At 42.4% G+C, this 72,089-nt stretch overlaps 1 protein-coding gene across 1 annotated transcript; it reads right to left on the reverse strand.

The window, feature by feature from the left end:
- Window positions 1–12,475: 12,475 nt before the first annotated feature.
- cplx2b (complexin 2b) lies at window positions 12,476–38,940 on the reverse strand (the record flags this gene model as incomplete). Its single annotated transcript, XM_080745537.1, has 3 exons — window positions 38,907–38,940; window positions 13,834–14,009; window positions 12,476–12,673 (listed from the first exon to the last, which is right to left on the reverse strand). Exons 1-3 carry the CDS (start codon window positions 38,935–38,937, stop codon window positions 12,476–12,478), a joined length of 405 nt encoding a protein of 134 aa, XP_080601663.1. The 5' UTR covers window positions 38,938–38,940.
- Window positions 38,941–72,089: the final 33,149 nt, after the last annotated feature.

Genomic DNA, 72,089 nt, shown 5'->3' on the forward strand with positions numbered 1-72,089 from the left:
CGCCATCTATTGACACCGAGATGTGAAATGCATAAAAAAAAACGAAAACCATCGGATGAAAAGACTTCTTATTAAAGAACACGGAGGATACGGGTAATTATAGAATACCGGCCAGTATTTAGACAGGTGTGAGAGTTGATTAAGCTCTTTGTTTGTGAAATCTGAATGTTTGTGTTGCTGTAAGGGCGAAATACGTCGCACTGCTCCAACCCATGCAAACCCGGGAACATGACGGTCGTGTGTGGTTTTTCAGGGCTAATACAATACAAATATACAATCCCTGAGGGTCTAAACGTTGATATAGATTAATAAGTAGACGCTGAATGTATGTCGTAGTTAGATCTCCTAACCCTCACACAGTGAGTGTAGTTTAAAGGTTTTAATCTTGTAGTTTAGTAAAGAGTTTTACCTTCAGCAGCGCAGCGCGACGTGGTTCACCAAACAGTTTGAACTCGCGCGCAATGCGCTCTATTTATACCTGATCACGTCCGGTCTGAAGCCCCGCCTACTGCATCCGGTGCGTTGGAACACAATTCACCTTACATTAGTCTCGCGTGGCCAGACGGTTGCCTCCGCGATTTGGTCAAATGCTCCCAGCATACAGCATTCAGAGATTGTGGAATAGTTGTCTGGCTACGCGAGACTAGGCTACGCGAGACTAACCTTACATTGATGCACCGTTTCCGTATCCGTTCCAGACCGGATCTTCAACCTGCAGAGTGAACTGACTGACCATCAACACTGAATCACCTACACCTGTGTGGAGGCAAACACACTGTGTGCTGGCGCCCTCATGTGGTGGAAAATATTTTTTAAAACGTTTTATTCAAGTACAAAGTAGCCAACATGAAAATAGCTTAGGCCTACTCTGTTACAAGTAAAATTCTATTCTCATTTTGCTTGAGTAATACTTGATATCTCTTACTGGACAATATGATATAGGGGTTGACATGATCTCATGTATCTTATAAGGGGAAATATTTACCCATTTACTTACTGTAACATCAATATGACATGAATGTAGGCCTATCATTATCACTGTAATTTTTGACGTGAGTCAAAAAGCTTTGATAAACATCAAATGCAAACATGAGAGTCAGCTACATTTTATTTCATTTGCAAACAAAGGGTCAAATGCGTTTTCCTGCTATACTGTGGTATAACCGTACCCTCCCCCTGACCCTTCTATTGTAAATAAATGTTATTTTGCGCAGTTTTTCTGATGATATCTTCTGCATTGTACTGTCTTCTATCTGTCTCGTTCAATGTTATATGAGGCAACATGACTGGTGTCTTGAAGACACCAGTCATGTTGCCATACCTTAGCAACAGGCATGATAGGTCTACATTTATTTTAAGAAGTACACTTTATTTTTTCCCCTGTTTCTACGGTTTCTTGGGCTGGATATTGCAGCCTGGAACGGTTGTTCAAGTGCAGCTGAACTTGGCATGTTAGTAAACGTGCCCACAATTAACAATAATGTATTGCACCTGTGCAGCTGACCTGCGGAACCTGGGAATATACCATTCTGTCAAGATGGGGAGAATATAATTATAATAGGCCTACCTTGTTAAAGTGACCATTTTGTTAAATTTTGCATTTGTAGTTATTTTACTGTAATTTAACAACCAGTACAGATGGACAAAGAGACATTCATGGATTTTTATTTAAAAGTAACTTTTATTTTCCCCTCTCGACCCAAGGTATGGCAGCTGCATACCACTGCCATACCCGATTGACGCCCCTGATGCCTTTGTCAGTAAAAGTTATATCACCACTAAATAAAACATTGCCGTTTTGAACTATACTGGATTTTTTTTTTCTTTTTTTTTTTTTTTTGCTGCCCTACCTTCAATGTGGTCAGCAGAGGAAGTTAGGCAATGCAAGGCAGGTTACAATTGGCTTTAATATCTGTAAATGGACAAAGCAATATTTAATATCTTCACCAAAACTATACCTTTACATGCATAGATTATCAACCACAATGCAACTGTCTGGACTGGAGTTAACATTTCGGCCTCCAACCTTGGTTTGTCGTGGCAAATTGCATGCTGGTGATTGTCAGAGGGGCGGTGATTTGCCAAATGAGAACCATGTTGTATTACAATGTATACTCAAAATAGGGCTTTCTGTCACTGTTTGTTTCCAAGAGCTTAAAGGAGTAGTTCACCCCCAAAATGACTTTTTTTCTATTGATTAGTCACGCCATGGAGACTAGAGTTCAATAATATTTTTAGTTTTTTGTCTCATTCCTAAGACACAAATGTGATAACAATAAATTTACCCCCATTCGTTCCGGATGGGGACCCGTTTCGAAACGGGTCCCCATCCGGAATCAATGGGGGTAAATTTACTCAAATCAAATTTTTGTCTTAGGAATGTGACAAAAACCAAAAAATATTATTGAACTCTACTCTCCACGGCATGAGTAATCAATAGGAAAAAAGTCATTTTGGGGGTGAACTACTCCTTTAAGACACTTGCCCCCTTTAAACATACACAAACGCTTACATACACGTGCACACACACACACACACACACACACACACGCACACACACACACACACACACACAGAGCACCGGTAAATGGTGGCACTTTATCACCTCTCCACACACATAATACAGGAGGATTTGTGAACAATTGTTACACAGGCCTTTGGTGATTAACACATTCATGAGGAGCTTATCAATGCCAGGGGATGCAAGCAGCAATACATTTAATTATAGAAGAGATGCGCTTAATTAAGACAGTAGTTACCATGGGAATACCTAACATGGAGCAAGGCTCGTCCGTGCTACCACATAACACTGCACATACGCCTGTGTTGGTATCACAATGAAAACACATTTTTCAAGGTTAAAGAAAAGAATACCATGATATTTTCCTAAACATGAATTCGTTTTATATTAATGTTATTTTATCATTCAAATCATAGTGTTTTGGCAATTATTTAGGGGCCCACTTGCCCACTAGAGGGCCCCCTGACCACATGTAGAGAACCACCAGATTAGCAGGACACACTGTACATGTAGCAGGGCATGTTTCAGTTGACCAGTCACTTTCCCTTTAAAAATATGCACTATTGACACCTTTCACACAGATTTAGTTTCTTTGTTAAATAGTTACTATATCGATTTGAAATCATTTAATCGAATCGTATCGCCGTGAATGAACAAATATCGTCCATGTATCGTATTGTCAACCATGTATCGTGATATGTATCCAATTGCTATTAAAATGTATCGTTACACCCATAATAATTAAACTAGCTTTACAATAATAATGCATACTGTAAATATTCATTGAAAACAAACTCAAAAGCTTTTTATAAACATTTTTTCTTTATTCGTGTAATGCATTTCATTTCCAAAAGGTATGATTCATTTCCATTGAGACAATTCTACAGTGATTGGGTTCTACATAGAGTATATGACATGCATTTAAAGGAAAAAATAACTCATATTTTACATTCTCAACCTCTGCACCCTGAATTAATGTTCGCCCTGAATAACAAAAACCCTCTCAATTCTGTTGAAGATACTTAAAGAACATTTTAACCTTTCAACTTTATCGTTGTCTTGTATGAAACGGTAGCCCTGTGGTGGACAGGTAGTTTTATAGTCAAGATCCATTGATCCCATAACCGCCGGTAACGTCTAAGCATTCTAGTGCAAATACAGAAGAATTGGAATGTTCACAAGACTTCATTCATTAACATTTGTGTACACAGTTAACTGGTGCTGCAAAACATTGTGATCAACAAGATCTTCTTTGCTTGATACCTTAACACACACACACACACACACACACACACACACACACACACACACACACACACACACACACACACACAAACACACACACACACAGACGCGTGCGCACACACACACACACACACACATCTACTGGCAGGACATTAGCACAGCATTTATAAAAATATCTAGAAATAGGCTACACGAAAAAGAAAAAAAGTGAGAGCCTTTAGTCAAATAATAGTCATCTTCATCAGAACCGATCTACATCTTGAATGACGATAAAGTTGAAAGGTAGATGTCATTACTTTTCATTCTAAAACCTGAACTCTGTTCCTCAGTCATCGCCCTTTCTCAAGAATTCCCATTGCATCATTGCATTTCATTAAATTACATTTAAGAAGTAAACATTTATAGCACGTTTCTCCCACGTTTGTCCATACAATATATTTTGAGTCGCTATATTGTATAGAAATAATTATGAGAAATGTCACCAAACCCAATGGAGAGTTGTTGAAAATATCTGTTTCTTCTGCATTCTGAATGTTTCTGTGTTCCTGACAACAGAAACTACCCTGCATCTAGTCTTGCACGTTCAGACTCATTATAGTCCAGTAATTTTAGGCCAAAATTAGGCTAAACCTAAAACAAATTGCAATAGTAGCAAACTCAACTGATTTTGTATCCTCAATATGTCCTTAGTGAGGGAAAAAAAGTCCCAAGGAATCCCATCAGGGGAAAGTTTTGAAAACGACCTACCTACCTTCACTTACTATACACTACACTATAAAGGAAAAATTGACTCCAAAGATATCTGCTTTAAGTGGGATGTGAGGGGTTAAACTAGGGTTTTTTAATTATTCTGAATCCATTGCAAGCATTTGTTTTGCATGAAAAACATTCCTTGGGCAAGAAATGGCCCCTCAAAACGATGGTTTAGTGATTTTCACAGTCTTTTGGGGTCCGTTTTTAGCCCAAGGAATCTTTTTCATGCAAAACAAATGTTTGCAATGGATTCAGAATAATTAAAAACCCCTAGTTTGACCCCTCACATCCCACTTAAAGGAGATTTTTTGGGAGTCATATTTTCCTTTATAGTGTAGTGTATAGTAAGTGAAGGTAGGTAGGTCATTTTCAAAACTTTGCCCTGATGGGATTCCATGGGACTTTTTTTTCCCTCACTAAGGACATAATGAGGATACAGAATCAGTTGAGTTTGCTACTATTGCAATTAGTTTTAGTTTTTTTTTTCTTCATATAACGACTGGACTATAAGCCTCTTTAGATACTGGTCATTGTCCCAATGACTGCCAGCAAGGCACAACAACCTCAAGCATAGGATCAAGATGTTTTACAGGACACGCCGGTCAATGTTTTACACATGCAACTACAACCATTCACACTCAAATTGGAATCAAATACTTCCTTCCAAGTGTTAGGAAAATATATTCCATTTCAAATGGACACCCTGAATTTTCAACCACACAGAACACAAAGCCATGAATAAATAATTCACTACAATTGTTTTACCACCTAATGAGTTTACATAGAGTACAATAGCCACAGGAACTTCTATTTTAGGTTTAGGTCTAAATATGTCTCCAACATTATTTTCCACAATATTTCATGCAACCAGGATGGATTGTAACAACACATCACATACAAACAGATGTGACAGGTAAGCAACAATAGTCACCATGAAATGGTAATAGCCCTTTGTAAAGGCAGTTCACATGCTGTGAAGCCTTGAGAAGTGTCCCATCAACTGTCTTATATACAGAGGACCTATGGCTGTAATTCCTGAACTACGACTACACTAAAACACACTACAGGCTTCTGGGTTAAGCCTAGTCCCAACAATCTTTACATTTCAATTGTTATGTCCCATTGGACAGCAATATTTGAGACCAGACCTAATCCAGGTAGCTTTTTGAGTGAGACTGGCCCGGCCCTTCTGCACTGTACTGTAGGTGCGGGGCAGAAGAACTATGGAAAAGCAAAAAGAAATAAGCACAGGTGTTCCCCTCAACCAATGTCACAGTTGACTTAAAGGAGTAGTTCACCCCCAAAAAGATGTATTTTCTATTTATTAGTCACGCCATGGAGACTAGAGTTCAATAATATGTTTAGGTTTTTGTCGCATTCCTAAGACAAAAATTTGATTCGAGTAAATTTACCCCCATTGATTCCGGATGGGGACCCGTTTCGAAACAGGTCCCCATCCGGAATCAATGGGGGTACATTTATTGTTATCACATTTTTGTCTTAGGAATGTCTTAGGAATGCGACAAAAACCTAAAAAATCATTTTGGGGGTGAACTACTCCTTTAACCCTGAAAGTGTAACTTTCTTGGTGTGACGATAGTTCATCACACTGTGTTGTATTACTGTACTACTGTACAGAACGATACTTGCAGTACTGGTTGGACCTTTGTTTTGTTCTTTTATTTCGATAACAAAATGTGCAATAGTACAGTTTTGACTGCCATGCATTGAGTTTTTACACAATAACAAGCATATCCACTTTGCACACTAACACTATAGTGTTACAGTATCAATGTGTTTGATGTCTTTGTTAATGGACAAAGTGTTATTCAGATCCTCAGCAGGTCTGTGTGTGTCTGTCTGTCTGGACTGGAGCTATTCTCGCAAACCGGTGGACACATTTGCACACACGTCATGTGTGGGGTGAATTGTTTGAAGTGGGGTGCATTGTGTCAAAATAAGGCGCTCGACCAGGCCAATCTCATGATGCAGACATACTGCAAAAGTTTAAATTAAATTACATTTATCTTATAAAAAAGCACATACATTTTAAAATTGCACATCCCCCAGTCTTTTGTTTTTCAAAAGCCTTCTATATTAACTGCTCTTCTATTCAGACCGTCACGTCATGAACCACGATGAGCTTCACGAAATCCATATCAAATTCAGCGTTTTGAAGTTTCACCAATATGTACGTATCCACCAGCAAAGAACGTCTAACACCCAAAGGCTATGGTTGTGGTCACTACCTGAACAATCTATCGTTGTGGTCACTACCTGAACAATCTTCCTGGATTCAATGCGCAGATTCTGTTGCCGGGAAATGAATACAGAAACAGGGTTATTTGTCTTTTTGAGCGGTGGTCACACCACTCCTATACGGAGCTGTGTGTGTATGCGTCTATGAATGTGTGTCTGTATGTAGCCTGCAATACCTCTGCTGACCAGACACACAAACACGTTAAGGGGGGGGGGGGGCGCTCTGTTGTTCAGGCCAGGCACACTCACGCACGCACACACAGCCTCCACCGCTCGGTTCACACAGGTGTGATTTTTTTTGTTTGTGTTTTGTAGTTTGGCATTTGGTGTATTCTCTTTATCCCAAATTTGCATGCTTGCGATTTGAGAGGAATGTGTTAAGTTTTTTTTCTTTTTTTTCTTTTATAAGACATGGCACAAAAGCCAAATCTTTGCTTCATAGTACGACAATGTCACTTACCGAACATCAGTTCATTTCGGCAAACGACACTGTCGTGCAAATTAAATTAAATTGACCTCTAGAGGAATCCCACCCCGCCCCCTAGCTTGAGTTTGTGCACAAACTATTTCAAAGACACATTTTACGTATAGTTTAAACAAGGATTATATGAACAAACAACATGGTCTTACATCACCGACACACAGAAAGACACATACATATATAAACACACGCTTACATACAGTACACATGTAGTACATTGAGACATTTACACACACACACACACACACACACACACACACACACACACACACACACACACACACACACACACACACACGTGTGAAGATTCATTGGAGAGGATTTACAAACAAATATGTGTATTATCATTGTTTTAAACAAAACAAAAAATACAAATTAAGTTTCAATGGTCAAATATTCTATTTTGAATAATTTTGGGTAATTATTGCAATCTAAACAGTATGGCTTTGTCTAGTGAAAAATCCTATGTGAGCTAAAAAGAAAATGAAGATAAAAATAAATAACCTTTTTATTGGGCTTATAAGGTATTCTATGTTGCATTATATTTGTTTTATTTCCTATTACACATTGTTGTACAGCTAACCATACACTTAAGGTACAGTGTAATTATTTCTGGTTTAGTCATTACTCTGGGTGATAACCTACACGCTTTATTGATAACTGTCCATAAGATACTTTTAACTAAATAGAGGTTATCCTCATTTACAGTATTTAAACAGCATAAATATTTCATTGGGTTCGAGTGAAGAATATGCACGTGCGACCATGCATGTGTGTGTGCGCACACACACACACACGCAGATGAGAGAATATTTTATTCAGCCAAAAGTAAAACAATCAATTTCTGCTATAGTGTGGGATGTACTCATAAGTGGTTTTCGATTTCAAATATATTAGATTTTAGCTTTAATATGTGCTTTGTTGGTTTTTGGGGGGCGCAAGGACAGGCAGTGATGGGCAGTAGCCAGCTACAAGTAGCTTAGCTACATAGCTGAACTACATTTCTAAGTAGCGTAACGGAAACTAGCTACATTTCTCTGGGGATAGCTTGTAGTGTAGTTGAGCTATATTTAATCAAGAGTAACTAGTAATGTAGCTTACTACAATTTCCAAGTAGCTGGGCCATCGCGGTCGGGATGAATAAATAAATGAATAGAAACGTTATTACAATAGTGTCCCCAATAGTGAGAGGGGTATACATTTAATTTAAAGCCAGGCAGAAGGTTTTATAATAAAAAAAAATTGTTTTGCCTTCATGCCCATTTGTTTGGTGGAAAAAAGAAGAAAGAAAAAGTAGTGTTGATGTAGCTAGCTATTTTTGTCCTGTAGCTTGTAGTGTAACTTGCTACATTTCTCTGGGGATAGCTTGTAGTGTAGTTTAGCTATATTTAATCAAGAGTAACTAGTAGTGTAGCTCACTATAGTAGCTTGCCCATCACTGAGGACAGGACATACTGTATAAGGGTACGGTCACAACAAACTTTGATTCTGCCTATCCGGCAGATTCTGCGCTTTGTTCCCATTGAAAAGCATTGGCAGAATCGGCCGTATAGGCAGAAACCCTGGCCTGTACCCCAACCCAGTGGTTCTCAACTTTTTCAGGCCGCGACCCCCAAAATAATCACATTTTAACTGGGGACCCCCCCACCCTGACGAGCACTAAAGCCTCTATTCTATTCTATTCATAGCAAAAGGTGAAGAGCTACATCACCTCACCGCGGTGTAGTTTTCTAGCTATCCGCTGTCGGGTGGAAACCTCATAAGTCCAAGACTGTTACCATTTTTAGGTGATGGCTAGAAAACTACACCGCGGTGAGGTGATAGCTCTTCACCTTGGACTATGATAGAGGCTTAAGAGTTAAGACATTACATTTTGTATAAAACGGTTCTATTGTGAAAATTTGGCCAATGTTTAATTTGTCATTTAAGAAGTATTAAAAAGTCCTTAAATTGTGACTTTAGAAATGTGCAGATACCCTCTACTTAAACCTTATGGTGGTTTGTGTACTGTCGAGTTTGAAAACAATGTTGCACATTAAGTTAATCATTTGGGGACCCCCCACAGGTTGAGAACCACTGCCCAAACCAAAGAAATCTGCCCTTGTGGATGTATGACATAACCAAATTGTGCATACTTATTCTATGTGCCATAATTTCTGCAGAGATGAAAGAAATACTACAGTAAGGAGTCTGCAATATGTCTTTGGTCTCGATGTCGGAAATCTACTTTAATCTATTTAAATGTTTATTATTTCATGTCAGGTTTTCTTGAGTGTAAATTAAATGTCCTCCCTCACAACAAATCAGTGACCCATTATGAATTACTAAAGAAAGCCGTTGGATGTCATTTGCCAATTAGCATTTACACGTGAAATAAATAATTAAGGACGGACAAAATACATGAAATATGAATGAAAAGTGAATGTAAACAAGTTTAACGGCTACAGTACAGCTCAACTAGTCAAGTGCTTTGTGGGTAACCCAGTTGTGTGTCTTACGTTGGATGTTTTTGAACAGTAAATGACATCATATATTGTATCGGCTACCTCACTGCCTTGCAGTGGTAAATGCATTGATTGTCTATGGGGAGCACTCCAACTAACAAACAACACACTTATGTTTGACCTCTAAACCAGAGGGGTCTTCAACGTTTTCAGGCCAAGGACCCCTTAGTTGAGAGAGAGATGAAGCAGGGACCCCCACAACCTGTTCATAGATTCCATATAGTTTCATCCTTTGACAAACACGATCATCAGTTTATTTTGGATTCATGTCAATTTGTGTTTCCAGATATTTAACCACTTGAAGTGTCAATACTTAATAAACATGATCTTTCACTCTGTACTTAGTCTGCTCTTTTCCCCCTCTACACGGAAGCTCTTTGCCGAAAATAGCCGATCTACAAGCTCACAACTTGAGAAACAGCAATCAAACACCAATATAGTTCAGCCTCCATGCAAGCTGGAGAAACGGCTGTCAAACCCCGGGACAGCGCAGCCTCCAAATCCAACACTGGACAAGTGCTGCCAGACGGGAAACAAGCTGAGCTTGTAGATCTGCTATTTTTGGCTAAAGTTCTCCGAATATGGATGCTAAGGTTTCTATCACACAAAGATTTGGAGGACCCCCCCTGTAGTAACTCTGAGGACCCCCTAGGGGTCCCGGACCCCCTGTTGAAGACCCCTGCTCTAAACTGAGCTATGTGTACATTTGTGTACACAAGTCAATTTCTCCTCGCATAATGTTCCCCAAACTACCCCTAGGATCACACTGTGTTTATTGACAAGAGTTCATGCTTTACTCTGCCTACATATTCAGATCTGGCACTCTAGATAAGAGGCTATATGCCTAAATTGTAAACTTCTAATCAACACAAAATAGGATATTTATATATATATTTATTTTTTTTCTCTTCCAACTGAGATTTTACTTAATGTCCAAAAATCTGTTTAGATGCGCCTTAGTAAACTGAATTCCATAGTATACTGCAATTTAGTGGCAGTAATCTCTACAGTTTTGATAACATGATACTAATTTAAATAAATAACTAATCCCCCCCCCCCCCATCAAAACGGCAGTCTATCTAGCTGATATTCATTGTTGCTAACACGCAAGGGTCAGAAGTTGAGGTGAGTTTTGAGAGTACAAAATGTAGCCTTTTCTTCGTGGTTAACCTAAGGAGGAGGTATTTTAAGCAGTGGGAGTACAATTAACTCATTGATTGCCAAGGCCCGAGTTTCCCGAGTTATTACAGTAGTCCCAGGCTGCCACAGCCCGAGTTTCCCGAGTTGGCAGCCATTTTGAAAAAAAATAAAAAATATGACTTTGAAGGCTTCTATCTCATGAATGGCTGAACGGATTTCCAAGCGGATTTTTTTGTTTGAAAGCTGTTAAAAAGTACTACACATATGGTGCATGATATAGGCATGGGCGTGCACGATCCGTGCACTAAAAATGTATCCGTGCACTAGAAATTTAGGAACGTGGCATCCTGGTACTTGGCGGCCATCTTGAAAAGGGCAATCAATGAGTTAATGTAATAGATATATGCTTGTCATTCTTTTTAAAGTTTGGCTTAGGGTTAGGGTTAGGTTGTTCAGTGCTTTACCTGGGATTTCCAAAAAACGGTAAAAAAATTATAATAAAAAAAAAAAAGCACTGAGTGTGATAATGCTTTTGGAAAACCCATGCCTATGAGCAAAACATAATGTCAAATACTATATATTTTTCCAAAAATGTCATATTCACAAAAAACAAAACAAAGTGGAATGATATTAGTAACAGTTACACCTGTGTGACTTCAAAGACACCCTCATTTACAATTCCTCAACTAGAGGAGATGATATGAAGGCACATGTCCTAGAAACTTAACAGCTGATTTTTAATTAAAAAAGACATACATCAGTCTCATGTGTACTATAAAAGTAGAAAATAGCAAGTGAAATTAAAGAAGAAGGGAAAAAGAAGCTTAATCTATTTACTAACTTTTAAAAACCACAGAAGCAGAGGGATACACACTTGGCCTTAGTTCACAGAATACTGCTCCATTGGTCACCATTTTGTCAAACAGGCCACAGGTGTGACTAATCAATAAAAATGTCAGACCCTGATGACTCTGTTGCGATTACCACATATTGGAATGTTTCAGCGTAAAATAATAATTTATAAAAAAGAGAATCATTACAAACGGGCCAGGAGGTGGCAGTATGGGAGGCTAGTCTGAAACAGCCAGTGTTCAAAAAGAAAAGAGGAAAAAAGGCGAACGTTGCAAGAAGGACAGAAATGTATAGGTGTAAAATAATAACAATAATACATAATATTAATGTAGCAAAAAGCTTTCTAGAAAGGCAGTGAATTAGCCTCTATCAGTTTGGCAAAGACCCCTTTCACAAGTCTATTTCTCCTCGTAAAATAATCCCCAAACTACCTCCTTTTAAACCCCTCAAACTTGAATTAAAAACCCTGTCAGTTTCCAAACTCCCTGAAATTCCTTACAGCTTCCCCAACCCCAGCCCCTCCCAGAAACATGCAATACAGTTAACGAAAGCCTTAAATCCCCTTTTGCTAAACCCCCACAGCCTGAAAACAAAGAAGTCCCTCTCCTCCCGTCCCTTTCACCCTCAGAGCCAAGGAGGCCCCGGTCAGACTGACCTAGTAGGTCCCTGGATTTGGGGTTCAGTTGTTTTCATGTCGTATTTCGTTTTTTTCCTTTCCTTCTACTTCTTGAACATGTCCTGTAGCGGTCCCGGGAGGAACTTGAGGACAGTGTCCAGGATGCTTTCCTCGTCTTCGTCGTCCTCGTCCCCGCAGCCTGCCGGGATGGCCTTCTTGGGACGCGTCAGCGAGCCCTCGCACGCCTGCTCCATGGCCGCCTTCTCCTCTGCCTCCTTCTCCTCTTTCTTCTTCAGCCCATACTGAAAGGAGAGAGAGAGGGAAGGGAAGCAGTGTTATGGCCTGGTGGCGTTGTAATAGCTGATTTGACACTTGGTTGACGAAATCGTCAATGTATTTATTTAATCTTAGATTTAGTCATCATAGCTTAGTCTTTATTTCGTTTTAATTTAGTTTTCGCCAGTGAAAAAAGGTAGTCCACGAAATCAACACTGTTTCAGCTAAGGCTGGGCGATATTAGAAAAACCTTCGATATTCAATAACGTTGTTGAATACCTCGATATCGATATTATTCACGATATTAGTCAAAACAATTGCATTATATCGTTTTTTTATGTTTTTCTGCTTTAGGTCCACTGCCTGCCTAACCCAGAAAATGAATATCCATGCATGCACACTGCACAGTACACATAGAATAAAGAAATTAAATTCATTTCACAACAATGGTTTTATTGAAATACCCACACCTGGTTACAGATGGACTGCTTTTTTGCATGTGCTACGTGCATGCATAGTGTGTCTGTTAATTAATGTGACACATACTGGAATACCTCATTTCAAGCCGTCTTCGTTGCTAAGTATACCTCGCATTTTGATACCCCGATATCGATATATTTTCGATATATTGCCCATCCTTAGTTTCAGCCCATCGTCATTGTTGGCACTGCAGTTGGTCCACATCACTGTCATCATGATACCAATAATGATGGTGAAGCACACCCTCTCGTTCAATATGGCTTAATCAATATTGCAACTGTTACTTTAGACTGTTACGTTATGTGTTTTTAGTTTACTTTACTATTCTTTTTCTGTGGTTCAAAAATTGTGATTTATTGATTTGTGGAGATTGCCTTGTTGAACAAAACGTGTTAATCTTTGTTTGCTAGAGAGCAAAATGTTTTCATTTATCCAAAGCTTCTGTACGTAAGTACGTAGGTGGAGAGTCTTATTGTCGCTAGACCCCTTGGGAGATAGATGGCTGGGGTGGAGTGCAACATCTACCATCAGTTCCCAGTACTTATCGCACCACTTGCCACACCCAAGCCATGCCACAAAAGCCGTGCCCGGAATCAAACCCAAGACCTTGTGGTCAAAAGGCGAGTGTTCTACCGACTACCCAGCTAGCCAGACACAGTAGTTCCTTTAGGACTCGATTCATGCCAAAAAAGGTGGTCTTCCATACCTTGTCCCTGATGGTCTGCCGTACTTTCTCCCTCTCTGCCTCCATTTTGGTGTGCTTGGCCTTCCTCTCATCCTCCTGCTGTCTCAGCGCCTCCTGCCTCTCCTCCTCCTTCTTGGCTGCATCAGGGTCCTTCTCCTCCTCTCCTCCCAGCATCTTACCCATGTCTTTGGTGGCCCCTAGAAGCACATTTTACACACAGATATATTGTAAGCTGTTGTGCAGTAGTTGTCATTGTATCACTTGTTGAAGTACTGCTGTGCAGAAGAAAACATAAAAAAAAAAAAATGATATCCATCTTTTTCCAGACATCACAAGTCACAGGTACGGAGAGTCTCGGAGACCCTAAAGCAGGGATTGACACTAAGGCTTTCCACCTGCCCCCGGCAGGTAAATAAAACGTTCCGGCAGGTGAAGTTTGCTTTCAGGTTGCCCGACCGGACAAGTGCTCATTTGAGAAGGGAAGCAACAACCGTCTATAAACACAACACCAGATATCTGTCTAATCACCTGAACGTGGCCAGAGCGCTCTGTCTTCTGGTCTGGGTAATATAAAATAATAGCACTGTTACCTATAAAGTGCTGTTTTTACTGTTGCTACACTTAAAAATGTAAAATAACTAGTGTGAAAACATAGACATATTCAGTCATAGCTATGTAGATATTTGGATTTGGAAGTATTGAGGTACAGTATGACTTTTCTTTACCGCCCAAAACGTAAAGAAATATGTGTTAAGTTGAGCGTTAATTAAAATCTTACCTATCATTTTATAATGGACGATTTACTTTTCGGGCAAGTGGGCATGACCTTTGGGCAAGTAGAACATGACCTGTTCTTGCCCGACAGGCAAGCGCGTCTGAGACCTTAGTGTCAACCCCTGCTAAAGGGACATTTGGAGGTTAACATTTTTAGGGGTAGCTTTATTTTCAAGTGTTGGTTTCTTTTCTTTTTTTCATGCTTATTCATGGTGTGTTTTTTTTTCTTTTTTTTCTGCTACCTAAAAAGTGCAGTGGCACAGTACGTGTCCTACTGCAGTGGTTCTCAACCTGTGGGGGTCCCTAAATGATGTCGTGGGGGTCCCCAAATGCTTAGTTTATAGGAGGTTCATGACTTGCCAACGTGTCAAAGTCTTTGATGTCTCTGTGTGCCCACGATGCGTTCGACACGTTGTACAGTAAACTATATTAATCTGTAGCCACTGTACAAGGCTACTGCGGTGAAGAGAAACACTCCAATTCCCAAAATGCAACGGGGTATTACGTAACCAGGACATCCGGCTCACTCGTTGACTGTAGTGTTATGCTGCTGCACAAAGGTGCATTTATCTCCTAATATAACTTTTAAATCACGTTCATGTTTAAAACGCTGTTACAAAATGTATTTATTTTCTTCTTTATTGAGATTGGGAATGTTCAGAAAGTAGAGTTGTAGACAGTGAAGGCCAGGGGAGGCGGAACTGGATTCATTCAATCCTTGGTCAGTATAGGCGGAGGTCTTAACAGCTTGACCATTGGCAGACAGATACAGTCAAGTGGTTTCGAGGATTATGTGAAAGCAGGCTTTCCTTAAGATTATCAAGGCATGTGCGTCCGTCTCAGAACCGTATGCAAACATAGCAGAGCCAAATTGGAATGGCCTCAAAGAATGACAGGGAGGATAACACCTAGGCTACTTCCGTCCGGTATTGGCCATCTGTCTACTCTACCTGTCCTGGCCTCACCTCAATTCCCAGGGTTTAATCTTCAATCTGAATTAATAATCACAGTGGTCCATGAACACGCAATAAGAAGTGGGGAGTAAAACAAACAGGAAACAAACAGTCAAATAAAAAACATACAATAAGATTGCACATAGTCACTTATAAAACTGTTAGCATTAAAATTGTCCAATTCTAACAATTCTATTTTACACTTTTGATAAATATGTTAATATGTAATATATCTTTCAGCTAGTATGTTAGTTGTACCAAACCAGGGGGGCAGGCGTCAGGATTTAAAATGAAGCAACACGGTAAGTTCCCATCATTGGCCGTTAGTTGCGCTGTTCTGGTACCAGAAGCAAAATGTTCTCCATAGTATTCCATTCTATTCCCCCAAACTTTTACATTTGATTTTCTTACCTTAATAAACATTGTCATGGGTACTTTATGGTTCCTGTCTTTAGTTAAAAATTGCCTTTCAATCACGATTATATGCGTTTTGTGAAAATAAGGTCCCATTTATGTTAAAATTGATGATAAAGTTGCGGGGGGCGTGGCCAACTAAACTAATACCAGCCGGCTGTGTTCTTCTGTGTGTGCTGTATTTCGGGAGGCTCTGACCACATTCTCCCATGTATCCCTGCGTTTGCACGTGACCGTTGGCAGCCAATAGCATCCTCTGGTGCCTTTATGCCAAGGACCCATATTGTGTCATTTGCGCTGCATAGAAACCAATGGCTTTGCCTTGTCCATATCTTTTATACAGTCTATGGTTAAGAAGCAGAAACTAGACTGGGGCAACAGAAACTGTAAGAGGAGCTCTTTTCACGCCTGGCCATGTGCATTGGGCAGCAGGTGTGACCGTCAGAGCGTAATGTGAGTAACTATTACCTCTTACGGCATCTGTGACTGACATACTAGACCTCTGCATGCTCTCTGGTGAAAGGCTACCCTCTAGCCTATTGATATTGCTGTTGTTAGCGCTGTTTTGATCGATAGCAAACACAGCACCACCTGAGAGGATATGTATTATGTATCCTCCTGTAACTTGATATGGGTATTGATTAATTCCTTGGGCATGTATTAGTTAGTAGTAGCGGTGGTAGTAGTAGTATTATGCAGTAGTATCAGCAGCAGTAATAGCGGTAGATAGTAACTAACTACATTGACAGGTACTGTACTTAACTCATTGACTGCCAAGGCCCGAGTTTCCCGAGTTATTACAGTAGTCCCAGGCTGCCACAGCCCGAGTTTCCCGAGTTGGAAGCCATTTTGAAAAAAAAAAAAAAAAAAAAAAAAAAAAAATTATAAAAAAAATTCTAAAAATGCCTCAAATGTATTAGGCATGATCGCAATTGCGAAATTGCATGTTTAGCCCCATAACAAACACATCTTTCAAAATGTCAAAAATGGCTGTTTTGTCTGACTTTGAAGGCTTGTATCTCATGAATGCCTGAACGGATTTCCAAGCGGATTTTTTTGTTTGAAAGCTGTTAAAAAGTACTACACATATGGTGCATGATCTAGGCATGGGCGTGCACGATCCGTGCACTAAAAATTGATCCGTGCACTAGAAATTTAGGAAGGTGGCAGTGTTTGTTTTGTCTGACTTTGAAGGCTTCTATCTCATGAATGCCTGAACGGATTTCCAAGCGGATTATTTTGTTTGAAAGCTGTTAAAAAGTACTACACATATGGTGCATATATGGTGCATGGGCGTGCACGATCCGTGCACTAAAAATTTATCCGTGCACTAGAAATTTAGGAACGTGGCATCCTGGTACTTGGCGGCCATCTTGAAAAGGGCATTCAATGAGTTAAGTACAGTTATGTGGTATAAATATATAAATATATATATATATATATATATATATATATATATATATATATATATACTTTTTTAACTGGAATATACACTACCTTTACTTCTACTCCATCTCAGAAGCAAATATTTTACTTTTTACTCCACTACAATTCTTCTGAAAAGTCTAGTTACTAGCTATATGGTTTAACCCATTTAGACTGGGAACGCATTATTTTGTGCTTTAACAATTGAAAAATAGCAGATAAACAAGCTCACAGTGCGGCACCGAGTGCCACGCTGCGAGCTTGTAGATCTTCTATTTTTTGACTCGTGAACATTTGAATATTTCAAATCCTACAACATGTTTCCATGCCAGTGGTGCTCAAACCTTTTCATGTGAAGGACCCCCGAAATGATATGTATTTGGCCACATCGGACGCCCATCTCAAAATATTTAGTTCCAGGGACCCCCCCAGAAGCAGAATTTGAGTTACCAATGTCCGCTTAAAAAAAAAAGATATATTCAAAGATTTGCACACATTTTCACGACTTTTCAAAAATAGCAGATCTACAAGCTCGCAGCGCGGCACTCGGTGCCGCGCTGTGAGCTTGTATATCTGCTATTTTTCAATAGCTAAAGTATAAGGCCTCTCAACCTTGGACCCTAGTAACTCAGTCCCACTTCCCCCCCCCCCCCCTCCATTGTGACGCCCCTGTGGGGATGCATATGGTGCTCCTAATTGCCCCGCAGGATGGTGTGGCAGCGCACGTCAGGATGACAAATTAGCACCCAGCAGGGGGCGTGGGCGCGGGCAGGCTGGGGGCGGGCAGCAAGAAGGCTCACAGGGACCCCCCGGTGAACCGGAGTTAAGGTCAGACTGTCCACATGCACCGGCACTGTGCTGTTACAAACGTTGGGTCTCGTCATCGCTTCACACCACAGGAATACAAACACATGCTGCTACGCTGCTGGCACTGCTACTTCGGTGTGCATGCACGTTCACGCACGCACGCACACACACACACACACACACACACACACACTAGGGTATTCACGAATAGTGATTTTTAGTATTCCAATTATTCGACCTCAAAGTATTTGAATAGTCGAATGTTCGACTGGACTGGCCAAACTGTCAGTGTCAAATATTAAGTAAGCAAGAGGCGAACATTGTGAAAATAGTGGAATTGTGGAAATTGTCACAATATTTATCTGCGGAACCGAGTCACATTAAATGTAATACCTACAATTCCAGTGGGGTTCCCCAGTTCAAATATGTTTATTTTGGGGGTCACAGCCTAAAAAGGTTTGAGAACCCCTGGTATAGAGCATTAACACATTCATCCACCAGGGGCATTGACAACTCATTCTTATGACTTCCTATCTAAAATAAGGGAATATTCGACTTCGGTGAACAATGTCGAATAGTGACATTGATATTCGAATATTTGGTGAATGCCCTAACACGCACGCGCTCGTACACTAGGGATGCACCGATATCTTATCGGTATTGGGTCCCCATATGAGTAAATTAAGTCATATTGGGATATTGGATACAACGTCACCGATCCAAGTCACAGATAAAAAAAAATAATAAAAATGCCTCTGGCTTATAAATATGCAATATAATCACGCAATTGTAGCCCATAACCAAACGTTTTAACATATACTTAAATAGACGATATCCTACAATCACATCCAGTAAACCTTTTTCGTCGCTTATCCACTCTTGAGACAAGGAGACACGCGTTGCCATTGCATTTTGCACTGACTGCACTCTGTTATTTGAACTGAAGCCTATACTACAATTAATAAATGGCTTTAATTGAAAGGTGATGCATTTTTCTTTATACTTGCTATGTAGCCTACCGTATCAGGTATCGGTAAAATATCAGGAAATATCCAAATTAGGGATGTCCCGATCACGTTTTTTTGCTCCCGATCCCGATCACATATTTTTGCTTCCGATTCGATCCCGATTCTTCCCGATCCGATCTTTCGGCAATGCATTAAGGAAACATGCTTTTATGTTGTCCGTTACGTTTTATTTTATTTTATTTAAATAACAGTATCCATTCTATCCAAGCTTCTTTTTTCACTTAGTACAGCATTGTATCAAAACAAATTAAAAGTAAAGCTCATCAGCTTATATCTTTTTAAAATATATAAAAATACATTTGGATTAGGGATGTCCCGAACCCTAATCCAAATGTATATATCGGATCGAAATTGAAAAAACCTGTATCGGTGCATCCCTAGTGCACGCGCGCACACACACACACACACACACACACACACACACACACACACACACACACACACACACACACACACACACACACACACACACACACACACACACACACACACACACACACACACTCATTTATTCAACTTGGTTGATGTTCAGTCCACTGCAGGACATCATATTCACAGCTTGTCATAGCAGCCCACGCACAGAACTGCAGAGAAAGGCTTGTGTTAATGTGACACTCATTGCTGCTGCAGTTCCCAATGTGTGACACGGTCTTCCCTTAGCTTTAGACCAGGGTTCCCCAATAGGCGGCCCGCAGGCCATTTGCGGCCCGCAGGGGGCTACTGTCTGGCCCACACCAACCCCAGTAATAACGGTGGTATAAGAGCAGCAACAACACTAGTATATCGTCGTTGTCGGCTGGAAATCTTGTATCTCCAAATTTGAAACGTTCTTTCGCAAATCATACAAGGCCGTCGCACAAAAGTAGTGAAAACAGCAGATCTACAAGCACACAACGTGTGCTTGTAGATCGACAGTTTTCACTAGTTTAAATCATTTTAAAAATTATAAATTCAAAACGAACGGTTTTGGACATACAAGATTTTCACCCGACAACGACGATATCTGAACTGTCGCTGGAGTAGCGGGAACGCCGCCATCGCCCCCTGCAATGTTGTGGCCCATGGCTTGGTACCCTAGACATAATTCAATGTTGTGGCCCTCAGCTTGGTACCCTAGACATGATTCAATGCTGTGGCCCTCAGCTTGGTACCTTAGACATAATTCAATGCTGTGGCCCTCGGCTTGGTACCCTAGACATAATTCAATGTTGTGGCCCTCAGCTTGGTACCCTAGACATAATTCAATGTTGTGGCCCTCAGCTTGGTACCCTAGACATAATTCAATGCTGTGGCCCTCGGCTTGGTACCCTAGACATAATTCAATGTTGTGGCCCTCAGCTTGGTACCCTAGACATGATTCAATGCTGTGGCCCTCAGCTTGGTACCTTAGACATAATTCAATGCTGTGGCCCTCGGCTTGGTACCCTAGACATAATTCAATGTTGTGGCCCTCAGCTTGGTACCCTAGACATAATTCAATGTTGTGGCCCTCAGCTTGGTACCCTAGACATAATTCAATGCTGTGGCCCTCGGCTTGGTACCCTAGACATAATTCAATGTTGTGGCCCTCAGCTTGGTACCCTAGACATAATTCAATGCTGTGGCCCTCGGCTTGGTACCCTAGACATAATTCAATGCTGTGGCCCTCGGCTTGGTACCCTAGACATAATTCAATGTTGTGGCCCTCAGCTTGGTACCCTAGACATAATTCAATGTTGTGGCCCTCAGCTTGGTACCCTAGACATAATTCAATGCTGTGGCCCTCGGCTTGGTACCCTAGACATAATTCAATGTTGTGGCCCTCAGCTTGGTACCCTAGACATAATTCAATGCTGTGGCCCTCGGCTTGGTACCCTAGACATAATTCAATGCTGTGGCCCTCAGCTTGGTACCCTAGACATAATTCAATGTTGTGGCCCTCAGCTTGGTACCCTAGACATAATTCAATGCTGTGGCCCTCGGCTTGGTACCCTAGACATAATTCAATGCTGTGGCCCTCAGCTTGGGATCCAAACTAGTGAAAACAGCAGATCTACAAACTCACAGCGGGTCGCTTCGAGCCGGGGTGTCAGAGATTGTAGATCGGCTATTTTCACTACTTCTTAAACATTTGTTTTCTAATTTAAGGAATTTCTTAAAAATTTTCTTTGATTTTTTTCTTCATGAAATGACAGAAAAAGGAAATTAAAATTGTTTTTAAATCACAATTTGGGAAGGTTTCGGAAACGTTTTGAAATAATAACAAAAAATAGGAAACACAAAATAAAGGGACCCATAAAAATGTGTCCATGAATCACAAATGTTTCCCAACCCAGTGTTTGGGAACAAGTGCATTGTCGTTGACAATTACATTTCTGTTTGGCTTTTAGGCTTTGAAGTTGCACATGGCAGATATGACACATAACCTAAATAATTATACAAAGAAATGAAGGACATATTTGACAACTTTACACTTAAAAAAGAACAATGATAGTGGAAATAGCCACAACGCGTCGCGATTGTAGATCAGCTATTTCCACTATTTTTTTAATGTTTGAACATATATAAACCTTTTTCATTATGTAAACCAGGGGTCTTCAACGTTTTCAGGCCGGGGACCCCCAAACTGATGGGGAGATGGAGCAGGGACCCCCTACCACCTCGTAGGGTGGGGGGGTCGGGGCTACGACATATTTTTTATTTTAAACATGTACAAGTTATAGCAAGCAGGGTGGGCCGTACCACTACCATTTCTAAACATACTACTTATTAACTGAGAACCAATGTCAATACTATCAACAATCTGTCAATTGCATAGTAATCATGTATTCAAGCTATTCAAAATGGATAGAATCAAGATTTATTTTTTAAATCCTCTCCTCTCCTCTCCTCTCAACAGTCCATTAAAGACTAGGGGCCCTATTTGAACAACCCATGGTGCATGGTCTGAAATGAATGGCGCAAGTGCCTTGGGGGCGAGTCCAGTCCATCAGTCCAATTCCACTTTTTCTCGCACCGACACCCAGTTGGAACAGATCCTCAGCCCACTACAAAGTGTACAAACACAACGTATAGAAAGCCTGGTGAGGCGAGGCCGAGGTTACAAACAACACAATCACCTACTGGACAAGATGCAGTCGGCCGGTCCAGTCACCACCAACCGATCTTCAAGCCCTGCTACGGGAGTGGAGAGGAGAAAATATCCCCCCCCCCCCCGGCGGAGTCCTCAATCAGGCGACCATTGTCTGAAGAAAAGCAACGTGTTGCGTCCATATAACTTCCATCGGTATGTAACAAAACTGGTGAAAATAGCAGATCTGCAAGCACACAACGCCTCGCATCCAAGCGCGACCATGGAGCCTGATGGAGGAGTTGTTCTAGGTGTATTATATTCCAGTTATCAGGAAAGGGTCGCGTCCAAACTCCCAGCGGTGGAACAAAAAAAAAGGAGTGAAAATAGCAGATCTACAACGCGTCGCGACAGTGGAATCCAACAGGGAAGAAACGAAAACACGGCGATCGTCATTGTCAGTAAGTTACTGTTGTTTCCATCCTCCTAACCTAAACTAACTGTAACAGTTAGTTTACCTAGGCTAGAAGACTCTTCCTGCTCACTTGGCTGATATGCTCCTGCGTGCGTCCCTATGGCGTGCACGCGCAATCGCGCATGTGCGCGTGTTTGAGGCGTGCCGCGCAACAAGTCCTTGCAGCCTGAAGCCGTGAAGGAAGGAAACGAGCTCGCGCCTGAGGCAATATCACCACTGGGCGTATGTGATCGCTGCAGTCTGTTCCGCTCTAAAGCCCGCCTACTGTATCCGGTTATGTAACACTCACATGCATGCAAGACACGTTTCCGCATCCGGTATAGACCCAGGCCGGATCACCAACAAGCAGAGTAACTTGATTGCTATCAGTTCTCTACCAAGCCACCGAGGCAAGCCAGTAGTTTGCGCACATCAAGAGAGCTGCTCTCATGCTCTGTCAGAGCATGAGAGCGATTCAATTCAAAGGAACGTTATTGGCATGAGAAAACATAGGCTACGTTTACATCGCCAAAGCAAGTGCCACAAATAAATAAAAACAGTTGAATATGGGGAACATATTTACAGTTATACACATAGGCCTTGCCTTATATAAAGTTATACGTTATAAGTGTGTGTGTGTGTGTGTGTGTGTGTGTGTGTGTGTGTGTGTGTGTGTGTGTGTGTGTGTGTGTGTGTGTGTGTGTGTGAAAATGTGATCTGTGCAAAATAAAACACTTGAATGCTGAATAAAAGGTAAAAAGCTTATTTATATTTGTGTGAAGTCAGTATGACGCCCTAAGGGCAAGAGGTGACCTATTACAGCCCTATTACACTATTCCAGTTATTGCCCTATTACACAATTACACTTATTACACTAGTAAACTTATCTGATAAGTGCCTGACGCCATAAATACAAATATCAACTGAATTATCCACTTGAAAAGCGATCGATCACAAAAAGGTCAATATCTCCAGTTTTATCAATTAGAGCTGGATTTTGGTCAAAAATGGCTATTTTGAGATGGCTGCAACTATAGAAAAAAAAGCTTTTTATTTTATTTTTTTATTTTTTGGTGAGACTAGAGGTTGTCTTCTTTCTTTTCAGGTACTGTAAGACATTGTCGAAAAAACACAGAATTTAGGAAAAATGTCAATATAAAAAAAATATATAATTTTTTTTATTAAACAAAATGGCAGGAGAGCCATACAGTCAATGTTAAAATGGCGGCCAATGTGTTAACCACTATTTTATACCTGGCTACTTGAAAATAGCCGATCTACAAGCTCACAAACGCGACGCATCGTGACGCGTTGTGAGCTTGTAGATCTGCTATTTTCAAACATTTTGTACTTTTACTTTTGGTACTTCAAGTACATTTTGATGCCAATACTTTCGTACTTTTACTCAAGTACATTTTGAATTCTGGACAATAATAACAACAACCAGCAAATCCAACTCTGAATAAGTGGAGGAACATTTCCAAAGAAGCCCTAATTTGGGGTAACTCTACTGTATCTAATAATAATACAGTAATGTAATGGGAAGAAAGCGAGGACAAGAAGATGGAGGACAGACAGACGGGGATGACAAGAGGAAAATGAGGGTAAAGACATAAGGGGGGGGGGGGGGGGGCAGGGGCGTCACACCAAATTCTGGGCCCTGGGTACAAGGATTCACTGTGGGCCCCCCATGAATGTTAACTATTGAAAAATAGCAGATATACAAGCTCACAGCGCGGCACCGAATGCCGCGCTGCGAGCTTGTAGATCTGCTATTTTTGAAAAATCGTGAAAATGTGTGCAAGAAACCCATATGTTTCCATGACAGTGATGCTCAAACCTTTTCATGTCAAGGACCCCCAAAATGATATGAATTTGGCCACGGACCCCCATCTCAAAATATTTAGTTCCAGGGACCCCCCCAGAAGCAAAATTTGAGTTACAAATGTTTGCCAAAAAAATACATATTCAAAGATTTGCACACATTTTCACGACTTTTCCAAAAATAGCACATCTACAGGCTCGCAGCGCGGCACTCGGTGCCGTGCTGTGAGCTTGTAGATCACCTTGGGCCCTAGTAACTCAGTCCCACTTTCCTACCCCTTGTGACGCCCCTGGGGGGGGGGGGCAGAGAGAAGGTACGGGCCATTAGGGCCTCAGGCAGACAAATGGATTGTACCGCTGAATCATTTGTTAAGGGTGAGGAGGTTTGAAGAATGGAACTCATTTGAATAATGGATGAGCGTCACTGGCAAATAACAAGCTCGTATGTGGAAAAAAAAGAGAAAGGAAGAAAAAATGTTTTAGCTAACCAAAATGTCAGACGGGTCTGAAGTTGGAAAACATGTGGAAGTGGCTCGAGGGAAATGCCAGCACGCACGCACACACGCTCGCTCACACACGCACACGCACGCACGCACGCGCGCACACACACACACACACACACACACACAAACGGAACGTAAACATGCACTTTTTGTGTGTTAGTTTGTCTTTTGTTTTTCCTTTTAGTTTGACAGCTTAGAAAGTAGAGAGTGAGACAGTTGGAAGGGGAGACACGGGAGGGAAGGCAGAGGTATAACTGTGTACTAGCGTAGCATTCTAGCGTTGCCGTGTGCATGTGGACCAGAAGAGACACACACTCACTATTCCCCCGAACACCGCCGTGTTCCCCCAAACACCGCCGCGTATTCTTCAGGTGAAGAAATAATAAGAGAGGGCAGGGACGTGCAGAGAATGTTAGAGAGGCAGGGGCTGAAGTTTCTATAAGGGCCTTTTTGTGGAAATATCGAAAATAGCAGACTTCTGAATGTGAGCTTGGAGGTCGGCTATTTTCGGTACTTGATACCACACTGAACTAAGCAAAATCAAGTCGATTCTCAGAGAGGGCAATTCTTTCTACATAAGATTGCTGCATTCAAGTTCAGGAGAGTTTGGACTCTGCCTTCAAGTTTTGAGTGCTGCCTTCAGGTATGGCATGGAAAGAGGGCATTTGAATTTCTTTCACCATAGTAAAAACTGCATACTGTACATGGTCTGGAGAGGGCACTTTTTACAGACTGATAAAAGGGGAGGGGCTCAAGCCCCCCTATGATGTCTATGTGTGCACGTGCCTGAGAGAGGGAGTTGACTGACATTGGGATTCAAACACTAAAATGTCCACACGTACAGCGTACACAGCACACCCGCCCCGAGCTGCTGTGACACAGCTCAGGTAAACAGCCAGGCTGATTAATCTGGTGTGCTGCGGTGAAACAATGGGACCGATATCTAATTAAACACCCGGCAAAGGCAACCTGTGGCCCCAGGCCTCGATCTATACCCTGCAAATGAAAGACTAACTACGGTACATTACTGAAGCATGTGTGCACTGTATGACTACATGATTGTGTGTGTCTGAGTGTTTGTGCCCATGCAAGAATGTGAAAACAAGAACAGAGGTAGAAACTACAAGGAAGAAAATGCTCCTCGGAGTGCAGGTCTCCGCCAGGGCAGGTAGCTTGTTGTGGGCCAGCAAGCAGACTTGATTTGAGGCATTTTGTTCAAAACGGGGCAGATCTTAGCCAATCAGGATGTAATATGGAAAATCGGACAGATCGGTCTTGAACGCATGCATAGAATGTGTAAACAGCCATATTAACATTCATTGCCTTTTCAAAATGGACGCCAAGTTCCTCACTCCCACATTCCTAAATTTCTAGTGCACGGATCAACGCCCATGCCTAGATCATGCACCTTTTTCACAGCTTTCAAACACAAAAAAAACGCTTGGAAATCCGTTCAGGCATTCATGAGATAGAAGCCTTCAAAGTTTTTTTTTTTCTTTTAACTCAGTTAGCGCCGGTCGACTTTCAGATCAACTATCTCACTATGGACTTCCCTGCCAAGCGACTTTAATCGACTTTTATATAAAAGCATTGTTTAAACTTTTATTTGGGTTAATAGACGGAGCGAAATGGTTAGCTTAGCTTCGGATGGTATCAACACGTGAACCGTGAAAAAAAAGGATACGATTATGACGTCACCTTTAAACCAGGGCTTCCTGTTTATATTAGCCTCTGCTAGCCGCTAGGCTCAATGCAAACCATCCGACCCTTACGCAGCTTCACTAGGTCGGATTTGGATTCGGAAACTTTCTGTGTGGCATCTGTATACGTTCCGGTGCCCATACCGATGGTGGTTTTAGATGATCAAGCACGAATTGAACAGTATTGAGCTCAGATGGCGGCCCGCGGGTCTCCCATTCTGAGTCAATGGGGAGCGATGTCATCGTCCCATCCTTGAATCTTGTGAATCTTGGTTTTAACATGGGGGCTTGTACAGTCTATCGTTTTAGTGTTACGATGGCTCACTCTAGTGGTCATTTTGTGGTATGGTATATCAACCTGGCTTTGAAAATAATGTGATCATGATGATAAAATATAGCTATTTCCTGGCGTTATAAGCGCACATTCATATTTAAATTTGGCTGTTAACGGGAAAACTCTGGAAACTGGGGCCGTGGCAGTCTGGGGGTACTGAAATAACACGGGAAACTCGGGCCTGGCATTTAATGAGTTTTTAACACAATCACAAAGTCAGCCTACTATAACCTCAAACAAATAGCACAGGTTAAAGGACTTGGGTCTCAGCAGGATCTAGAAAAACTAGTCCATGCATTCATCTTCAGTAGACTTGTCTACTGTCTACTTGTCTACAGTCTACTGTAACAGTTACAGGCTGTCTACTTGTCTACAGTCTACTGTAACAGTTACAGGCTGTCTACTTGTCTACAGTCTACTGTAACAGTTACAGGCTGTCTACTTGTCTACAGTCTACTGTAACAGTTACAGGCTGTCTACTGTCTACTTGTCTACAGTCTACTGTAACAGTTACAGGCTGTCTACTTGTCTACAGTCTACTGTAACAGTTACAGGCTGTCTACTTGTCTACAGTCTACTGTAACAGTTACAGGCTGTCTACTGTCTACAGTCTACTGTAACAGTTACAGGCTGTCTACTTGTCTACAGTCTACTGTAACAGTTACAGGCTGTCTACTTGTCTACAGTCTACTGTAACAGTTACAGGCTGTCTACTGTCTACTTGTCTACAGTCTACTGTAACAGTTACAGGCTGTCTACTTGTCTACAGTCTACTCTAACAGTTACAGGCTGTCTACTGTCTACAGTCTACTGTAACAGTTACAGGCTGTCTACTTGTCTACAGTCTACTGTAACAGTTACAGGCTGTCTACTGTCTACAGTCTACTGTAACAGTTACAGGCTGTCTACTGTCTACAGTCTACTGTAACAGTTACAGGCTGTCTACTGTCTACAGTCTACTGTAACAGTTACAGGCTGTCTACTGTCTACAGTCTACTGTAACAGTTACAGGCTGTCTACTGTCTACAGTCTACTGTAACAGTTACAGGCTGTCTACTGTCTACAGTCTACTGTAACAGTTACAGGCTGTCTACTTGTCTACAGTCTACTGTAACAGTTACAGGCTGTCTACTTGTCTACAGTCTACTGTAACAGTTACAGGCTGTCTACTGTCTACAGTCTACTGTAACAGTTACAGGCTGTCTACTGTCTACAGTCTACTGTAACAGTTACAGGCTGTCTACTTGTCTACAGTCTACTGTAACAGTTACAGGCTGTCTACTGTCTACAGTCTACTGTAACAGTTACAGGCTGTCTACTGTCTACAGTCTACTGTAACAGTTACAGGCTGTCTACTGTCTACAGTCTACTGTAACAGTTACAGGCTGTCTACTGTCTACAGTCTACTGTAACAGTTACAGGCTGTCTACTGTCTACAGTCTACTGTAACAGTTACAGGCTGTCTACTTGTCTACAGTCTACTGTAACAGTTACAGGCTGTCTACTGTCTACAGTCTACTGTAACAGTTACAGGCTGTCTACTTGTCTACAGTCTACTGTAACAGTTACAGGCTGTCTACTTGTCTACAGTCTACTGTAACAGTTACAGGCTGTCTACTGTCTACAGTCTACTGTAACAGTTACAGGCTGTCTACTTGTCTACAGTCTACTGTAACAGTTACAGGCTGTCTACTTGTCTACAGTCTACTGTAACAGTTACAGGCTGTCTACTGTCTACAGTCTACTGTAACAGTTACAGGCTGTCTACTGTCTACAGTCTACTGTAACAGTTACAGGCTGTCTACTGTCTACAGTCTACTGTAACAGTTACAGGCTGTCTACTTGTCTACAGTCTACTGTAACAGTTACAGGCTGTCTACTTGTCTACAGTCTACTGTAACAGTTACAGGCTGTCTACTTGTCTACAGTCTACTGTAACAGTTACAGGCTGTCTACTGTCTACAGTCTACTGTAACAGTTACAGGCTGTCTACTGTCTACAGTCTACTGTAACAGTTACAGGCTGTCTACTTGTCTACAGTCTACTGTAACAGTTACAGGCCTAACTAAAAAAATCCATCAGACGACTACAGTTGATTCAGAACGCTGCTGCTTGAGTCTTTACTAATACCAAGAAAGTGGAGCATGTCACTCCAGTTCTTAAATCCTTACACTGCTGGCTCCCTGTGTGTCAATTAATTGATTTCAAAATACTACTGTTGCTCTATAAAGCTGGTTGCACACTGCTGCGTTTTTCGTTTGCGAAATGCGTTTTTCAGGGCAAGGAGAGAGAGAGAGATAGAGAGAGCAAGGGACCGAGTGGTGCGCGAAACGGGCGGCAGTGTGCAAACGTGACTGACACAACGTGAGGTTGATTTTTTTATTCACGCGCTCCGAAATTCACTCCGATATTTGGCCCGAAAAACGCAGCAGTGTGCAACCACCTTAAAGCTTTGAATGGTCTATGGCCTAAATACAATTCTGACATTGTGCAATATCCTGAACCATATCCAGACCTCTCAGGTCACCTGGGAAAGGTCTGTCCCTAAAAACCCAGACTCGGGATCCAGACTTTTCAAGAAAGAAAAGCCCGGGATAGTGCCAGGGACGTGCTGCTGGCCATTGGGAAAAGCGGGACAACTCCCGAACGGCCGGTCCAGGCCATTAGGAAAGAAATCGTTCCATTTTGGGGGCTGGGCGGCCAACAAAGTAAATCGTCACTGTCGGGCAGAAACCTTGTATCTCCAAGTTTCAAATGTGTAATTTTTTTCGCAAAGCAAAGCCCTACTTCATCACACAAGGCCGTCGCTCAAAAGTAGTGAAAACAGCAGATCTACAAGCACACAACGCCTCGCGGTGCGAGGCGTTGTGTCCTTGTAGATCGGCTGTTTTCACTAGTTTAAATCATTTTTAAAATGATAAATACAAAACAAATGATTTTGGACATACAAGGTTTCCACCCGACAACAACGAACAACTCATGTAATTGGCCCACCGGCTGAAATGGCAAATCTTTGAGTAGCAGCAGCGCTATAGAGAGATCTCTCTCTCTCTCTCTGAGGGCCTCTCCAACTCTTTTTCCCGGGCTGAATCAGGGGCCCAGAATGCCCCTGTAACTGTGTCTCACAACATTTTAATTGTACATAAAATATGTGTAGCCGTTCAGATATCTTATTTTACATCAGTATTGTTCATGTGAACTGGTTTGTTTAGGCCTATCCATTATAATTATGAAATTGTTTTCCACCGCGGATCACTTCCTCATGTACTCAAAGTGGACTGCAGCAGGAGTCATGTCCCCTGCCGCGTCCCTTCCGAGATGCCGGAGGAGCCGATGAGATCTGTCGGGGCCATAGAATGTCTGCGTTAGGTTAGACTACTAAAAACCAGATGTGGGAAAGCAGCATTTTGTTTTTATGCACCACGCATATCTGGAACAAACTCCCTTTTTCTTCTATGCATCCTAATATCATTGAATAATTGTTTAATTTGCTTGAGGTTTTGTGTAAAGCACATTGAATTGCCTTGTGCCTTACACATTGAATTGCTATACAAATACAATCTTGCCTTGTCTACAGATTCGTGTGATGTTTGGAAAACATCTGTAGCAAAACCTGTAGTTGAGTAATATCAAAAAATGTGTTTAGCAAACAACGATATAATAGGCCGAAGTGAAGAAAAAAGAAAAAGGGTCAGAGGTTGTTTCTTGGCCGCCAGGAAAGTTTCACGCCGATCGTGGAGATTGGCTGTACACAGACAAACAGACGAATATAATCCCTGGCTTTGTAATGTAAAATACATCCCAATCCCCTCTGATAATACCCTGGTGTCCCCAGAGTCTGAGGTAGGGATGGGACGATATGACGATTATTATGAAAAAATAAATCACGATTTACGATATTATCGCACTAATCAAAATGCATTATCCTGGGGGCGGAACATTTTCCAAAAAAATAGCTGATCTAGAAGCTCACAACGCGTCACATTGCGACGCGTTGTGAGCTTGTAGATCGGCTATTTTTTGGCAAAGACATTTGATAGAGAGTGAAAAAAAGACTGTATCAAGTATGTATAGTATAAGTACCTTTTACCAATTATAGAAGTGGTACCGGATACGCAGCTCGGCAAATAAAAGGTGAATCTATCCCAGTGCATGACGGAGGACGATATCACGATAAATTAAATCTCCACAATACGATTATAGAGTGTTTTTTATCACAATGGAGCATCGCAGCGGAAGTGGTTTACTGGTGCCACTTAAGAATCGTCATTCATTTTCCCCATAGACTTTTACAAAATTATTTATAACAATTATGTTAAGCCTCGAACCAAGCCATCCAGGATGGCAGTGAATCATGACCATAAAAAAATATATATTTTAAAATGACATTATTTGATATACTACATTTAATAAATACCTTTTGTTTAGCGATTTTCAAAATGTTCTTTTAATAAAAACAAAGGTTGTATGGTCATGATTCACTGCCATCCTGGATGGCTTGGTTCGAGGCTTAACATAATTGTTATAAATATTTTAGTAAAAGTCTATGGGGAAAATAAATTACGATTTTTAACTCATTTAATGCCAGCCTATCACCACTAGAGGGCGCCCAGTGGCCAGAGAATAATAGAGATATGCTGGTAATGCATGCCCAAGCCCTGGAGCCATGACTTGCCAGAACACTTTCCTTTGTGCATGTACAAGAAGAGGATGAAGTTAGCTTGAAGTTAGCTATTGGCTACCAAACATTTTAGATTTAGATTTTCGTCAACTTAGCCATGATTAAACCTTGCACACCTCATGCATGGGAGAAAAAACAGAGAAAATGAGCTCTAAAGATCCTGGATTGCATTGGAGTGGATGGTAAATATCAATATCGTCCTCTGTAAACAGAGGACAAAAATATTTTTTTTGCGATAATAAAGCTGAACTAGTTCGGGATAGGCACTCAATGAGTTAAGTGGCACCAGTAAACCACTTCCGCTGCGATGCTCTATAAGCGATAATATCCCTTATCGTCCAATACCTAGTCTGGGGAGGATATAGAAACCTTCTGAAGGGAAAGAGCGTTAAAATAACATTTCTTGTTGGATTGACGCACTGACTGACTCACATCAATGCGTCTCTCTGTTGGCCAGTTTACACATTCATGTAAAAAATGTCTCAATTCCCCGGGGCTTGTCCGTTCTACAAAAGCAAAGTCTGCGAAGCAAGCATATGCGCTGCGGGCTCTGGGGTGTTATTTATGATTTTCTATTAATTCCGCCTTGTCTGCTTGTAAAGTCGATCCGCCCCTGAACCAAATGAAAATGTTCAAGTATGTGACAACAATGTTTCTATTCCATTCTGTCAGACCGTCCCCCCCCTCTTATGTGTGCTTGTGCGTGGCCGCTCGTATATTGCATTCGGGCAGGGGCGTCACAAGGGGGGTGGGGGGGAAAGTGGGACTGAGTTACTAGGGCCCAAGGTGGTGGAGGGGCCTTAAATTAATTATTTTATACTTAAGCTATTGAAAAATAGCAGATATACAAGCTCACAGCGCGGCACCGAGTGCCGCGCTGCAAGCTTGTAGATCTGCTATTTTTGAAAAGCCGTGAAAATGTGTGCAAAACTTTGAATATATGTATTTTTTATGCGAACATTTGTAAATTTTGCTTCTGGGGTCCCTGGAACTACATATTTTGAGATGGGGGTCCATGGCCAAATACATATCATTTTGGGGGTTCTTCACAGGAAAAGGTTTGAGCACCACTAACATAGAGAAAAGAAACATCATTTATTTAAAAAAAAAAAAAACTTAGAAGAACTGTATTTGAGACATAATAAGACTTGCACACATTACACACATTTCCATGTTTTTTCTTTTCAAAAATAGCAGATCTACAAGCTTGCAGCGCGGCACTAGGTGCAGCGCTGTGAGCTTGTGTATCTGCTATTTTTTCAATAGTTAAAGCACAAAGCAAGGCGTAATAATGCGTTTCCACCAGGTTCCCCTATGAAGAACATTCATGGGGGGGGCCCACAATGAATCCTTGTACCCGGGGCCCAGAATTTGGTGTGACGCCCCTGGCATTCATGAGTGTGCTTGAGGTTCCCCGGCCGTCGCCCAGCTGCGCCCCTCAATGAAATAAATGGCAAAATGCTTCAAGGCCACAGCAGCCAGAGAAAAGGTCACGGCAATATGGGCTCTGCCTCAATGGGAGGTAAATTAGAAGCCCCTCCCCCACAACCAACATAGGGATAGGGGAGAGACAGGGGGGGGGGCAAGAGAGGGATGGAGAGATGTGGAGAGAGAGAGAGAGAGAGAGAGAGAGAGAGAGAGAGAGAGAGAGAGAGAGAGAGACTGCCTTAACCCATTTAGGCCTGGAATTATTGAATGCTTTAACCAGTGAAAAATAGCAGATATACAAGCTCACAGCGCGGCACCGAGTGCCGCGCTGCGAGCTTGTAGATCTGCTATTTTTGAAAAAGTCATGAAAATGTGTGCAAATCTTTGAATATATGTATTTACAAAGCGAACGTTTGTAACTCAAATTTTGCTTCTGGGGGGTCCCTGGAACTAGATATTTTGAGATGGGGGTCCGTGGCCAAATACATATCATTTTGGGGGTCCTTCACATGAAAAGGTTTGAGAACCACTGACATAATAGTCTCTCGAGAACAGACTAACTGAGCTCCAGTTAAGTGAAAAATGACCTTTTCTTTGACGATGGCTGGCCAGATTGCTGACATAGAAACATAGGTTTTTCAAAAAATCTTAGAAGGATTCAAAAGACACTTATAGAATCGGGTCAAAATTCTAATTTTCACGATTTTTCAAAAATAGCAGATCTACAAGCTCACAGCGCGGCACTTGGTGCCGCGCTGTGAGCTTGTATATCTGCTATTTTTCACTGGTTAAAGCATTCAATAATTGGCAAGCCCTGCAGCAGACAGTAGGGACGGGACGATATGAACATTTCATAGCACGATTATTGTGACAAGAGAAATCACGATTTACGATATTATCGCGATAATCAAAATCCATTATCCTGGGGCGGAACATTTGCCAAAAAAAAAAAATAGCAGATCTAGATCGGCAATTTTTTGGCAAAGACATTTGAAAGAGTGAAAAAAGACTGCATCAGTGCATCAAGTACGTATATTATAAGTACCTTTTACCAATTATAAAGGGTTTAAGTGGTACCGGATATGCAGCTGGGCAAATAAAAGGTGAATTGATCCCAGTGCATGACGGAGGACGATATCACGATACATTAAATCTCCACGATACGATTATCATGAGTGTTTTTTATCACGATAATATTGCTAACCCTAACCCTAACCCTAGCAGACAGATAGATAGATAGATGGATACATGGATGGACAGGGTTTTCAATGAATGGTTGGACAGACGGTAACAAAGACAGGGAGTGATGTGATGGGTAAAATGATGATGGATGTAGAGGGAGGGAGGAAGGGACGGATGAATGGAGCGAGGGATAGGGGTAGAGAGAAGTAAACTGCTACAGCACCTCCAGCACAAAAAGCCAGGGATATGAGGAGAGCAGTCTGGCAAACCATCGTCAAATAAAAGGGAATGCCCTCTCTTGTTTTGTTCCTTTTCATCTGAAGACATCTGACTTAACGTGGCATCCGAGTCTGTCTTGAGAGATTATGAGGAGAGAGACTAAAGGCTTTATCAGAGTCTGAGGTGAAGAGCTATCACCTTAACTTATAAAGGAGTCATTCAGACCAAAACACATATAGGGTTAAATCTGCCTTTTATCATGCCTGCTTTAGTCGATTTTTTTCATAGCTGCCCCTGTTGCTAGATTTCGGATGCCCCTGTTGCTACAAGATTTCGCGGGCTCTTTCATAACTAACACAGTGGCTAGTGCGGTTATTTCGTTAGCTTCAAAGTTAGTATTTTTTTATTGGATTGTGTTTACACAACGTCCTGAGACCAACCACACCGCTGTTTTGACCTCACAGGCACCCTTACTTGTCGACTAAAAAATGGACTAAAGCAGGTATGAAGGGGTGTGATAAAAGGCAGATTTAACCCTATATGTGTTTTGGTCTGAACGACTCCTTTAAGGGGGAAATGGGGAGAGGGATGGATGGAGGTTAGACACATATTGTGTGGCTTCTGACGATCGGGTCCAATATTTAGTTCAGTGACCATGGGGCTAAAGAATGGTTCAGAAGCTGTGTTCAAGTTCACTCTCCCAGTGGAATGAATAGACTCCAACCTGCTTCCTGGCTCCTACAAAGGTGTCAACCTACGGAAGTAAACCGGAGATGGCATGTCTTGCTATTTCCGTCTTGGACATTACACAGAGGGGAAAATGAAGGAACGGCAGGATGAAGAGATGGAAGAAGAGCAGAAAGAGGGAGGTACAGAGAGAGAGAGAGAGAGAGAGAGAGAGAGAGAGAGAGAGAGAGGGATGGTTGGGTGCAGCCGATGGCAATTGGTACAAGGAGATGGAGGGATCAAATACTGAAGAGAGGGCCTGAAAAGTGGGGAGAGAAAGAGAGAGAGATGCAAATAGAGAAGTGTTTTTTCAACCAGTGGTCCGGGGACCACCAGTGGTCCTTGAGGGGGTTCCAGGTGGTCCCCAGCTAAATGATGGAGAGTTGGTAACAAAACCCTTATGGGTCCATTTGGTTTCATTTTACGCTCTCGAGAGTTAAATTATTGTTAAACATCGTTACTTAATTTACAAGACGTCTACACAAATTAAGAGAATGTAACTTTTATTTTTTTGATCAACATTTTGATCAACATTTGCCTGTTATCACTCAACATTTGCCTGTTATCACTCCTATGGTACCAACATCAGTACAGCATGGAATTGTGGACAAAATCCTATCCAACGATAAATGGTGCATTTATATAGCACTTTTATTCAAGGCGCTTTACATAGATTGTGCATTACATTCACCCATTCACGCACACTTTCATACACCGGTGGCGGAGGAAACCATGCAAGGCACCAACCTACTCACCGGGAGCAACTAGGGGTTCAGAGTGTTGCCCAAGGACTCTTCGACATTAACTCAGGGGGAGCCCGGATTCGAACTGGGAACCCTTCGTGCTCTAATAACGGTTTCTCTACCCCTGAGCTTTGCCGCCCCCAGATAACAAATATTCTACGTTTGGGGTCTGAGAGGCTACATATCATCAAATGGTGGTCCGCGGCTCAAATGCTGAATAAATAATGGACCGTGATATGAAAAGGGTAGAAAAAAACACCGAAATAGAGGATGATGATGAGACAGTGGAAAGTGGATAGAGGAGTTGAGAGGAAGTGAATTCGGGGAGGGGGAAACAGACTGGGGGAGATAAAAGGAAAGAGCGAGATAGAGAGAGAGAGAGAGAGAGGGAGAGAAGAGAAGAGACGAGACAGCAGAAGCGAACGTGGCGAGGAGATAGACGATAGCAAAACGGACACACAAAAAAAAACAGGGCTGGAGGAGAGATGAAAGGAAATGAGAAGGGAGAGCGCGCGGCGCGCAGGGAGGAAATGAAAGCCAGAGGCAGGGAGGATGGATAGCGACTGTAGGTGGACAGACGGAGAGGAGCCGTGAGAGGATGTAAAGGAATAAATCACCTTTTATTATGGCCCGTGGTCCTTAGGCTGATGAGGGCCGATTTAAACACACAGGGGCGTCACAAGGGGAGGGGGGGGGGGAAGTGGGACTGAGTTACTAGGGCCCAAGGTGGAGGGAGGGGGCCTTGATTGTTTTATACTTTAGCTATTGAAAAATAGCAGATCTACAAGCTCACAGCGCGGCAGCTTGTAGATCTGCTATTTTTGAAAAGTCGTGAAAATGTGTGCAAATCTTTGAATATATTTACTTTATTTTTTATTTTTTTTATAATTTTTATCCCACGATTTTGCAACCCATTTTTTCACCCAGTGCCAATTGCCTATGTAATCCTGGGCTCTGCTCTCCCTCTGCCGCGCCTGGGGAGACAACGGACTGACCTCATGCTTCCTTCAATGCATGAGTATTCCAAGTTGTTTCTTTTCACCTGACAGGGGGGATTTCCCCGGGATGGACGTAGCGCGTGGAAGGAACACGTTATTCCAACCAGTTCCTTTCCCCGCCATCAAGCGCCCCGGCTGGCCAGGGGGAGGCATTATTGAGACCAGTATTACTGCATGTTTTTGTGAGGGTATCAACCCTAGGAGACACAGGGAGAACATGCAAACTCCACACAGAAAGGCCCTATCACCGACCCCACCTAGGGTGTGGGCACTGATGACGCGGAGGGAGAAACACAACCCCAGCACCCACAGCGTCCCCCGGCGGGAATCGAACCCAGGACCTTCTAGCTGTGAGGCGAAGCGCTAACCACTGCGCCACCGTGCCCCCTTGAATATATGTACTTTTTAAGCAAACATTTGCAACTCAAATTTTGCTTCTGGGGGGGGGGGGTCCCTGGAACTAAATATTTTGAGACGGGGGTCCGTGGCCAAATACGTATCATCTTGGGGTTCCTTCACATGAAAAGGTTTGAGCACCACTGACATAGAAACATAGGTTTTCAAAAAACCTTAGAAGGATTTGAAATTATATTCAAAGACCTTTCAAAAATAGCAGATCTACAAGCTCTCTGCTATTTTTCAATAATTAAAGCACAAAATGTGAGTGAATCCTTGTACCCACACCCAGGGCCCAGAATGTGGTGGGACACCCCCTGCAAACACACATTGAACCCCCTGACCCTCTTCAGTGACCTGTAAATGCACATGGCTTTTCACACTAGCACTGACAACACAGCAAACATGCTCCGTGTTCATGGAGGAGTTTAAAGTGTACACCGAGCATCGCAGCATTGCAGCTCACCCGCACTGCCCGCGATGCGACACGACCAATGAAATCTCATTAAAATACATTTGTTTCAATGAGGACGTCCTGACCTACCACAAACGCATCGTGCCGTGACGTCGTCCACCCCTCCGGTTTTCGCCAGCGGAGCCTTCATGAGCGAGGTTTCGCGGCGACGTCCATAGAGGTAAATTGGCCACGTCGCGCCCGGCCCCCAAACACTTTATATTTAACACTTTATATCATTATTTATTTATTTGATTGGTTCAGGCTACGTCGCAACGCAATGGCCGACACTCCATATGCGGACAGTATTTTGCGGGACATCGCGTTTGTGAACATACAGTACAATATGTTTACATAGAGAAAAGTAATGTATACTTTCTACATGTAATAGTAGTGTGTGTTTCTCTATGTCTTGCCTTTCCTTGCATGTGTGCGTTGAACCACACACACACACACTGCGTTATATCATAGAGCAGGGGTTCCCAAACTTTTTTGTCTCAGGGCACCCCATGAATATTTTTTTAATCCAAGGCACCCCTACATTATAATTTTCACTCCCAGCACCTTATATTTATAGCATATCGTCGTTGTCGGGTGGAAACCTTGTGTGTCCAAAACCGTTTGTTTTGTATTTATCATCTATAAAATGTACTAAACTAGTGAAAACAGCAGGCAAGCACGCAGGCAAGCACACAACGCCTCGCATCGCGAGTCGGCTGTTTTCACTAGTTTTGTGCGACCCCTCAGGTTTCTGCCTGACAGTAATGATATTTTAGTGATTATGTTGCGAGGAAAACGTTGAGATAATAGCCATTTTGGTTAGAACTGACTGAAAATAACTTTGTACTTCAAGTTTAAAATGATACTAAATATTTTTTCAAGTGTCCAAATAAATTCCAAATATTATCAAATGATCTCGCGGCTCCCTGGACTGCCGTCGCGGCACCCCAGGGTGCCCCGTCACCCACTGTGAAAACCCCTGTCATAGAGTACTCTACTCACCACCTAAGGCTTGTTTCATGACAAAATCCATGGTTCCTGCTGATGACGGCGGTCGCTCTTCTCAAACGTGAAGACAACTGTGCATGTAGCCTCCCCAAGCCTCTGCTGTTCCTGGTCCTTCACACTCTCTTCCTTCCTCTGCTCCAGTGATACCTCTGGTAAGACACAAATACATAGAACATATTTAGGGGTGCGACAGTTATTCAAACTAATAAGGTTTAGTATAACCAGTCCAGTAAGACTCCCTAATCAGGGGAGAAAAGGATAAGCATACACAAACTTTAGAAGGCAATCGTAGCCAAGATTTGTTTTTGGGCTTTTATGCCTTTACTTGATAGGACAGTTTGTAGACTGACAGGGAATGGGGAGAGAGATGGGGAGTGACGTGCAGCAAAGGTAGTCGGGATCGGGACCTGAACCTGAACCTGAACCTGCGACACACCGTCAGGCATCAATGCCTATGTGGTATGCACCTGGACCGCTAGGCCAGGGGGCAGCCGGGCGCCCCTTCGCTTTTGCATTTTAATCGAGGGAGATGGGATGCTCATTTAAATTGCAATAACACTTGTATTTCTGCAATTGTATAGTGCAGCTAAGCGCAGCTAAGCTCCCATTAAATAGAAAACAACAAGCAATACTACAGACCACACTACAATGAGAAGACACTGGAAAACACTCCATAAACAGTATTAGAAGAATCTGGATACAGGGAGGTGATTCAAAGGGATGGGATCACAGGTCTAATGAACAATTACAAAATTGTTCTCATTTGAAAACAATAGATTTGAGGGACATTAAGAATGAGGGCGGGGCTTCAATGATTTTACCCCGTTGACTATTCCTTCTGGTGAAATTAACAAATTCATGCCATGCACGCAGAAGGTTATTTTTGGCTGACTAACACATTTATAATCAACTTCTGAATTTCTGGGCCTCAGAACTACAAAGGTAGGCAAACAGTGTTGTTTTTTTCTGCATAGCCTGTGACCCAAAAAAAAACAGTGTGTTGTTGTGTGGCATGAACTGAATCAAGGACAAAAAGGAATGGCATAGTTTCCACTCAGTGATCAACCAGAAAAGATCCTTCAGATATTTAGAGGCTGATTGTCTGCAACAGCAACGACAACATCATTGCCACCTGAACATCATTATCTTGGAAAACGTCTACGCAGTCTCAAAGCTACCAGCAACAGACTGCAAAAGAGCTTCTTTCCACGAACAGTCAGGCACATGAACGAACTGTCAAAAACGAGAAAGATCCAGGGAAAAAGGAATCGCTAGCACCCCCCCCCCCCCCCCCCAGCCCCCAACCCCTTACGTTCCCTCCTTGTGAAGTTGAATTGCACCTACTGTACATAAATGCATACTGTGAAGTTGAATATATTAATCTGTTGCACATAGAACACTCTGTGAAGATGTTTACAAAAGTTAAGTACAGTACAGTAGCAACTACTGGAAAAATATGCTGTTGTCGTATAGAATATGCCAAACCTTTTGCACATGTACATCTGAGGATGCTCTTTTCTTTTCCTGTTGCTCTTTTTGCCTTTTGCACTCCTTTTTAGATTATTATTATTATTATTTTTAGATGTGGTTTGCTGTTATTATATTGTTTTTTTGATATACGACTGCATTGACTGAAGGATGCCAAACAAAAACAAATTTTACTCTTATGTACCTGTAAAAAAGAACAATAAAGTAGAACCTTGAACCTTGAACCTTGGTTTGCTGTAATGTTTAACTAAAATAAATCCGCTATACAACAGAGCAGAATACAATAAAACAGACAATTGTTATTGTCCACGGGATGGACAATACTACCAAAAGTTCCATAACCACCCTGTCAGTCAAACACCACAAAAATGGACAAGATAACAGCACTTCCTGACACATATTACACATAGATGAAAAAAAACACCAAGAGAATTGATAAAGATCTCTCATATGATACACACCCTACCTCAGATAAGTGACAACTGACAACGGAGGGAGCAGGCTCACGTAACATAAACAACAGCTAATGGGATATTCCTAAACGCTCCTTTCCCCCGTGACAGCGATCCCATTCCTGAGAAGAGCCCGGATCAATACCGAGACAGCATGTTTCAAGTCAGTGTCTACTTATCTATGAGGAAAAGCAATACCCATAGATTATCTGTCTCTTCCTACTGACGAGTCATGAATAATTTCACAGAAAATTAAATGATATGGTTGCTTTTTTTTTGGTACAGATCCATCACATGGAAGAGTACCAACCTACAGAATGTCAAATACCGTAGGTATGGAAACTGAGGTGCGTACACGATGTATATATACTGTAGTCTATAATAGGCTACAAACAAACAAGCACACACTCATGCAAGTCCAACACGTGCGTGCGTGTGGTTTGCATGCAACATTGTCATCCAAAACGTATTTCTGATTCAGAAGCAATAGCTCTGCAATAGTTCTGTCAGCAATATATTCAAAAACTTAAAGGGATATTCACCTACATTTTTTGGAGCTGTGTGCAGCTCCCTATACGTGGCTGTGTGGGTCTGTGTGTGTGTAGCCTGACTTCGGCGCGTAACTAGTGCCGCACCATTTACGCCACTCGCGCAATATATACATCAAAATGTGCGGCTCGGCCGGGAATGGTGTTCTATTACCTTTCGTTCCGATCCGCCTTACCATGCCGACGTAATCGGCAAAAAACGACGCTTAATTGTCCCCATTGACTTATAATGGGACAATGCAAGAAATCACTTTCAAGTATTTTTCTCTCGTAAACCATAGGAGCTACAGTTTCAAACCTCGGAGAGGAGATTCATAATGATTTTAAGAATGAATCGAAAAATAATTACATCACTCGGCCTCATGGTGGCGCTATAACGGCCCACTTTACGTTTTGCCCCATAACTCTTGAACCGTAGATCGGAAAATTAAAATTCTTTTTTCCCTGGATTCCTTGGGTCAAGACGCATCTCCCCATATAGGCGCCCATTTGCGCCAGGATAGATTTTCCGCCATCTTGAATTTTCTCCAAAACACACTTTTTGCTCCTTTTCCTACATATTTTCTTCAAATGTCACAAAAATCGGTACACATGATCTACACACACACACACACACACACACACACACACACACACACACACACACACACACACACACACACACACACACACACACACACACACACACACACACACACACACACACACACACACACACACACACACACACACAGCTCCACTTCACACGGTTGTGATTTTTTTTATTTATTACTGACACCGTGGAGACTTGAATTCATGGATATTTGTTTTAGTTTTTGTCGCATTCCTAAGACAATAATTTGAGGAGACTCTTTGTGTCTCCATAGGGAACCACCACTGGTCATCAAATTCTCCGTGGGGTGAGTAATCGATGTTTTGGGGGGGGTGAACTATCCCTTTAAGGGCTGTTCATACCAAGCTCTAGGAGCTGGGGATCTAACTGGGAAGTGGGAACCTTTAGGTTCCAAGACCAAGACGGCCACTCTACATCCTGACTCTGAGCTACTGCTGTCCAATATAGGGACGGGACAATAACCGCTATTATCATTTATCGTGATAAAAAACACTCACACTAATCGTATCGCGGAGATTTAATTCATGGTGAAGTTGTCCTCCGTCATGCACTGGGATAAATTCACCCTTTATTTGCCGAGCTGCGTATCCGGTACCACTTAAACCGAACCTGGAAATAACGTACTTGATATAGTCTTTTTTTTTCCCACTCTCTACCAAATCATTTGGCCAAAAAATAACTGATCTACAAGCTCATAATTGTTCCGTCCCAGGATAATTGATGTCGGGGATATTTTGATTATCGCGATTCGATAATATCGTAAAAAATCACGATTTCTTTGGTCACAATAATCGCAATGATATTTTCATATCGCCACATCCCTAGTCCAACATATATATTTTTTTGACAGTGACGATATTCTACCGGCCAATATAAAAACATACACACGCAGTTAACACATACTGTATGAACACAGACAAGATGCATGTATATTCATATTGTGGGTTACACTGTGTGCACACATCATGCACAGACTGAGTCAGAAGAGAAAGGTGAGATGAGAATCCACAGTGGCTGGTGGGTGCCTCAGGAGGTTTGAATCCTTTCATTTCCATGAACATTGTAAACGCACACAGAAACAAATTGGCTACACACACACGCACGCACGCATGCACGCACGCACGCACGCACGCGCGGAGATGTGGATGCGAGCTGCTGTGCCTGTGAGCTTGTAGATTGGGCACTTCAGGCACGCAACACCGTGGGATGAGGAAGGGTTCGCTCGCCGATGGCTTGAGGTGAAAACGGGAGGAATTTACACATGGTCCGTGTCACTCCGTGTGTAACAAACAACAGGTTTGTTTTGTGGGCTAACGCTATACCATGGACAAAGCGGCAGGAGAAATGGACCTAGAACGTCATAATCTATTCGCATTTATTGTCTGACCCGTTTCCATTCACTTAAGCGCATTTAGTTTATTCGATAAAGGCTCAAAATCCTCCTCCTCCAAGCGGATAACTTTTTTTGCAGATAATGAAAGTTTATTCGCATTTTGAAGTGTTTCCATAAAAACATTTTACGAATAAGCTGTTAATGCGCAAAAAGTGGCTTTATGGAAACGCCACTTATGACTGCAAATGAATGTGGAGGCAAAGTTCTCATGCATACAGATGGACAACCACCTACACACACACAAACAAAATAAACATAAATCCATAACACCTACACTGTGTGTGTGTGTGCGTGCTGGGGTGCGTGCGTGGGTGTCGTTTATAATTTGGCATTCAGCCAATTCCAAAATACTGGCCCACGTACACAGCATAACATTATTGCTGGCCCACGTACACAGCATAACATTATTGCTGGCCCACGTACACAGCATAACATTATTGCTGGCCCACGTACACAGCATAACATTATTGCTGGCCCACGTACACAGCATAACATTATTGCTGGCCCACGTACACAGCATAACATTATTGCTGGCCCACGTCGTACACAGCATAACATTATTGCTGGCCCACGTACACAGCATAACATTATTGCTGGCCCACGTACACAGCATAACATTATTGCTGGCCCACGTCGTACACAGCATAACATTATTGCTGGCCCACGTCGTACACAGCATAACATTATTGCTGGCCCACGTCGTACACAGCATAACATTATTGCTGGCCCACGTCGTACACAGCATAACATTATTGCTGGCCCACGTCGTACACAGCATAACATTATTGCTGGCCCACGTCGTACACAGCATAACATTATTGCTGGCCCACGTCGTACACAGCATAACATTATTGCTGGCCCACGTCGTACACAGCATAACATTATTGCTGGCCCACGTCGTACACAGCATAACATTATTGCTGGCCCACGTCGTACACAGCATAACATTATTGCTGGCCCACGTCGTACACAGCATAACATTATTGCTGGCCCACGTCGTACACAGCATAACATTATTGCTGGCCCACGTCGTACACAGCATAACATTATTGCTGGCCCACGTCGTACACAGCATAACATTATTGCTGGCCCACGTCGTACACAGCATAACATTATTGCTGGCCCACGTCGTACACAGCATAACATTATTGCTGGCCCACGTCGTACACAGCATAACATTATTGCTGGCCCACGTCGTACACAGCATAACATTATTGCTGGCCCACGTCGTACACAGCATAACATTATTGCTGGCCCACGTCGTACACAGCATAACATTATTGCTGGCCCACGTCGTACACAGCATAACATTATTGCTGGCCCACGTCGTACACAGCATAACATTATTGCTGGCCCACGTCGTACACAGCATAACATTATTGCTGGCCCACGTCGTACACAGCATAACATTATTGCTGGCCCACGTCGTACACGGCATAACATTATTGTCACCTGAGTATCGGTCGCCCGAGATGAAATCAATGTGGTTATTGTTGTCAATTGTATGTCATTTTTGGTCATCGTCTGCACCAGCACTTTGTGTTTCTGGATATTCTGTTTAACATAAGAGGTTGTGTATAAAATATACGTACATGAATGAATATGTCTATGCATACTAGAAATCTACTATGCATAGGTTGCAAGTTGCAAATTATGATTCTATGAGAATACTCCTTAAAAAACCCAGAGGGGGCAGTGCTAGTCAAATGTTTTAAAGTACTTTTAAGAAACTTAATGTTCAAATTCATTGCGCCACCGTGCCCCCCTCATTTTCTTAAAGATTATTATGTTTCTTTTATGTCTTGTACCGTGTTTTATGGACTTGAGTCCGCTAATAAAGATTGAATTGAATTGAAATTGAATTGAATATCCCTCACACATATCCCCCACACAAAAATAACATAATAGAGAAGAGTGCAAATGTGACAGTTCTAATATGCACTCCATCACAAAGAGCCCCAGAAGGTCAGACCTTGACCGTGTTGTTGCCTTTCATACAACTGTGGAAGAATAGAAGGTAAAATAAAAATGTATATACCGTATTTTCCGGACTATAAGGCGCACTTAAAAGCCTTTAATTTTCTCAAAAAACTACAGTGCGCCTTATAGTCCAGTGCGCCTTATATATGGATCATTCATTGACATTGACATTCCCTTTAGCACAGCTCCATCTGTTGGATGCATAACGCAACGGTAGCGTCTATTATGTGCGCCTTATAGTCAGGTGCGCCTTATATATGAAAACAGTTTGAAAATAGACCATTCATTGACAGTGCGCCTTATAGTCAGGTGCGCCTTATAGTCCAGAAAATACTGTAATAAAAATAAAACAAACTAGTTGAATCCTGTGGTATATCTCATGGGTTTATAAGTTGCCCCTACTTTCTTCCCCAAACTAAACTGATAGAAACTAATAAATAGGATTTTTCTTTATTACTAATATTTTTGTAATCACATTGGAAGAACTGACATGTCTTATCCGTGTGATTGTAAAAATCCACGCCATGCATTGCAGTAATGAGCTTGCCAGGCTTGTGGCATTGCCAGTGTGCCAGCCATTCCCAGATGGTTAGTACTGTACTGTACAGTACAGTATGTGTACAGTCCGTAGCCTACAGGCAAAAAGTGTCCCTTGCTTGGCAGGAGAAGCTTCTCCTTATCGTCAGTGATACAGACTCAATGAGATGCTGACTGCTCCGGGAACACACTAATCTAATACCGCACAGATGTTATTGGCAAAGCAAGGACATGTGAAGACGGGTACGGTTGTGACACATGTACACACAGACCAGTAAGACTCCCTAATCGGGAGATAAGCGACCGTCAGGTCACATGTATACAAAATCTGTTTGAAAAGAATCGGCCTGATAGTGGCACTAAATGGGACAGATCCATGTTGATGACATGACTGTAGACATACTGTGTACCGCTTTGTGTGATTTTAGGGCAAAATCTGTAGGAGCAGTGTCCAAAAATGTGTTTTGCAAGAATCGGCCTCATAGTGGCGCTAGAAGCGGGCCATGTGAGAAATGGATAGGGGCAACGGTGGCGGAGATATGAGTAGGGGAAAAGTGTGACGTGACCTGACTGACAGCCAGTGGAGGTTTTGATAGTAACTGCGACCTAACGGTCGCAACAAACTGAGGACACACCAACAAAGGGTCAAAACCAACAAAGGGTCAAACTCTTTTTTCTGCTATACCACCAAAATGTGGAAAGCCTTACCGACGGCCATAAAGGAGTGTGGATCACTAGCATCCTTTAAAATTGCCCTGAAAAACCACTTACAGGCAGCAGCCGTTCGCAACTGGTAAAAAAACAAACCTAGCCCAGCCCTACCCTCCCCTGCCCCTTCTTTGTATATACTTACTGTTTGTTTAGACTTACTGTTTTATTTTTTTTGTTCTCTCATTTTATTTTATTTACATATCTACTGCATAGTACTGTGTTCTATTCGTCTGTCATTCAATGTTATATGAGATACTTTAATGGTTTCCTGTGGAAATAAGCTTAGTCTTTTCATGGATCTCCTTTTAGTAGACCTTGTACCAGTGAACTGTACCGTCATGAAACTGTACCTTTTCCTATGCAAACTTCTAATAAAGTCTTCAATCAATCAATCAAACACACGGACGCACTGACTCACACACTCACTTTTGCTTAGGACTAGCAGAATGGTTTTATTGAACAGTAAGACAACTCTAAAACCATGACAAATGCACGCACACGCACGCACACGCACACACACACACACACACACACACACACACACACACACACACACACACACAAGGGCTTTTTACTACTTTCCATTGGTTCAATATTATTTTAACCAACACACAGACATAAAGGGTGTTCAATAGCACATATTTATGAAAAAAAGAGAGGGCCAATCGGGTGGAGTTAGCTGGTTTGGCAGAAAGTGTGGACTTTTTACTACTTTCCATTGGTTAAATATTATTTTAATAACCAACACTCAGCTGTAAAGGGTGTTCAATAGCTCTGATTCATGCCAAAAAAATCTAAAACCTCAAAAATGGAGTTAAGAGGTTTTGGCCAGACAGTGACATTATATAAAGCACGTGGTAATCACAACAGGTAACAACAACGACACTCTCCTCTCTCAGTTTAAATCATAAGCTTATAAGTCTGAATCCTCAACAGAAATATTATGTACCTACAGTACGGTGTACAGTACTTTTCTGGTTGATCTCACAAAGTAAAAAGTTAAGATACGATAAGATAAGATTAACCCATTTAGGCCTAGAATTATTGAATGCTTTACCTATTGAAAAATAGCAGATATACAAGCTCACAGCGCGGCACCGAGTGCCGCGCTGCGAGCTTGTAGATCTGCTATTTTTGAAAAAATCTTTGAATATATGTATTTTTAAAGTGAACATTTGAAACTCAAATATTTGCTTCTGGGGTGGTCCCTGTGACTAAATATTTTGAGATGGGGTCGACTCGGTTGGCCAAATACATATCATTCTAGGGGTCCTTGACATGAAAGAGTTTGAGAAGCACCGACGTAGAAACATGTGTTTTTCAAAAATAATACACAAAATTATTTCAAAGGATTTAGATGACACTTATAGAATCGGGTCAAAATTCTAAAGTTTTTTTCAAAAATAGCAGATCTACAATCACCAAGACACAAAATGTAAGTCTGAGAACAGGGTGACAGAACAGCGTTAACAACATGTCTTACCGTTACACAGAGTGCAGCTCCAGCGAGGCAGACGGTACTGATAGATTGGTCAACAAACCTGGCACTCATCAATTCACCTCCCCAGTAACAGTAACATCTTGGTCATTCTCTCTCCACATCCCCCTCTGTCTCACACACTCTCTCTCTCTCTGTTTTCTCTCTCACCTCTCTTGGTTCTGTCCTTTGCTGTGTCTCGCCCCTTCCTATCTGTCTCCGTAACTCTCTCTCTCTCTCTCTCTCTCTCTCTCTCTCTCTCTCTCTCTCTCTATCTCTCTCTCTCTCTCTCTCTCTGTTATCCGCTCTAACTCCCTCCTTCCGTCTCTTTCTCTCTTGGTGTCTCATTCCCTCTCTCACTGACAAGTCATTATTTGGACATGGTCTTTTCTTCTCCCCGCCCCCCTCTCTTTGTAACACACCCTCACCACAAACCCCCCCATCCCCCCACCTGTCTCTTTCATCCACCCCCGTCAGTCTCTCTCTCTCTCTCTCTCTCTCTCTCTCTCTCTCTCTCTCTCTCTCTCTCTCTCTCTCTCTCTCTCTCTCTCTCTCTCTCTCTCTCTCTCTCTCTCTCTCTCTCTCTCTCTCTCTCTCTCTCTCTCTCTCTCTCTCTCTCTCTCTCTCTCTCTCAGTCTGTCAGTTATTGACACAACACAGACAACACAAGCATGCACTCTATTGCTATCACAGTGTATACAGTACATATATATGTCGGGCAGAAACCTGGTATCCCCAAGTTTCAAATGTGTACATTTTTTCACAAAGTAAAGCACTGCTTCATCACACAAGGCCATCGCACAAAGGTAGTGAAAACAGCCAATCTCCAAGCACAAGTGCTTGTAGATCAGCTGTTTTCACTAGTTTACATCATTTTAAAAATGATAAATACAAAACAAACGGTTTTGGACATACAAGGTTTCCACCCGACAACAACGATATGCACACACGCACGCAGGTATGCACAGTTGCACACAGAGAACAATAATAATTGATTGATTGATCGATTGATACTCAAGAAGTGCATTATCTGGCCAGCTGAAGGCGTTATCAAACAATTAACATGACATGCCCGAGTCCGGACATGCCTAAACTGGTTTATGTGTGGATCGCATTGTGCAATGAGACCGTTGTATGATATCGTTGGTAGTTCCCGGGACTAGGATAAAAAAAAGAGGTGACTGAGACTGAGGCCTCAGGCTCTGGAATAGCTTGCCCTTCCAGCTGCACAGTTTTTTCTATGTTTTTATGATGTCAGCCATCTCCATATTTGGGAAAAGTTAAATTTTTAATTAAAGTCAGCGGTGCTAACCATTCCGTCCTTGTCCCTTTTATGCCCGTATATGGAGATCTGTGAGGTCATCAATATCAAGCACATATAACATATCTCTTAGCAAAATGCAAGGAATTGATTCCTGATGAAGCCGGTCGATTTGACATATGGCCCAAAACTGTGGAAGTAGTAGCGCTGCAAAAGAAAGTTTTATCTTGGAGGCCCTGGAAGATGGATGGATGGATGGAATAATGTCAGACAAGTACTATATCTAGTTACTATAGTCTGGTTGCCCTGACGGGGCAAATGGTGGCAAATAGTTGTATGTAGTTAATAAAAGACAGAAGCATGGATTTACAAGACAATCTCAATCATCTCGTCAATAATGCGAGAACGGACAGCTGTGGAGACTCCACCACATGCAGCTCAGCTGGTGCAGTGAAATGACTGATTAGCAGAAAGGATAGAGTTGTATGCATCCTGGGGATGCAGTGATGCTTAGTTTAATGAGTCCTTTATTTAAACGTATGCACCAGGGAGGATGTAGCATCACTGGTCTGGTTACTACAGTATAGTCGGGCAACCAGACTAACTAAATATGTTGGGGGTCATCATAAGAGACTTGATATGATGATTATGGTCGTCACAGCCTATAAGTTACTTGCTTGATACCTGGTGAGTGTAAATGGAGCTTTGAGATCTTTGTCATAATTCTCTGTCTTCATCTCTCTCTCTCTCTCTCTCTCAATTTAAATTGCTCTCTCACTTCCGTCTTTCACCTCCCGCTTATCCTGCCGCTCTCAAATGAAATCTGTCTGCAGACGGAGCAGAAATGACTCAAAACAAGTCCTCACCGCAGAAAGGCTCCAACATGGAGAGATAACACTGTGTAGCGATGGGACGATATGAAAATGTCATATCACGATTATTGTGACAAAAGAAATCGGGATTTATGATATTATCGCGATAATCAAAATCCATTATCCTGGGGCGAAACATTTGGCAAAGCCATTTGACGGAGTGAAAAAAAGACTGTATCAAGTACGTACACTATAAGTACCTTTTACCAATTATAGAGGGTTTAAGGGGTACCGGATATGCAGCTCGGCAAATAATAAAAGGTGAATTGATCCCAGTGCATGACAGAGGACGATATCACAATAAATTAAATCTCCACGATACGATTATCGTGAGTGTAACTGTTTTTTATCACGATAAACGATAATATCGCTTATCGTCCCATCCCTAACTGTGGGACGGGGACAGGGGTTGAGGGGCGGTTTGAGCACGCGAGCTCTTTTGTCGTTCCACCTCCAAACAAGAACCTCGCCACAAAAGGCCCCGAGAATGAGTGCTCAGCCGCACCCCCCACCCCACTCCATTGCCCATTACATAATTGTCCTTATCAGTGGGTGGGCAGTGTGGAGCGAGAGCCAAGGCGAGAGAGCTCTCGCTCAAGCATACACAGCCACTCTATTCTCTTCTGCGGCATCTTTTTGAAGATGAGGGTGGTGGTGGCTTAAAAACCTTATATAACCTCCTTTCACTCTCTCTCTGTCTCTGTCTCTCTCTCTCTCTCTCTCACACACACACACACACACACACACACAAATAAACAGACACATAAACACACACGCATACACGCGCACACAAGGGTTTCAACGATTACGCTCCTGACCACTGTCTGGTGCACGTGCACAAATGGAACAGCGATGGAGGGGAAACTACTGTGTAGTGTACTGCAATACTCTAAAACACACACACACTCACGATTGCACGCACGCATACACGCACAAACACACCCACACAGACACAAGCAATGCTACCTCCGTATAAACTACTGAATAGAAGATCTCAAAAGCGTTTGCGGCCCCCCCATCTGACCACTTAACACAATAGAACAATGTATGTATTGTTACATTCCTATTCATTGGCATCACAGAGATCTTTCAAGATTTTCAAGAAGAAATACAGCAACTTATTTAATTTTAACATTTCTTTTTGAATATTAAAGGGACTACAACATGACTTTTAATTTTTCCTATTTTTATGTCTTTTTTTGGTGTCCCACCAGCACGTTCTATCCTCATAAAGTCCTATTTCTGACCATTGTGTCTTTCTCAGTTTATGGGCAGATCTATGTAAGCAGGTCTCAGAACGGGCTGTCTGATGTTAGGTCCCTTTTGTGACATCACAAAAGGAACCCTCAATGCTCGTCCTCGACTCCAGTCCTCAGTCAGTCAAGAGTCAACAGCAGCACGGCTCACAATTCAGTCACACAGGCGTCAGGCAGGCTGGCTGGCTAACTAAACATGCTTAAAAAGTTTGTTTCAACCGATCCAAGCTCGGAAGTACAGACACATGTACCATACATATCCCGGGACTATATTCCTTTTGATATGAAACAGAAAAAGGCTTTGAGGACTGGAGTCTTTACTGCAGCTTAGCTTAGCGCTGCTGCTCTGTTCTGGAGGAGGATGATGATGAATGATCACACACAGACGACGACCAGACTAGAGTAGGCTATAGATGTTGGATTGTGATAAACATCGGCTATTGACGCTATTTTCAGTTGTCGGCTATTTCCACAACGCATCGCGACGCGTTGTTGTGGGCTTGTAGATCGGCTATTTTCACAACGCATCGCGACGCGCTGTGAGCTAGTAGATCGGCCATTTTCAAATAGCCACTGTATAATAGGGCTAAAGTTTGCACGTAAATGTACTTAATAGTTACTTTACACCACTGAACTGATGTTCAAAAAGCATTGCTCTTCATCAAGGTGTACAGTATGAGTAAAGCTCATAGCCTACTATCATAGTAGCATAAAATGAAGGAGAAAAAAATATTCGTCAATCGCGATTATTTTGTCCTAATCGTGACAGCGATTATTTTGTCCTAATCGTGACAGCCCTAGCTGAACACTGTTATAATGTCTCAAAAAAGTACCGACTAGTTCCATATCCGCTTCACCCACTCTCCCCCTCAAGAGACAATAGCATTTTTTGCCTTACAAATTCATTTGGTTGGAGAGGTGTTCAGAGTTAATGAGTTGGTACGGTATTTGCTATCTGAGCGATGTGATCTGGGGTGCTGCTCGGTCTCGTATTCCGTCATGGCATCAAACACATCTCACTTATTGCGACCGTGGGTCGCAGTTAACTATTAAAACCGGACCATCTTGTCCACATATCGGGCTATCCGCGTATCTCTGTAGGTCACGCCTGACACTGTGGTTCCCCTGACATCACTGGGACATCACAGCTGTGATGTCAGGGGAACCACTCTTAACATACGCTCTGGCTTCACTGTGATGGCACACTAACAGAATCCCTTTTATGCCCATATATGGAGTTCCCTAATGTCATCAATATTAAGCCCATATCTACAGGACTTCATATGGGAATGCCCATATATGGAGGCCACATCGGCCACATACCACACTAACAGAACACATATATGGCCAAGACAGATGGCCAAGCCAGCCCATATCTGTGTGGCTGGTTCTACAGACAGGGATCTCGATGTATGGGCATAAAAGGGTATGATGTCAGATGTCATAGGACTTTCACATAACGAATAACTGAGTAAGCATGTTTGGGCTCTCACAGCATATCTATCTCCATATACAGTACATGGATCTCCATATTAGGGGTCGACCGATATGGGATTTTCATGTTCGATTTCGATATCGATTTGTTGTGATCAAAGAGGCCGGTGCGCCGCGCACTGGATTTCCGAACGACAACGCACCAAGTGCACCGAATAAACGAACGACAACATGGCACACCAGTGCGTTGAGTGCGCATTTCCGAACGCACCCAAAGCATGCAAAACAAAAGAAGAACTACAGGAAAGCTAAAGAAATGACCCCCTCCCACCTAGAGCAGGTGAGGGCGGAGGGGGTCTGTGTTCTCTTGTCAGACACTTTCCAATCTAGCCTCTGTGACATCATTTATTCATGTGACTCTGCAGTGATGAATTATGCCCTCCGTCCTGACAAGGAGGTAGAGGAGGAGGGTTACACCACTCCATTTGTGTTTTATGTTCACCACCAGCCGTCCTCCTTCCGGATGTTTAACGGAAGGGGTGAATTAAGCCCGGATCATAGTCAGGTCCGCGGTGGAAGGCTTTACACCGCGGTGTAGTCTTTTCGAGTCTTTTTGAGTCATGAAACTACAACGTTACATCATTCCTCACGGTGGAGAGCTTTCCACCGTGAGTCCCAACACATCTCTCTGTTTTTACTATCAGACAGACAGGCTCTACACCCCGTTCACTGATTGGTCGACCTGAACCGGTCTAGACGGGGTAAAGGACTTCACCGTGGGCCGTGACTATGATGGCCTTTTCTGACTTGAGGTGGAAAGCTTTCCACCTCAAATTTGCGGTGGATAGGTCTCCACCGTAGACTCTGATCCGGGCTTTAGAACAGGGTCTGTCCTAGGGATGGGACGATAAGCCATATTATCGATTATCGTGATTAAAAAACACTCACGATAATCGTATCGTGGGAGATTTAATTCATCGTGATATCGTCCTCCGTCATGCACTGGGATCAATTCACTTTTTATTTGCCAAGCTGCAGACTGCATATATATATATCCACGAGTTTCCAACGCCCCATAGTGCATTGCGCAGACGTCTGTACCGAGCTTCCGGCGCCGATTTACAAGCTCACAACAGGTTGCATCTGTGACGCGACGTGAGCTTGTATGTCTGCTGGTTAAACCCGGAAGTTTGGTCCCGATGGTCTCCAGTAAACTCCCGCGGAAACTTGTGGATATATTATCCGGTACAACTTAAAACTCGCTATAATTGGTAAAAGGTACTTATAATAATTATACATACTTAATACAGTCTTTTTTTCACTCTCTATCAAATCTCTTTAACAAAAAATAGCCGATCTACAAGCTCACAACGCGTCGCATTGCGGCGCGTTGTGAGCTTGTAGATCGGCTATTTTTTGGCAAATGTTCCGCCCCAGGATAATGGATGTTGGGGATATTTTGATGGCGGTAATTATGGTAAACTAGTCGAGCTCATCAAAGATATGAGCTCCAAAATGATGTGCAGTGTGTGGGTTATGGGATGTGCACTGTGCATACAGTATATGAGGGATGGAAAGTAACTTTAACTGGTGCTTGCATGATAATATGTAGGAGCATCAATGTAAGAAATACCCGTTTCGTTTAAAGGCTACAGAGATACTGTGTACCGATCTACATGACAACATCTGAAAGAGGGCCAGCCAACACCCACCCCCCCCGCCCACGCACACGCACACGCACACACACACAGAGCTGGTTAAACATGTTGCCCCATGCTAGATGCAGAATAGATATGCCTCATGCTAGATGCAGAATAGATAGTAGTTACACCATAAAAATGCTAATATACAGCATATGATTTGTGAAAGTGACAAACGGGCTTCACAGTTATGTCAGGTGTGTTCATATGCTAATGGTGATGCGATTTCAGATCAATTGCTCCAGCCACTGAGGAGAAACGCTGTGACAGACACTCAGACAGACAGACAGACACTCACTCAGACAGACAGACATTCGCAAAATTATAGTATAGATGGTGATTTCTTTGGTCACAATAATCACAATATGAAGATTTCATATCGTCCCATCCCTAGTCTCTCCACCATGCAGGTCACACAGACATTTAATAAAATGTGCTCCCATACCACACATTAAATCATTTTGTGCCCCAGAAATTAACAGATTAAAATGTCCAGTGTGCCTCTCGCTGGCTCCATAAACGGCCAGTCTCTTATTTTGAAGGCCAGAAGTCCATAGCTTAAACACTTCCGGTTTGACGTCATCGCGTCATTCACAGGAAGCGGTCATCGTCCACATGCTGTTGTGTAATGGCGGAACGGAGCTTTTCAACATGTGTTTTATTAGCGAGCATCTACTGCCATCCTCGCTTTGAAAGTGTTGTTTGGAGATAATGGACATTAAAGATGAGATTCCCCGTCTGCCTCAATGTTATGGGATTACTATTTTGTGCTCGTGGATCCGTGATGATGATAAATCAGCGAGGGAGATCGTCTCGGGACCTTCCGCGCATGTACCCGGTAGGATAACCGCCGGTACAGTAATATATTACTTTTCGCAAGACATCTCGCGATCGGCACTGCGGACATCAAAGGGAATTTCGCGAGACATCTCGGGAAAGGCACTAAATGAGTTAAATGTTCCATGTTCACCCTTATAAGAGGGGAGCCTCCCATATGCGCTGCCCTAATGCCAAAGAAGCACATAAAAGGGACATGGTTTAGACCAGTGGTTCTCAATCTTTTTTGGCTGGAGTCACCCTTACACTGATTTCCGAAGCCAAGTACCCCCTTCCCCTGACTACTGCAAAACTGACATCAAAAGTCCAGTTCCAATGCCAATATGTTCAGCATAAAACAGCATAATGGCAAATAAACATTGCTTTCTATTCAATAACTCTTACTACTAGTCAAGTTATGGATTCAATTTGGTTTAGAAATGTACAAATGAACAGGTTCACACGAACTTGGTCAATGTTTTATCATTAACACATCGGGTGCCCCTGGATTGCCCCATTTATCCTCTCTTGCTGCCCAGGCCCACCACCATTGTATTGAATCCGGCCCTGCTGCGTCAATGCATGCGTCATGACGTCACTTGGTCACATGAGCGCAGACAGGATGTTGTTGTGTAACTTTCTGTATGGACCAGTGTTGATCATAACTGTTCATTGCCGATCAAAATTTGGACATTTTGCACAGTTTTAGCCATAAAACAAACGCCCTTTATCAGAGATAAAGGGCGTTAAAGATGGGGAAATGCATTGGAGTATACGGAGAAAAACGGCCGCGCGATGCTCTCAGCGTCGACTCGAAGCGACTAGCGGCTAAATCCATGTGTAGCCCCAACCTAACGGTGAGATTTAAAGTTAATACTGTAAATACAGTAAACACGTCAAAACGTCGTGGGCCTCCAGCGACATCAAAGAGATTGGCGTGTAGACACCTCGTGGGCATCCCATGAGTTAACCATAACAGTAAAATACATATTCCCATTTCTAGTTTCCCTCGTGTACCCCCTGCAGTACCCCTGCGTACCCCTAGGGGTACAAGTATCCCCATTTGAGAAACACTGGTTTAGACAAGAGATGGCAGCTGTGTTCTTTGCTGGAGTGATGCAGGAGAGTCAGGTTGGTGGATAATGAGTCAGACCATTACAGTCATCCTGAAAAGAATTTCAGAAAGTAAGTACCGTGAGATAATACTATAAGATCTGCAATATGAAATAATGTTAGATGTAAAATATCGTAGAGAATAAGACATTTACACTATGGTTTCATCAGCCAAAACCCGGCTATCCGTCTGAGTGGTGACGAACACAGGGGTGAGATCACGGAATATCTGATGTCATGCCTGGGCTCTTAATTGCAGTCTAAATCTTTCTGTCTGGAAGCGGGGGAGGGGTGGCGGGGGTTGCCGACTTATCAAAGACGGTGTCAAGGTGGGCGCTGAGGCGGGCGCCAGTCGGAGCGCGCAGCGGCATCAAAATTATGTCATGGGTTTTTCATGTTGGCGCTCACGTTCAAAACAAATGGGATGGATCCACCTCTGCGATGGCTGATGTGAATAAGCATCTCATCTTTAATTTAGGCCTAGAATTATTGAATGCTTTAACCAGTGGAAAAATAGCAGGTCTACAAGCTCACAGCGCGGCACCGAGTGCCACGCTGCGAGCTTGTAGATCTGCTATTTTTGAAAAAAGTCGTGAAAATGTGTGAAAATCTTTGAATAATATATGTATTTTTAAAGCAAACGTTTGTAACTCAAATTTTGCTTCTGGGGGATGTCCCTGGAACTAAATATTTTGAGATGGGGGTCCGTGGCCAAATAAATATCATTTTGGGGGTCCTTCACATGAAAAAGTTTGAGAACCACTGACATAGTAGTCTCTCAAGAACAGACTAACTGAGCTCCAGTTAAGTGAAAAGGACCTTTTCTTTGACGATGGCTGGCCAGATTGCTGACATAGAAACATAGGTTTTTCAAAAAAAAACCTTAGAAGGATTCAAAAGACACTTATACTGTAGAAATCGGGTCAAAATTGAAATTTTCACGTTTTTTCAAAAATAGCAGATCTACAAGCTCGCAGCGCTGTGAGCTTGTATATCTGCTATTTTTCAATAGTTAAAAGCATAAAATAATGATACACAATAATGTGTACCCATTCTGAATGGGTTAAGCCCCTCGACGTCCTCAACTTTAGGTATTTAGTATTGAACGATCGCTGGGTATTTTTGGTAAATTGCCCTGGAGGTTATTCCGTGTCAATATCACCAAGGCTCAGCATCATGCATAAATATGAGAGACAGAGAGACCTGTTCTCTCTTATGCAGTCATTCTTCCTCTTTTCTGATTCTCTTTCATCACTCTGTTTTCCTTCTTTTTCCTCCTTTTCTATGACTTCCTTCTTATTTTTTCATCTCTAGGGCTGTCACGACTATGACATTTTAAATGACGATTGATTGTCACTCAAATAATTGCGACTAACGATTTAATTGTGTTCTTGTCGTTGACAATTACATTTCTGTTTGGCTTTTAGGCTTTGAAGTTGCACATGGTAGATATGACACATAACCTAAATATACAAAGAAATTACTGACATATTTGACAACTTTATACTTAAAAAAGAACATCGCGACGCGTTGTGAGCTTGTAGATTGGCTATTTCCACTATTTTTTACTTTAAAAAATATATGAACATTTTTCAACATGGAAACGATTATGAAACATAATCGTGATTATGTCAAATAATTTTGATTAGACGATTATGTAATAATTGTGACAGCCCTATCCATCTCTCTCAGGCTCTCTCAGTCTCTCTCTCAGCTCTATGGCATGACTGAAGGGCCTCTAATGGCTGGGCCTGTGTCCAGTCTGAACTAACACTGACCACAGTCTCCATGTCAGCCAGCCTTTCCCTTACAGAGCACTTGGTGACTTTGGACCAGTGCCGTGGTGGCTACATCACTGCTCCAAGTGACAATGTTCTTTGTTTGGGGTTGGAGCAATTAGTGCGATAGTGATTCACTGTCTGTCTGGAGACGACGATGACTGTATGGTAGTTAATGGTGCTGGTGATTTGCTATCCATTTTGCGGCGAACAGGACACAGATGGCGAGAACATGAAAAGGAAAAAAAAGGAGGGAGAAAGAAAGAGAGAGGAAGGGGGTTGGTGAGAGAGGAGATGAGGGAGAGACAGATTGATATAGCGGGGGAAGGGGGGGGGGAGAAGTGAGATAATTAGCAAAAAATGAAATGGGGTGGCAGATTTAGGGGCTGCCAAATTGAAAGAGTATATCATCTCTGACGGGTGGCGCTAGAACAGGCCCATGTGAAAAATTTGGGGCAGTGGTTCGTAATTGGTATCCAGGGACTGTGTGTGCACAGTTTGGCAACGACTGGGCCAACGGCGCCGGAGATTAGCTGGTAACAGACGGACGCACGCACGCACGGACGGACGCACGGCGGACGGACGCACGGAGGGACGGGGGCGAAAACATACTCTCCCCCATGCCTGGAAAGGTCTTGGTATGTTTAGGAGCGGTTTAAAGTGGCCTTAAATCCTCGGGCAGGGCATTCCAGAGCCTTGGGCCCCCGGGCCGCGAAAGCCTGATGGCCCATCGTGACAGGGCGAACACTCAAGCAAAGCACAGGTATACGCAAAATATGTATTAAAGGGATATTCCACTTTAAAAAAAACGTTTCATTTTATCGTCTAATCAGGCTTTTATGAACACCCTGAACTGTTTTTAATTTGCTTGATTCAATATTTAGATATTTGATGTAAATGTTATCTGGCCCTCCAGGCTCAGGGCCTCTCCCCACACACACTCATTGTAACTTCAAACTCCATTTTAACCATGATAGATTCATTAAAAACACCCATATTTTTTTCTGGTGACTCATATTACCCTCCTAATACCTGAGCAGGCCGTGTTTTTATTATTGTATTTAATTTTTTCCATTTTCCCAAAGAATTATTAAAAAATTAAAGAAAAAAGTTATTGAAAACACACGGCCTGCTCACCTAATAGGAGGGTAATATGAGTCACCAGAAAAAGAATTATGGGTGTTTTTAATGAATCTATCATGGTTAAAATGAAGTTTGAAGTTACAATGAGTGTGTGTGGGGAGAGGCCCTGAGCCTGGAGGGCCAGATAACATTTACATCAAATATCTAAATATTGAATCAAGCAAATTAAAAACTGTTCAGGGTGTTCATAAAAGCCTGATTAGACGATAAAATGACCAAAAGTTTTTTTGAAAGTGGAATATCCCTTTAAGTACTCAAGTAAACTAAATGGACCAGCATCGACAGAGGAAAACGTAAATACACACTGATGGAGGCAGGAGAGGGACAGATACGCAGGTAAAAGTAAGAGGACAGTTAGAGAACTCCAAGCTCACAACGCGGCGACGCGCTGTGAGCTTGGAGGTCAGCTATTTTCGGTGTGTGAAACCAAAGTGAACCAAGCATAACCAAGTCAATACTGGAGATGTGGCGAAATGGCATGGGATTTCTACACAGAGAAGGCAATTCTTTCAACATAAGATGCTGCATTCAAGCTCAGGAAGAGTTTTGACCAGGCAATTCTATTGAATGCTGCCTTCAGGTATGGCATGGAAAGAGGGCATTTGCATTTCTTTCACCATAGTAAAAAAAGGCATTTATGCGCTGGAAAGGGCAGTTTTTACAGACAGATAAAAGGGCTGTGATGTCTATGTGTGCACATGCCTGGTCAGAGAAGAAAGACAAACAGTGATGATACACGAAAGAAGAAGAAGACAGACAGACAGACAGACAGAGAGAGAGAGAGAGGCAGACAGTCTGCTGCCTGGTTGGTTGGTTGGTTGCTAAGAAGCAGTGAGATATTATGACAGCAGAGAGAGAGGTTGCCAGTTGACTGTTGAATATTACGTAATTAATGGGCAAATTAGAGTGCTGCTTCGCCGCCTGTTTACAGGCCCATCTGTTCAGACGACAAACACTGAAATCAATACGCCTGGCGGTCTCCCTGTACTCAGCGGCCCCATAGACACACTGACACTCATTAAGTCATTCAGAACGGGTAGTACACATTATTGTGTATCATTATTGAATGCTTTAACTATTGAAAAATAGCAGATATACAAGCTCACAGCGCGGCACCGAGTGCCGCGCTGCGAGCTTGTAGATCTGCTATTTTTTGAAAAATCGTGAAAATTTGAATTTTGACCCGATTCTATAAGTGTCTTTTGAATCCTTCTAAGGCTTTTTGAAAAACCCTATGTTTCTATGTCAGCAATCTGGCCAGCCATCGTCAAAGAAAAGGTCCTTTTCACTTGAACTGGAGCTCAGTTAGTCTGTTCTTGAGAGACTACTATGTCAGTGGTGCTCAAACCTTTTCATGTGAAGGACCCCCAACATGATATGTCTTTGGCCACGGACCGCCCCCATCTCAAAATATCTAGTTCCAGGGACCACCCAGAAGCAAAATTTGAGTTACAAACGTTCGCTTTGAAAATACATATATTCAAAGGTTTGCACACATTTTCACGACTTTTTTCAGAAATAACAAGCAGTGCGGCACTCGGTGCCGCGCTGTGAGCTTGTATATCTGCTATTTTTCAATAGTTAAAGCATTCAATAACGATACACAATAATGTGTTCCCGTTCTAAATGGGTTAAGTCATTACATTTACACAAACTGGGACTCATTCATGAGAGCGAGAGTGGCGATAAAAATAGATGATTCATACCAGTTGAAGCAGTTCGTTTATGCCGTTTTTCATTTATTATTATAAAATACTTTCTTGGAGTCTATAAAGTTGCTCCTGTATTGGAAATAACGGGAGTCGAGGAAGTGGAGCCGTGTGGCATGAAATGAAAACAGTATCATAATCGTTTGTGGAATAGACTAATAAAGATGCCAGAGAATAGAATAACCAGGAAAATATTTGATTGGGATACCACTGTGAATGGTGTATACAGGCAAGTGAGATCGAAGATATGCATAAGAATTGAACCAGTAAGACTCCCTAATCGGGAGATAAGCGACCATCACGTCGCATACACACACTTTAGAAGGCAATCGTAGCCAATCAGGAGGGAATATGGGAAATGGGACAGATCCATGGTGATGACATGACTTCAGAGATACTGTGTACCGCTTTGCATGATTTTAGGCCAAAATCTGTAGGAGCAGTGTCCAAAAACGTTTTGCAAAAATCGCAATTAGAAATGTGCTCAGAAATGTACAGAAACAAGCACTGTGTGTGTGTGTGTGTGTGTGTGTGTGTGTGTGTGTGTGTGTGTGTGTGTGTGTGTGTGTGTGTGTGTGTGTGTGTGTGTGTGTCTTGGTTACAGCGAGACTGTAAGGCATCTTTCTGTTGACTCTGACTGCTTTCACGGCCCACTGTAGCAGAAAGGCCCTCTGGCCATGGAAGTAGCCCACATATACATGGCCAATGATCCATTTGTCTCGCGCTCGGCTGGCCAAGGGCAACCAATGATCTCGATCCGAAGGAGAAAAAGAAAAGGGTATACATCATGCAGCCAGCACAGCAGCGAGACACTGAGGGTCGAGAGAGGAAGAGAGAGGGGGAAGGGAGGGGGGAGCAGGGGCGTCACAAGGGGGGGGGGGGGGGGGGGGGGGGGGAGTGGGACTGAGTTACTAGGGCCTAAGGTTGAGGGGCCTTCATTACTTTATATTTTAGCAGATATACAAGCTCGCACGATCTTGTAGATCTGCTATTTTTGAAAAGTCGTGAAAATGTGTGCACATCTTTGAATATATTATACTAGCCCTTACCCGTTCAAAGCTCTGAAATGATGTGCAGTGTGTGGGTTATGGGATGTGCACTGCACACAGTATATGAGGGATGGAAAGTAACTTTAACTGGTGCTTGCATGATAATATGTAGGAGCATCAATGTAAGAAATACCCGTTTCGTTTACTGTGTACCGATCTGCATGATTTTTGGACAACATCTGTAACAGGGCCTGACAACAGACCCCCCCCCCCCCCCCGCCCGCCCGCCCGCCCACCCGCCTACACACACACACACACACACACACACACACACACACACACACACACACACACACACACACACACACACACACACACACACACACACACACACACACACACACACACACACACACACACACACACACACACACACACACACACACACACACAGAGAGCTGGTTAAACATGTTGCCTCATGCTAGATGCAGAATAGATATGCCTCAAGCTAGATGCAGAATAGATATAGATACACCATACAAATGCTAATATACAGCATATGATTTGTGAAAGTGACAAACGGGCTTCACAGTTATGTTAGGTGTTCATATGCTAATGGTGATGCGATTTCAGATCAATTGCTCCAGCCACTGAGGAGAAACGCTGTGACAGACACTCACTCAGACAGACAGACAGACAGACATTTGGAAAATTATATGTTTGATATATGTATTTTTTAAGCGAACATTTGTAACTCAAATTTTGCTTCTGGGGGGGTCCCTGCCTGGAACAAAATATTTTGAGATGGGGGTCCGTGGCCAAATACATATCATTTTGGGGGTCCTTAACATGAAAAGGTTTGAGCACCACGGACATAGAAACATTGAAGATTTTTCAAAAAATCTTCAAAGACTTGCACACATTTTCACGATTTTTCAAAAATTGCAGATCTACAAGCTCGCAGCGCTGGCACTCGGTGCCGCGCTGTGAGCTGTCAGAGTTACATACTTGTAAAGTTCAATTTAGACCTCCCAAAAGGAACCCAGAGAGTCTAGTTTTTGTCAAGTAACTTGAAAAATAACCATCAAAACTAACATGAAAAAGAATCGTGATAAAATCGTGTATCGTGATACAGCTTGGGAAAATATCGTGATATTGTATTTTTCCATATCGCCCACCCCTACTCGAGTATAGTAAAAAAGTACCTCAAAACTTTACGTAACGCACTGCACTTGAGTAAACGTACTTAGTAACTTTACACCACTGGACGGAGGAGGCAGAAATGGAATGGACAGAGCAGAGGAGGGGTGACATAAAGGGGGGGGGGGGGGGGAGGTGCAGAAAAGAACGAGAAAGTGGGAGAGTGAATTGCATTATGCACTGTGTGTTTGTGGCCACTGAAATTAAATTTTCTTGTCTCTCTGAACGCACCGAGTTGTGCGCTGCAGCCTGGCCCACAATTACTGTCGTCTGAGGACAGGATCTGTCTCCATCAAGGCCTTTTACTACCCTGTGACAGAGGAAAACACAGACCATGTCTGTTTCCTCTTCACCCAGCTGATGTCTGCTCAGAAGGATATAGCCGGGGAGCCACTGTGCCAAAATGAGAGAAGACCTGTGATGTCATGACATACTCCAAATTTTAGTTTTTCCTATTAATTTGGTCAATAGGTACACAGAATGAGAGGCCTGCTCTGCCGGAAACACTGCGAAAAAAAGTTTCCCATTGAATTCACTATAATGGAAAAAAACACACCAAAAGAAGTATCATGTGAGGGGTCAAACTAGGGGTTCTTGATGATTCTGAATCCATTGCAAGCATTTGTTTTGCATGAAAAACATTCCTTGGGCTAGATTTCAGCCTCTCAAACCTGTGAAAAGTGACGAGTCATCACTTTTCACCGTTATTTTGGTCCGTTTTCTAGCCCAAGGAATGTTTTTTCATGCAAAACAAATGCTTGCAATGGATTCAGAATCATCAAGAACCCCTAGTTTGACCCCTCACATGCTACTTAAAGCATATTTTTTTTGTGTGTTTCTTTCCTGTATATTGAAGTCGATGGAGTGAATATACAAATGGCCATAACTTTTTTTCGTAGAGTTTCCGGCAGAGCAGGCCTCTCATTCTGTGGACCTTAATGACCAAATGAATAGAAAAAACAAAAATAAAAAGTATGTCATGACATCACAGGTAAAACCCTATTCTTTGAGCTTTTGGGCCTGTGGCTCCCTGGCTAAAATGATGAGTGAGTGCTCGGAGGGGAAGCTCAACCATTTTACACCAAGTACCACCTCAAAAAAACAAACAAACATTTATAATATTGTGACTCGCGTCACGGCAACCACACTTGCAAATTACTTCTGTCCTTGTCCCATATATGAAGATCCTTGATGTCATCAATATTAAGCCCATGGGCTTTTAAGCCGTGACATCATTTTGTAGTCAGACCCCAGGCGGATTTATTGTCAATATGGGCAGTGCTGTGTCCCTCACTATTTCAACAGATCCGAGAAATAAATAATGATTAAAGTATAATTCTACCACTTTCCTGTCAACAAGAAAGAGAAGAAAAATGTGCTTATACTAAAACGATTCACGGGCGGCCGCGCTGGTGCCTTTTGGCACCAGAAGTTCACCTCCGCCTACAAAATGATGTCAGACTTAAGAGCCCCATATGGACATATTGTGTCAGGCATCAATGCCTATGTGGCAATGCCTTATGTATGTAGCCTGGCGGGGCCATACGTCTTCGGCCTATTGGCAGCTTGAAAAGTGGGCGGGAGTACTTGCCATGACAGACAGACTCCTCTAACCAATCAGCGTAGCAAAACATCTCTCAGCCAGTCGGAAGAACGGCAAACAAACACGTCTTTTCGGCCGATGAACGCCGCTAGCACATCCCCCGTGGTCCTTTATTGTTGTAATTGATTCCAACTCTGAAATAACCCCACCTATTGCTTGTTTTATCATTAGAGCGTTAACAGTTACACTTGTTGCATCGCAAGGGCAACCATTGTTGTTTTGAAAATGCTGCAGCATGCATCTACGTCACCGTCTACACATGGAGCAATCAGGGAAAGCTTTTCACTTGTTGTCAGGAAGTTGTGCCCCGATCAGAAAATAATCAGGATACTCGCTGCCTATGCCGGGAAGGCCAGACGTTATACTGTGGAAGGAATGAGTGAGTGAACACAGTATGACGTCGGGCCCCGCCAGGCTATTATGTATGCGCCTGGACCAGTAGGCCAGCGGGCAGGGCACCCTGACCCTGGGGACCACCCACTCCTGCTGCTCCAGAACGGATGCAAAAGTGGTGGCGCCCCCAGTGGAGGACCCCCTCCACTGCAGCTCACATAAAATGCCGTAACTCGGGCTAGGAGCGTCCGGGAGAGCCGGGCCCGGTACCTATTCGTCCGCCGAGGCAACGCGGAGACCCCACCCCTCATTTCTCACATGGCCCTCTTCTAGCGCCACCTTCAGGCCGATTTTTAAAACACATTTTTGGACACTGCTCCTACAGTTTTTGCCCTAAAATCACGCAAATCGCTACACAGTATGTCTACACTCATCCCATCAACATGAATCTGTCCCATATAGCGCCACCTTCAGGCCGATTTTTAAAAACACATTTTTGGACACTGCTCCTACAGATTTTGCCCTAAAATCACGAAAATCACTACACAGCATGTCTACACTCATGTCATCAACATGGATCAGGAATATTTTGGAAAAACACATTTTTGCCCTATTTGTGGCGCTTATCTCCCGATTAGGGAGTCTTACTGGTATTTCTAATGTGATTAATCTGTTGTCAAATCTTTTATTAATGGCTAGGGTGTTCTGTCATGCACGTTTCAGCACGGCTAGAGAGAACTACCTGTAGTATATTATAAATATTTCACTCCAGTTATGTTTCTTTTTTGGGAGACTCCTCTGCGTACCACCAGGATGAGAACCACTGACCTAGACGGCCTCTCTCTCTACCCACAAAGCCAGTGGCTCTCAACCTTTTCTGGATCAGGGCCTACTTGAAAATCTGGAAAGTGTTTGAGTCCACATGTATTGGAAAATATTGGAACCTTCATCTGACATGCTCAAAATAGGGACAGCGGGTTGGAAATCAATGGTTTCTGCTTACACTCTCTAAATTGCACTGAATAAAGTATTGGAATAAGTTGGCCAAAATGCCCCCCAAAAAGAGGCATATCTATCTATCTATAAATCTTTATAGCAACAAGGCTAAATATATTAATTTAACTCTGATGTGTACTAAAAATGTATCTTCTGTGAGAGTTAAATGAACGCTCAGGATTTCTTTAGTGTAGTGTTCTACAACAGCAGCAAAGAGTAGGGCATTCACCAAATATTCGAATATTCGAATATCAAAGTCACTAATCGACGTTGTTCACCGAAGTCGAATATTCGCTTATATTTATTTTTTCATTGTTTTCTCTTTAAAAAATGTATAGTTTATAAAGGTTGGCTAGATAGGAAGTCATAAGAATGAGTTGTCAATGCCCCTGGTGGATGAATTTGTTAATGCTCTATACCAGGGGTTCTCAAACCTTTTTAGGCCGTGACCCCCAAAATAAACATATTTTAAATATGGACCTCCACCCTGAAAAGCACTTGGAATTGTAGGTATTACATTTAATGTGACTCTGTTCCACAGATAAATATTGTGAAAATAGCAGATCTACATGCTCACAACGCCTCGCGTTGCGAGGCGTTGTGAGCATGTAGATCGGCTATTTTCACAATGTTCGCCTATTACTTACTTAATATTTGACAGTTTGGCCAGTCCTGTCGAATATTCGACTATTCGAATACTTTGAGGTCAAATAATTCGAATACTAAAAATCACTATTCGTGAATGCCCTAGCACAGAGCATTTTGTTTTCCCTCCTTCGTTTGCTTTTTCAGGTCAAAAAAGCCCACCAGAGAGCCAAATAATACATAATGTATTACGGAGAGTGACGCATGGTTGGGCTCAGTCAGAGCTTGTCTGTCCTGCCATGGTAAGACAGAGGTTAAACACAACTCACAGCATCCCTGGGGTGAGCTGCTTAGTGCGTGTAGGAACACGTATAGGGACAGGGGCGTCACACCAAATTCTGGGCCCTGGGTACAAGGATTCACTGCGGGGGCCCCCCATGAATGTTAACTATTGAAAAATAGCAGATATACAAGCTCACAGCGCGGCACCGAGTGCCGCGCTGCGAGCTTGTATATCTGCTATTTTTGAAAAATCGTGAAAATGTGTGCAAGAAACTTATGTTTCTATGTCAGTGTGGTGCTCAAACGTTTTCATGTCAAGGACCCCGAAGATGATATGTATTTGGCCACGGACCCCCATCTCAAAATATTTCGTTCCAGGGACCCCCCCAGAAGCAACATTTTAGTTACAAATGTTCGCTTAAAAAGTACACTTTCAAAGATTTGCACACATTTTCACGACTTTTCAAAAAATAGCAGATATACAAGCTCGCAGCGCGGCACTCGGTGCCGCGCTGTGAGCTTGTATATCTGCTATTTTTTTCAATAGCTAAAGTATAAAATAATTAAGGCCCCTCCACCACCTTGGGCCCTGGTAACTCAGTCCCACTTTCCTACCCCTTGTGACGCCCCTGCGTAGGGACAGCCCTGTCACAGTGTCACAGCCCCTACACTGATGCTCATGGCTCATGGCATCATTTCATTGATTTTCTGTCTGGATCTCACAGACAGCCTGCAAGTGTACAGCACTTACAGTACTGTGGTCAACAAGACTTGTTCTTAAATGTGATTGAGAAAAAAATAATTAAAGGAGTAGTTCACCCCCAGAATGACCTTTTTTCTATTGATTACTCACACCATGGAGACTAGAGTTCAATAATATTTGTAGTTTTTTTTTGTCGCATTCCTAAGAAAATGTGATTACAATAAATGTACGCCCATTGATTCCGGATTTAATGGTGGGGGTAAATTTTACTATATCATTTTTTTTGTTAGGAATGCAACAAATACCAAAAAATATTATTGAACTCAAGTCTCCATGGCGTGAGTAATCAATAGAAAAAAGAAAAAGTAATTTTGGGGGTGAACTACTTTAAGACTTTGATTTCGAATCTCCCTCTTAGGTGCTTAGGTGGTTCGGACATCTAGTACGGATGCCCCCCGAGCGCCTTCCTAGGAAGGTCCTCGATCCACGTCCCACTGGGAGGAGACCCCGTGGCAGACCAAAGACCAGATGGAAGGACTATATCTCCAAACTGGCTTGGGAACGCCTCTGTATGCTGTATACTCCCTGAGGGAGTGGAGGAAGTTGCTCGGGATAAGGAAATCTGGAAATCTCAGTTGGAACTCTTACCCCCGTGACCCGATTCCAGATAAGCGGTTGAAGATGGATGGATGGATGCATGTTCGAATTGTCTTCATCCATCCTTGCATCACCACAAATGGAATGCTGCTGAACTCTACCGTTTAAATGTTTAATTGTAAAGAACATGTACTGTATGACATACTGAACTGTACTCTGCAAGTCACAACCTACTTCTCTTTTGGATCATGTTACAGTAAAATGGGACGCTACTGCACAATCTAGTGCAACGATTGCACATGATGCCCTCATTCTATTTACATTTCTGGATTTTAGCTGACACTCTTATCCAAAGGGACCTGAAAGAAGTGTATACAGTAACTTGAGTTCCTAGACTGCCAACACCACAAACAATCTAGAGCAGGGGTCTTCAACGTTTTCAGGACCCCCAAACTGATGTGGAGATGGAGCAGGGACCCCCTACCACCTCATAGGGTGGGGGGGTCGGGGCTACGACATATTTTTTAGTACAAGTACAAGTTACAGCGAGCAGGGTGGGCCGTACCACTACCATTTCTAAACATACTACTTATTAACTGAGAACAAATGTCAATAATATCAACAATCTGTCAATTGCATAGTAATCATGTATTCAAGCTATTCAAAATGGATAGAATCATGATTTATTTTTTAACATGAATGTGGAAAATGGCAAAAAAAAAAATATATATATATTTTTTGAAATATTTTTTTTTATTTTTTATCAAGCTATAATTTCGCTGGACCCCCTGCAGTACCTCCGCGGACCCCCTAGGGGTCGCAGACCCCCTGTTGAAGACCCCTGCTCTAGAGTAAAAGATCCAAGTGAGTTAATACAGTCCAAGGCAGGGATGGGCAATTATTTTTTCCATGCATGGGGCCACATGAACGACAGAACATATTGTGGAGGGCCGGGCCAAAAGGCAGTGCTCCCCGCAAGATGTGCTCCCCGCAAACTAAACACAAGGCTTTACCTCCGAGTTCAGACAGTACATAAATACTTAGCAGTCAAATATTTGTTGAAAACCCAGCATTCGGCATCGACTTTTCTTTTTTTTAGCCACTTTAAATAAAAGAAATGCAGCTTTAGTCCATGCATGAGGTAAAATGAGAAAATGTGTTTATTTTGTAATTTGCCATTAACCCTACAAGGGCAGGTCAGAGTGAACCAAAGGGCCCCATACGCATAATGCCCAGGTATGGTCCAAGGGAATGCACGCACATCTGAAAACAGGTTTGGGATTTCTTTTTTTCTTCTCTTTTTTTAATAGAGTGGATTAGAAAAGATAGGATACCCACTGTCCCACACGCTATTTTTTTATTACCAATATGAATTTATTTGTACAAGGAATGAGTTGTAGAACCAACCAGAACCAAAATGGGGACCATGAATGGCATTCCACACAAGCCCCAAAGAGACACACTTTGATAGCTGGGTGCAAAACAGAGCTCTCTTTGAGATAATGAAGTTACCAAAACAGCCTTAATGGCTAAATACACTAAAAACTTCAGCACAACCTACAAAGACAGACTCATGTGTTTCTCTGACAAGCCACAGATGTGGCCGCCATCCCAATTCATATAGTGTGGATGAAAACTTGGCGCAGCGTAACGTCAGGAATTGGTTCTCTCTCTCCTCCCTCCTTCCCTTTCTCTGAAGACTTATTCCTTAGCAAGTGCCTGGACTGCTCTCTTTAAGGGGGCCATTGTGTGGCTCAACCAGAAGTTATTTAACTTTGCGTTGGAACCTGCTGTGCTGCGTTAATTGGCTGTTCTGTGTGGCAGGCTTCATTACACGGATGATTGAACAATAAATCCATGTGTTTTCTGAGGGGTGACATGAAGGTCCTCATTGAAGCTCAAGCCTCAGCGCACAGACAAGAGCGTTGGGGCTATTTGTGTGTGTGCCTGAATACTGTTTAGATGTACACTAGGGCTGAACATAACAAAATATATATCACATTATGACCTACTGCAATTTCCAAATCGCAGAGGAAGCAGATTACTTATATTGCGTAAAAGTGGGTTTCCAAAATGGACTACGTTGTGTTTTAGGTAATGTGGTCCATGATTTTAGTATATGTATATGTAAAAAATGTCTGCAAGTTTACATTACTGGCATTACATTTCTGCTTTCTTCATTTCCCAAGAAGCAATTATTTTGCATCCATTTCAGTATGGAAATCAACGTCCAACAAAATGGACGCGTCTACTTTGCCTCAAAGTTTAGTTATTGTTGCGTTTTAATGCAGCAGTCTGCATTGATTGATTTGAAAATTCTTGACGAAAATAGGCTCTGTAGTAAAGCTTGTTTTACAAATGAAACTCGGATGCATAAGTTGATAATTTTATGTTGGGCATATCACTTGGAAGTTTTAGCTACTGTAAAAAATATGTATTCAAAATTCATGACTTGTGTGCAAATGCAAATACTTTAATGATTAGCTGTCTAGAAATAGACTGGCGGAAACAAATAGTTCAGGTGACAGGATAGATGATAATATTATGTGTTTGGAGGTTGAACATACAGTATATGGCAGGTTCTCAAAAACTGCTTTAGTGGCTGTCATATACTGCAAATGTCAGTATCGGCACAGCTTCCGTTGCCTGAGTATGCGGAGTGCAGCAGTAACTTTGCCTGTAGCATTTGTCTTTCTCTCACTTATGAATTAGAGCTGAGAATTTCCGTTTTGCCATTATCTTCTTCATCACTGTTGAAGCACTGAGCATTACTCCTGTCGCCAGGTTGTCCTGACAACAGGCCGCCAGTGCCGCCACACAGAATTACTTTTCTGTATGCTGCTGCACTGCTGCTGCATTCGAACTGCCACCTGTTTACACTGACATTAACAATTTTGCTGCCAAAAAAATACCCCTTTGTACCCCTTCTCTGCCATGCCCGTAGAACCCGGAGATTTAATAAGCTTTAATTTAAAAAATATTTTTTATCGAAGCGGAACTAAAATAGGCCGGAACTAATGCTCCGTGATCGGTTTCTACACGGACACATTATTGAGCGGACCACTTATCATTGAGCCCCTGAACCGGAAGCTGATGGTCCGTCGTCTATTTTGGCCCGTTAGCTTTCTGTATAAACTCCGCGGCTTACAGATGAAGAACGGATTGATCAATTGAAAAAATTTCAACGGATTTGAGAAGCTGATGGAATACGCGAACACACGATGCATAGCAGTGTCCGATCACGCACGATGGGAACTGGATGAGCGCCCACGTTAACAGGTAGGAGAAGCCGGCAGTGAAAGACATAGAGAAATCTCCGGGCTCTACGGCCGTAAACTACGAATGAGTTAATGATACATGCTGCAAATGATGTTAAATTTGGACCATATGCACAAAGATCTATCTAATTCTCTATGCTATAGCTGCAAGTTCCTGCAACTCATGTTCTGTTACAATATCTGCTGCCCCATATTTTCTGCCTCATTCCATTGCCATTTCTTCTAACCATGCATCTACAGTATATTGTAAGTATAGTCATCATTTTACTCTACTCAGATCGAGAATGTTTGGAATGTCTGATCTGTTTTCCTTGATCCTTTCCTTCTATC

Source organism: Nannobrachium achirus (assembly GCF_963921795.1).
Source record: "Nannobrachium achirus genome assembly, chromosome: 17".
Classification (NCBI taxonomy): Eukaryota; Metazoa; Chordata; class Actinopteri; order Myctophiformes; family Myctophidae; genus Nannobrachium; species Nannobrachium achirus.